Below are 60948 nucleotides of genomic sequence, written 5' to 3' on the forward strand. Positions count from 1 at the left end.
TGTCACTTTCAAATGATGGAAATGAGCCGGGAAAGTTTGCAGAGCTGGCAACAATTCAAGTTGAAAGAGAGGCTGTCTTTGTCCTCCGGTGGTGTAAGAAAGCAAATCACCTCCTTTAAAGGAGCCGCAGAGCCTCGTCGTCAAACCTCTGTGGAAATATGTTTGGTCTCTTTTTAAAGTACAACACATATGTACAAACTCTAAGAAGTCGCATTATACTTATTTTGATTTAATTCACCAAACATAAAAACTTGCACTCAGATTTAAGGCTTTAGAGCAACTTGTTCTCTTTAAGGAACCAAACAAAGCCTTTTTTTTTTTTTTGGAACGACAGTCAAAGGGTGGGATGTATCAACCATGTGGATTAACGCAGTGATTCAGATTAGCAGAGTTGCAGTTTGACAAAACCAGCAGCACCACGCTGTCGCCACACCTAACCCGCCGAATTTGACGCCCCCATTATGCAGGGCAGTTATTCTATTTTAGGAGCCACGCCGCTGCTGCTAAAAGACACACTCTGGGAACAGAGGGCATTCATTTTATACAGGAAAAAGATTAGAGGATGTTTACATTTAGAGGTGGTTCTTGATTTGCAACAGCTTGCGAAAAACACGTTTCTGAGCCTTGAAAGTTCCTAAATTTGTAGATGACAAAGAGCGTTTGGAAACTATAAACCAAAACAGAAGATTCTCTGTAAATTGCGCACCTTAAAGTCGATCTCCAATTGTGTAGGGACTTGTTACACTTCTTAAAGCATCTGTCGGCCAGCCAGGACTTAAAAGGCTCCAAATAAGATGATTTAGTAACATCAAGGCCTTCCCAGCGGTAATGATTACATTTGGACTTAAGATCCATGCAAGAATTTGTAGCCCAGTAAATCCCTGCCCCCCCAGCACTCTTCAAAAGCCTTGTCATTCAAAGGGTTAGGATGTTTGACAATCCCAGCTTGTATTACTCCACCAATTAATTGGTTACGTTGTCGGGATGTTCGTCTCTCTCATCTGCTACTTAGAAAAACAAAGGGTCGACGGGGGGCTGTTGACACCTCCGTGTGGTGCTGGAGTATAAATGGGGCCTCTCCGCGGAGGAGCAGCACTCATCTTCCTGCTACACCTGGAGCAACAACTTTTTTTTTTTATCAGCAGAGACCTTCAAGATCTAATTTAAAAAATATCTGGAAGAATGCAGGTGCCGAACAAACCAACGGGAGCTTATGGATACTCCATGCGTAATTACGCACCAGCATCTTTGTACCCGCACTACCAGGGCGGGCAGTGCGCGTCGACTACGAAGGTTCCCAGTGGGAAATCTTTCACTATCGAGGCTTTGCTCGCCAAACCGGAGGAAACAACCAGAGATCACAGGAGTCCGTCTCAGTGCAGAGTGAAATACCAACCAGCAGCTCCGGTTCTGCCTTTCACTGGACACGCAGGCTTACCGATGGCACCGGCACCGTACTTCTACTCTCCAAACGTGCTGCACTCAGCGATCCACACGCAACCTGGATATTCTGTCTACTGCTGCCCGCCCTTCACCTACCAGTCATCGTGTCGTGTAGGATTTTACGCACAGGGTAAATTCAAGAACAAGATTCTTTTAAATGTGAAAAACGAAGCCATATTTGTGTGGCAGTGTGATTAAATGTTCCATCTCTTCTTTTCCTTCCTTTTTTTTTTTTTTTTTTTTTAAGCTCCGATGTCCAAAGTCAACGCAGGGCTGCACTCATTCAAAACTAAAGGAGGGAAGTCAAAACGGATGCGCACGAGCTTCACCAGCGAGCAGCTGTCCCGGCTGGAGAAGGAGTTCGTGCGGCAGCAGTACATGGTGGGATCAGAGAGGTTCCTCCTGGCGTCTGCGCTGCAGCTCACAGAAGCCCAGGTAAGAAATGATCAGCACTGAAAGATCAGAACTCAGCGTTTACCCACAATATATTTATGCTCATGCCTTAAACACACCCGTTTCCAACATGAATTTTACTTTTCTCTCTCCAGATCAAAGTCTGGTTCCAGAACCGACGCATCAAGTGGCGCAAACAGAGTCTGGAGCAGCAGCAGGCCAAACTGGCCAAACTGGGCCTGGCTGTTCTACCGAAAAGTCCTGGATCTCAGGGCCACGGAGATGAAGGCGACGAGAATGAGGAGTTCTCCGACTCAGATGTTGATATTGACGTGTCTGATCACTGTTAACACCAAAGGACTCCTGAAACTTCTGTACATAAACAGCTGAGAAAGGAGAATCTGTCTCCCCAACTACTATATTTAATAAGATTTATAGTTATATATTTAATTTTCTACATTTTATTGCTCTTTCATGAGTTCAGTTCATGTTCTAGTTTTTGTATATTTGAATGAAATATTCAGAAATATATTTTATGACATCAATTGCAACCCTGTCCTGTTTATTTGTTTTATATTCTAGCCATGTGTGAGAAAGATTTCAGATGTTAAAGGTGATATAAGGCAAATGTAGAAAATCTGCATTTATTATTTCCACTGTTCCGCTAGTTGAGGCAACACATAACTTACTCTAAAATAAGAGCAGTTCTGATGTTTTATTTGGGGCTTTTCTGAGAGCGCTGAAGTTGACGGGGCTCAGGTGGAAATCTTGTACTAATCTGGATTTTGAATAATTTAATGGCAGGTTTGGGTTTATTTTACTGTCAATGAAACTGGGTCACATCCTCACAGTTCTGATGAAGCAAAATTTGTTTTAAACTCATAATAAACTACACCTTACGAGAGCCTTAAGAATTTTTTTACTTCAATTTAAGAGAAATCTTTTTAAGATTTAAAGGTTTAAATCAACCTTTTCAAGAAAACCAGATATAAACAGAAATTTAAATGGATTTTAAAAGGAGATGGGAACCTGAAAAATTATGAGATTCTGCTCACCAATTTGCTCTTGATAAATGGAAATAAAACGCACCTGATGTGAATAATCACATTACTTTTTTAGGAAACTCCTCTTTAACACATCGTATCATCCCTCTGCCCTCCTGACCTCTCCCTTATTGTTCCTCTCCTCTGCCTCAGCGGATGATGGAGACATTTCCTCCCAGGTTTCATCCAACATAAAGTCTGGGACTGACTTGGGTTCCCCTCTGATTTAAGCTAAGCAAATAAATAAGCAGCTCAGGGATTAGCTGGGATATCTGTAACCCGGGGTGGTGGGGGTCAATCTGTCTCAGGGCCATGGAGCTAGGTCTCACTGGTTAATCTGTTTAAACGGTCACTACGCCTGTTCTCACTGCTTCTCAGAGGATGGGGCTCCAACATGCCCTCCCACCGCTGGCAGGTGGCCCGGCTTGACTCTATAGAAACCGTCCCTCTGACATCTCTCCTTTTCAGGTGGAAAGGGACCCATGCTGTCCACTGAAGCCTGCCTGGCAGACATTAGGAATGAAACAGGAGAGAGGACAGCAGACAGGATTGGGATGTTTGAGTCCATCAGAGCAGCTAATTGGGGTGGTTGAAAATCTTGTTGCTGAGAGAGAAAATTGCCAGGAAGGGAATCGTGAGAGAAAAAGATGGTTTATCTTTTGATTTTCAGTCTCATGGAGATTTTCCAGGCTGTTATAAATCAACTGACCCGCTAAATCAAGAAGCAGCTACTTTTACAACTGACTGGACGGAGAATAATACATAATCGAGAGGGCAACAACTCCAGAAAACAGTTGAATAATAAAACCATTGAGCTATTGTCCGGCTGAAAATGTAAGGATTAAGAACAAACCTCTTATCAACGGCTCAGTCTTGGTTTTTGTGGACACAAAAAGTGATCAACATACTTTTTACTTACCAGAGAGATGAAAAGCAAGCTGATGTCTGCACCAGCTGAGGTGCCGTGAGGAGGAACAGTGAGGAGGTGCAGTGAGGAGGAACAGTGAGGAGGTGCAGTGAGGAGGAACAGTGCAGAGGTGCAGCAGAGGATCAGTGTGGAGGTGCAGTGGGGAGGAGAGGACAGCTGTAACAGTATCAAAGAGAGAAGTTTAATAAACAGTAAAAGCACTGATCTCCTCCTGATTACTGCTGCAGTGCCGCTGGAGGAGCAGAATTCGTGTAAAAACCCCAGAGAGCCGTTTCTGATGTGATCAGAACTCCCTCCCCCTTCCCCTCCTCTTCCTCCCCCTCCTCCTCCTCCTCCTCCTCCTCCTCCTCCTCCTCCTCCTCTTCTTTCTCCACAGCCCAACGTAATCCCATTGAGGGACAGAAAGAAGCAGCCAGAGGCCTGGGAAAACTCAGAGAGTCATGGGGGGTGAGGGGTTTTGGTGGAGGGGGGGGGGGGGGTCAGGGGGCTCATCGTCTCAATTAGCACAGGGAACCTTAACGGTTGGAAACACGCCAACGCTGGCTGTGATTCTTAAGACTCTCTGAACTGGAACTTCTTATGAAAGGAAACTGTGACATCTTCATTTGTCTCCTGACTCGCTGCTCAGCTCCTCTTAAGGTTTATATTTTAACACTTTCTTTATCCTGGTCGCAGATACATTTCTGTTAATCCAAACTATCTAGTCATAAAATACAGTGTCTTTCCAGTTTTTCTAGATCTAAAACAATTCATCAGGTTTAAAATGAATCCCAGTTTGATACCTCAAATAAGAGAAAAGACCAACTTTGCTGGTTTCAGGCTCTCAAATGTGAAGATTTATTTTTACTTAATTGGAGCTGGGAAGAAAATTTTGATTTGAAGGACACCGGGAAATTGTAATAACATTTTAAAAATCTGTAGATTCAGCTGTAATATTTTCAGTGATGACATTTCACATTGTGTCTAAACTGCTGCAAATGTGGCCAGAACTTTCTGATCTTAAGAGACTTCTGGTAAAATAAAGACACAATAAATCCAGTAAAATCTGCAAATTCCTAAACATCAGTCATCCACCAACACTGACAAGAGGATTTAAATAGATAGTGTTTGTTTGCCAGAGGTTCATTGAAAACAAGCAGACAGCTACCTCCTAATCTACCTATTAAAAACTGAAACTCACCACCTACTGATGCGTAATGCCCTCGCACATTCTACCAACACTAGTTGCCAGGCAAAAGTTTGTTGTTTATGGATTTTCTAAATGAAACACTTTTTAGTGTCACTCTTTGGGGTTTATTATTATTATTACATTAATAGATCCTACTTGAGAATTATTTGTGGTAATGTTGAACTATGTTTCTATTTTTTGCCAATGAGGGCTGACATTTTCTTTAGACTTCATCAGTTCACATTAATTATCTTTTTATTTCTGTAGCGTCCCTAAAAACCCTCCTCCCTGTCTATTTTATTTCCCACCGTTAATTTAAACCCTGTCGGTCATATGACTGTTAGACAGATTGTAATGCGGCTCCGAGGAGGTGTGAAAGTTCTCATGGAGAGCAATAAGCTGCAGCTCCAATTGGGAGAGTGCACTTCACTTGACCAACGTGCGTTTTAGGGCAGACGATTGTAAAAAAAAAACAACAAAAAAAACAAAGACACTTTGCATTTTATTTGCAGAGCTGAGGGCATCTCCACTCCATCTAATAGTCATTAGCTTTCATTACAAGCGTTTGAAGTCGTAGCCGCTCTTTGTCTCGTGGTGAAAGGGCCGCATTCGAGACGCACAATGACTTCAGACACGGGCACGGACAAGAGGAGCTCTCCTCCAGTGAAGTGGTCATACTGATGCCCGGAGAACAGGGGCTTTCTTTCTCAGGAAATGCCACTTCCTGTTGACGTCATGCAGCAGAGAGAGAGAAGATCAAACAGAAAGCAATAGTTCCTTCCCAAAAGAAATGCGCAATTTATCCAAAATGCCTTTTACGCACAACACCATCCAACAGGAAAATCTTCAAATATCGAAAAATGATGGATCATACCTTTATCATATTCTGGCTAGAAATTTATTCATGATTTTATCTCCTAAAAATGACTTCAAATTTCATTTAAGCACGCTTATAATAATTTACATTTTATCCAAAATGTTTGGAACAATTTCAGACAAACAAAACTTAATATCTATACGTTTTTCTGACTATAAACATGTATTTTCTCTCCGGACCCTGTTAAAAGTGGGGTGTTTGTTTATGCTGACGGGGGGAGCCGGTTGGAGGAGCAGGTGCAGATAAACGAACCCATTTCTCACGCGGGTGGCACAAACGCAGCCACGTGCTACTTTTCCCATCTCGTTATAATGGGGTGAAATTTTCCAAGCATTTAAGTAGAATAGATTAGCTGAACACACAACGCTAATGCGAAACAAAATGGCCAATTAACTTATTAATTAAGTGGGAGTGCGGGTCAGATGTAGTTTGATAAATGAAAGTTAATTTGGATTACCTGCTTTATGGAGGTCAACATATTGTGATGACCTTTATATACTAGAAATACTCTATTTGCTATATTTTCCTGAACTAAGAACTATCCATCTTTACCTCAGACACAGCCGAGGCTTTTCATGGAGCTGCAACCACTGAGGTCACAGCTGCCCTTTGACCTCTGCAGGACATTTTAAATCTTTTCAACATGCTGTGCCTCACTTCCACCACTGGATGGCAACGTTGGCACAGAAGAAGATACTTTACAGTGACAAAGTGGAGTAATTTCTGAGGACTGGTGAGAGGTTTTCTCTCAGGTGAAAGGACATCAACTAAACAAATTTAAAGGGATTTACTAAAATCTCACGTTGCAGTTATTTTTACTGTCAAAAATATTTTTTATCAGAGTACAATCTCTTAAAGTGAGTTGGAAAAACAAAGTGAGCTTTTGCACTGTTGAAGGTCATTAAAGGGCTCCCATGCTTCAACTGTTTTTACTCATTATGAACAGAACTTTGTTAATACAATAATTAATAACGTTTGATCCCACAGTGTTTATTTTGGGGGATTAAATGAGTCAAAAATCAGTTGAGAAGCTGCAGTTCCCATTATTAGAGCACATGTTCAAATATTATTATAAAATTATTATTTTCTTCACTAAATATTATGTATAAAAATCTATTATCAAGAGGACTGTTCAGTCAGATGCCACTGGAGGGCAGCACCTGTCTTACGTTGTGTCACCAACAGTGGCCTCCATTTTGGATCAGTTTCCTGAGACGCCAAAACAATCTGGAGACATTTGAAACTGACCAATAACTGGAATTGTATACTTGAATAATAATCTTAATTGTTATTGTTATTATTATTGTGTGGTTGAACAACTGTTTGATTGAAGCTAAAGTGTTTATCAATCCCTGTTAAAAATTCTTACACCGCTAGATGGACTCAGATTAGTTATTTAGAAGAGTTTTAGCATTTTTAAAAATCATTAGAAGACAAAAATAAGCAGAAATTGAATATTTTCATCACTTCATAAACAGCCTGTATCCTCTAATTGATTATGTTTTGTTATATTTATTTTAATAAAAAACACAGGACTCCCTCAAAAGCAGTATTTATAAGGGGGTTGAAATTAAATTAGTTTTAAATTGTTCCAACAGTTACAGTCATGTGGACAGATGTAAACACGTCACATAACAATCATGTTTTTTTTGTTTTTTTTAATTTAGTGTGCCAAAATCTGTGCGAAGCAAACCTGTTTTTATAACAATTGTGGATTAATTCTTTCCTTTTTAAAAAAAAAACAAAAAACAAACAGACGGTTTAAGTCTTAATATGTTCTCACTGCATAATTTAGATTTTTTTTTTTTATAGCCATCTCTGACTCCACTGTGGGAGCTCTACAATAAAAAGGGTTGGGTGCCCAACTAATACATTTTCATCTTTTTTTCTTTTGCCTATTAGCAAAACACTTCCACCTCATACTCTCCTCACACTGGACAATATGAACCAGAACATACTGCATATTTGAGCTCTTTTACTGGAGTGTTTTAGAATTTAATGAAAATTATGGTCCCAGCTCGTTACTAATTATCACGAATGTATGAAAAGTCCCTAAAATGATTTCAGCAATGTCAAACTAATCCATAGGACTCTTACTGTAAACTATTTCCAGTGGAGTTGAAGAGGTCAGATGTGAGTCTGTGTCCTCCAGAGCCTCTGGGGGGAAAAATCAACAACAGCTACGGAACAACGGTGGATTGCTTTACTTTGTTTTGGTTAAAGCGGAGCGGTTTGATCATCTATTAACCAGCAGCGATCAGGGTCAGCGCGTAAAGGCCTGCAGGGTTTCATCATTAAACTCAGCAGCTCGGTCAGCCCTGCAGTTCCTGCTGCTGAGGGATGGTTTAAATATAAAATCTGCCTCAGAAAGAGTGCTGACCGAGTCCTGAAATATTTCACCACCACAAAGGCGTCTGATTAGAGTCTGATTACAGCCCACAGGGTCACCACGACTGGGTTGTAATGAGACCTAATAGTAAAATATTATCTTAAAAAGACTGTGAAGATTTAATGTTTCAAAATAACTCCACAGATCTATATTAATCTATTATTTCTTCACAATGCTTTTATTCTTACCAACAGTTAATAAACAGCCTGGATGAAACGGTCCAGACTCCAGTTGACAGTAGTTTTTATGACTCATGAAACAGGAAATACTTCCACGGAAACTGGAGAATTAATGAATCAGAGCCACCCAGAAAGTACACATTTATCTGTCCATAATTTGTTTAATAAAAATTAAAACTTCAGGGGGAAATACGAAGATTTTTGGAGACCAACTTTCCCAGAACCTCCTTTGATGTCTTTAACTCTAAACACCTAATCAACAACTTGTTTTACCTCATAATTTCCATCGGTAATGATTTTCTAATGCAACCTTTACGCAAACGAGCGCATTAAGAGGAGAATTATTAACCTGGTTAGCGCATAGAGAAACCTGCGCAAAGACCTCTAATAACCAACAAACTACCGGCTGCTTTTCTCCTGCTGCTCAACTGATCTCACAGAGGACAAACTGGGCGTCAATTTACTCAAAATGTGCACGAGTCAAAGCATTTTAAAGCCTAATTTGGTCCATTTTCCAACAAGATGTGGTCAAAATCCTGCAGACTTCTTTATTAACAAATTAAATACTGGCTCAATTTGTGAGAAGGAACTTTTTGGATCCTATTTTGGCGATAAAAACTAATCTTTTGAAAAGTAATCTGCACGTTGAGACTAACGATGATTTTATTGGGTCACTGAACACCACTTTGAAAATGTTTGTTTAACGGAATTTTCCATATTAAACAAAATAGGTGCCGGCCTACAAACTACTACTCGTGATTGTAATGGTAATAAAAACTATTATTATTGATGTACTGTTAAAAATTATTCTACAACTATGATTATTATGTTATTAACCAAAACGAGTGGAACAACAAGTAAAAAACATTTAAATGCATATGAAAGGAAATAAACATAAAAATTAAATTATTTTTTAAAAAAAAAAGAAGCTAAAAGCTAAACTTGAGAGGTGAAACTGTGCACTCTGGCGAGAGAAGAAAATATATGCTGAAATAATAAAGACAAATCAAGCAGAAAGAAAAATGAATTGATCTTTACGCACAACTTGGTATTTCGATGAATATTTCCAGTAAATGAACGAGCTCTTTACTGTTTTCAAAGCCCCGTGACGGTTTAATGGTTGTATAATGAAGGTGAAAAGTTAAAGAAGAAAGTTAAAGAATTGAAACAAGTGCGTTAAAGAGATCCCTATGACTCTCCTTTAATTTCTCGACAACCAGGCTCCAAACATTGACACCAGAGAATTCCTGAACCAACTGAATGCGCTCAGAAACCAGTGGACCCCCCCCCCCCCCCCCCCCCCCCCAGCGCCCCCTCCCCCCTTCCCCTCTCAGCCCGGCCGACTGTTTCCTTAAAGAAAAAACAGATATTAAGGCTGAACGCAACACAATGAGCCATTAATTGGCGCGCACATGTTTTCACAGCGTGCCTCTGTAACTAAGCTGCGCGGTCTCGTGTGATCTGTGAAGCAGGTACTTGAGGAGACCTATTGGCAGGTGCTGTGGTCCAATCAGCTCCCTCTCCCTACGCAGCGTCGGGCCACATGGAAGCTCAGAGGCGCTTTGCTTTGGTGAGCACTTGTGCACAGATTCCTTCCGAGCGCGCACGGACAATTTGCAGCACTGTTGAGTTTTGTAGCAGCATCTTCATAAAGCAAGCTTGTGCAGGCTATTGGCGCACCCCCCCCCCCCCCTCCCCACCACCCCGCAACCATGCATCTCTGAGAGGGGGTTATCTTCTGCAGCAGGAGGAAGTAACACGACTGACCACTTTCTATTTTTTGCTGTTGGTTTTTTCTTTCTACCGAGATGATGTTTTCCTCTGCAGGCAAGCGCTGCTTCACGATAGAGTCTCTGGTCGCCAAAGAGAACCCTCTAACAGCCGAGGAGCCCATCCGCCCCACGGCTCTGAGTTATTCCAACCCGACCACGGATGCCTTAATGAACAGTTACCAGGTTCCGCCGGCCCGGTCCCTCTACCAGAGCCCGGACCTAGTGTTCCCGGAGACGGTGAACCACCCGTCTCTCACCGTGGCTCCGCACCAGCTCGGAGGATCCCACCTACAGCACCCGCACTTCTTCGGGACACAGCACCGAGACCCGCTCAACTTCTACCCCTGGGTCCTACGGAACCGCTTCTTTGGACACAGATTTCAAGGTAGGTGGAGCGGTGCAAATGCAAAATAATAAAACGAATCTGTGCAACAATTTTAAAGTCCACAATTAGGTCATAAATACCTGGATACTCAGCCTGAATTAAAGCAAAATGTAGACTTATCTGCAGTTTAGATGGTGCCAAAATTCACAAGATTTATGTGTCTTTTATAAGAAGTGGTGGTTCAATCTTTGCTTTTCATATTTTCATGAGGTTTAAGATTCTTGAACAGGACTTTTGAACAAGATATGACTCCCCACAATGAGAAATATTTCCTGGTAGAAAAATAAACTGCAGCCACAGATAACATGAAGCCAGTTTCCGGCAGGCTGCTCTCCTGCTTCCACTCTCATTCGCCCTTCAGCGACTCTCAGAAAGCCTCAGCAGGAGCAGATAAGCACTGAGGCGGATTCCCCCCCCCCCCTCCATACAACTCGCCTTAGGTTAGACTACAGTTTGTTCATTTAATTACAATAAAATCTTGCACAACAGTCAGACTATGGAGGCGAAATAGATCAAATCTGTGATAATAACTGAAGTGTGAATAGAAATCAGAATAAAATGCAGCAGCAGTGGATTTAAATAGAGCCTGCAGTGATTTTGAACAGAAAATGTGTTTTTATAATAAAGACAGAAATATGCAAATCATTAAACTGCTACTTAATCAGAACAATAAACTAATAGTTATTATAGATATAGAGGCTATAATTAATTATTATCCCACAATAACGAGGTGGATTTTGTTGTAGACTTTCTTACAAAATGCAAAAAGACAAGTACAAAAAGAAAAGCTGGAGTACAGGAATATAAATATTAAATATAATAAATATATAGAAGAAAAATTTCCAAATAAACACAATCAATCAATAATATTCCAACCTCTCTGCAGCGCAGCGTGCAACAACCCTCCGAAATATTTTAGCACAAAATAAACCATCAATCTCCACAACAGCTTCACCTTTTAAACCTTCCCCACACAACAGTGTGAAATATATCAGAATTAAAATTAACCAGTTGTCCGTTAATTTGCAGTAAAAGATAAAAAAATGCACACATCCTCAAACGCTTTATGTTTTAAGTACTCCAGTCAAATATGCTAATTGATCAATTATCCCACGACTGAATATTGTATATAATTTCTCATTTATTTACGCGTAATTATCAGTTCATTTTGCACCATCGCTTTAACATTTCTTTAAAATGTGTCTTTTTAAATGGTTGTTTATGATTTAATTCGCTTGCGTTCTTTGTAATTGTAAAGTGAAAAAGATGCACGTGCAAAAGATGCAAAAGAAGTCGTTTTATGTTTGGTCAGAATATTTGGCATTTTTCCTTGAAAGAGTTTTAAAACTGACACTCATAATATTAGTCAAAAACGCTCATTAGTGGAGTTTTTAAATCAGGCTTTGTGTTACATAAATAAAAAATGTACTGGCCTATTAAGAGGCATAATTCTGCAAATATTAAATTTCTGGTAAATTATTACTATTATTTACAACTATATTAGCCTATATTATATATAATAATAATAATAATAAATCTTTTCCATACAGCCCTTTAATGTCCGGGGTGTTGTATTCATCTTACCTTTGCCGTTTTCAGGTAACGACGTGTCCCAGGACAGCCTCCTCCTCCACGGTCCGTTCGCCAGGAAACCCAAACGCATCCGGACGGCCTTCTCTCCGTCGCAGCTGCTCCGGCTGGAAAGAGCCTTCGAGAAGAACCACTATGTGGTCGGAGCGGAGAGGAAGCAGCTGGCGAGCAGCCTGAGTTTATCCGAAACACAGGTGAGTGACACTGTGACGGGGATATCTGCCGGTTTTAATCATTTTATCATAACACCTCCGGTCTCCATCAAACATGGTTCATTCTCACAATTAAAAAAAAAAAACTAAAATATTTGAACGCCTGAATAATCAGATTAACAGCTGTGGCAATGAAAATACTAATAAAAAATATATTTAAAAAAAAAAGGAAATTTAAACATTATTTTATAATATTTTTTGTACGTTTTGAAAACCCAAATATACATTTTCTGAACTATAGGTTAGTTTATCTAAATATTACATAAATATATTGTTATATTGCTGAATAGTATCAACTAAAATGTTAATAATTAGAGAAATTTTGCATTTATATATAAAATCTTTAGGTTTTTAAAAAAAAATATCATATTGAAGCTATTAAACCTCCAGTTTGCAGCAGTCTTGCATGTCCTACAATAAAACAGAGTAAATATTATTGATGTTTAAGTTTAATGAGTCCACACCATCTGGGTGTCCATTAGGCCTAATAGGGAATATAAAGAGATTTTCCTGAGTCAGTGAAATGAATAAATGCTGCTGTATGTTTCCTGCCAGTCAATAGGAGGTTCTCAATTGAATTTTACAAATTATAAAGACAGTAAAGTGAATGTTATTATTAACACACAAAGTTTATTTAGTAACAAAAACTTAAGTCAATCAGCTGGATGTTAACACCACAAAGAGTTTATTGATCCCTGTAGGAACATTAGGACTGGCTTTACTATAAAAAAAAAAATGATCCTCATCAGGTGAACTAGTGATTTAAAAAAAAAAGGGGGGGGATAGGGGGGAGGGAAGAGGAGGGGAGGTCAGAAAAACCAAAATATAATGCTGCTAAATGATCTAACACTTTAGCGAGGTTGAGTTTTGCTCTTTAAAACAACAACAACAACAACAACAACAGTACAACCATGCAGCTCTGGGAACATGTGCAGTTTAATGAGGATCAAGGAGAGTTTGTAGTTTTACATGAAAACAGTTTTCATAAAGTAGAATCAGCCTGAAGCCCAAAAAAAAGAAAAAAGAAGAGGAAACTAATGAGTTCAGGTGCTGCTATTTAAAAAAAATGAAACCAAATCAGCACAGCTCATATTACTGACATATTACTGACTGCATCTGGCTGCAGGAAGTCTTGTAGCTTGGTGATGTTTCCCAGACATTAACAGAGAGGTTTCAGCCTTTGTTACTAAAGATTTAGGTACTAAATTCAAGAGAAAAAGGATTACATTTTCACAACTGATGAGCTGCAACAAGACTGCATTTATAATTTGCATCAAAATGAATTAAAACTATGTTTCAATTATCCCCCCCCCAAAAAATGTGTTTAATTTTCAGATGTACAGATTAATAAGTAAATAGTCTGAATGCATGATTAATATCATCGTGGATCACAGCTGCATTAATAACAACACTGTTGAAATGCAGCCATTATTCATCTTTAAGAATGTCTGTTTACACTGAGGTCTCAGACTGAGCTGTTTTTCTTGTTTTCCTCCTTACAGGTGAAGGTGTGGTTCCAGAACCGGAGGACCAAGTACAAGCGTCAGAAGCTGGAGGAGGAGGGACCTGACAGCCAGCAGAAGAAGAAGGGGAACCACCACATCAACAGATGGCGCATCGCCACCAAGCAGGCCAGCAATGAGGACATCGACGTCACCTCAGAGGACTAAAAGCAAACAATGCTGCTGCCCCCTTCACCCCCCCCCTCTCCTCCCTCCAACCCCCAAACCAGAGGACCAACACTATTTATTATGTAATATTATTAAGTATAATTAGACGCAGTAGAGGAAGACTCCAGGACTGAATATGTGATCATCTTTTCATCGAGGTGCTGCACTGGAGAAAGCATCTTATTTATCAGCACCCATCCTGAAGGACTGTGGAAGAGAAAGATCCTTCCACCATTTAATGATCTTTGGTCTTCGAATCCAAAGATGAAGAGAAACAACGTCAACCTCCGCCATTGTGTTTTTTTTTTTTTTAAACTGTACATAGGACAGTGATAAAGACTGTTTTTTTTTTTTTTTTTCCAAAGAGGCTATTTGTTTCATTAAAGCTGTTTTGTTTTTTTCAACCACCTGCTTAGGTCATTAACACCTCGCCACTCGCTCCGCCCACTCAGCCACATGTGCGCCATCTTTAATTTAAAAACAAAAAACAGAGGTGTCGATGCACACTTTGAGTCGAGGAACACGCTGGTGACCGGCCAGAGGAACAAAACGGGAATCAATTCATCGCTTTGCTTTATTTATTTATTTTTTTTTAATTCAGTGACTTGAGAGCCAATCAGAAGAAAAAGTTCACAGCTTTGTGCTCCTTTTTTTTTTTTTTGCCACATTCGTCAGATGATGTCTCCATTTATTGACTGTCTGCAGATCTCATTAAGCGCTGTGTTGCATAAGACATAAATAAATAAAAAAAAACAACAACATACTTTTCAAGCAGAACATGTAATAAAAAAAAAAAGATGTTTTAGAAATAAAAGCAAAAATCATTTCTCGGACGGGAATTTTTTGTGTGCGCGCGCGCGCGCGTTTCAGCCCGGCTGCAGAGTCTGCAGGTTTTTTTTTTTTTTTATTCCAGCCGTGTATTACAGTGGCAGGTTTCACTCATTAGTTCTTGCTCTCCCACTAAAGGTGCATGTGCAAATCAGTGTGAAACATGCTGCGCTGGTGTTTGATTGGAATGAAATCTTGCAGACACGAGGGCCTCTGTGGCACAGGAAGTGGAGACGTGGATTTAGCATTTTTAGGTTATTTTCTGAAGACGGAAAAACAACCTTCGCCCCAAAATGTAGGCGGAATTATGGCAGTATAAATATGCTGCGAACTCCCTGGGGAAGGTTCTTTTGGTTGGGAATCACCGCTTCTCACTGATGTGTCAGGAATGTTGCAGGACAGCTGCGCAGGTGTCAGGTGTGTTACCTGTCGACTGGTATTCCCTCTGAATTGTAGCAGAAAGGGAACACAGAAAATCATTCCCAACCAGAGGGTGCAAAAAAAAAAAAAAAAAAAAAAAGAAAAGAGGGAAAGTAGTGACTATTGTGCAGCGGTTCTTTCACGGAGCGCCTCCTCAGTAATTACCTGTCAAAAGAAACGGAAGGAATCTGTGCCTAATGACCCCGAGGATTCAGAGATGAGGCCTGACGTCTGACCCCGACGTCGTGTTTTGAAAGCGAGGAGACGGAGGAGAAGAGACGGGAAGATGTCGGAGTGAAACGCACGGGAACGGTCTCGGCTCTTCACAACAAAAAAAAAAAAGAAGGTGCACAATGTGTCGAGACATCTGGAGGTGCAAAAGGGGGCCAACAAGCCTTGTTTTGAGTTGGAGGACATCTTATCCTCCCTGCAGGTGCAAATAAGACGATAAAAGGTATTCAGAGTTCCTTATTATCTAAATAAACACCAGTAAATGTGAGTTGTAACCCCTCTTTAACATCGCAGGTGGGTTCGAGGCCGATCACACCTCGGTTCGGTGAAAGGTCAGCACAATTAATACCAGCTGCACCTCTTAGTTGTCTGTTAGGAAAACAATTAAAAAGGGGGAAAATCAAGCTCGTCTCCCTGAACGCTGCGTCTCCCGTCGCCTGAGTCAGCAGAGAGGAGAGTTCAGGACGCGAGCAGGACACCACCGTGAAAAACAAAAGTATGTCTCCGGAGGAGCGGGGAGCTGCGGGGGGGAGGGGGAGGGGGGGGGGAGGGGCTGGTACGTCCCTGTTGCTGCAGCGAGGCGTCAGGAAACTACTGGTTTAATTATTAGATTACTTGTTTTCTGTGGGATGAGCTAATAATACAGATTCCATGTTTTAATACAGAGTGCAGTCAGTTGAGTTAAAGCAGCAGCAAACATGAAACTAATCTCACACACACACACACACACAAAAAAAGTCTGCGCACGATTACTGATATTAAAACCTCGAATACATTTGGCAACTAAAGTTCAGAGCCCTAGACATCCTACAACTTTTGTTTTCCGAAAAATGTAAAGTAATATAACACTTTGAAATCCCTCAGTTATATACACATAAGATTAGACATAAAATCATTTTAAAAATGCTAAAATGACCTAATTAAAACTGGAATTTGTCAGTAAAGCTAAATTCATTATGAATTCATATTTAAATGATATAAAATGTTACAACAGAAGATAGAAGCGCACATCTTCAATTATAGATCCAGCACTATAAAAATTAAACATAAATCAGCTGTGAGATGTATTTGCTGAACTGCAGTGTTTTATGAATGGCGTGTTGTTTTTATTTGTGCTCTAACTCACATCCTGCATCACTCCCACTGATTCTGCATGTGGCTTCTTGTCGGATTACGCTGTATTACAAGCCTACAGTGCTGCGTTCCCACAGCAACCGTGCAAACACACTAATCACACAGATCCAGAGAAATGATAATACTTTAAAGACAGAAGGTTTATATGGATAGAAATACAAACAAAAATACATTTTGAAATATGATAACACCCTGGCTATAAAACCAATATAATACCAACGAATAAAAAAATACTTCACATTAAGACTTAAAAATATCCCCTTTGGAATTTAAAGGGAAACAACTTAAATGTGTATTTATTTACTTACTTTTTTGTTACAAAAATCACAATTTTTGGACAGTAAAAAAATTTCTCAGAAATTTTCCTGTTGAAATGAATTAATCAGCATGGTTTCATGATCTACTTTTGTGGTTAAGAGACAGAATCATACTTTAACTACAGGAATTTTAAGCAGAAACTGATCCGTTTGAAATTTGAATACAGATGACTGTTTTAATGGGATAGCTTTATTAAAGTAAAAGATTTGATTTATAAACTCTTTAACTACAACAGACAGTAAATCAGGATTCTCTTGATTATCTACTGTCACGTCATTATTCGCATTTTTAAGCAAATGAACAATCTCAACGTAGTTTTAAGCTTCTCTCTCAGGCTTTTTTGTGTCTGTGCCTTTAAAACTCATTGATATCAATGATCCCCTCTTCTGATTGGCTGATTCTTTTCTGAGTGACACACGCCAGGTCAATCACAGGTTGTTGTTTTTTGGTCTTGTAGGTTGCTAGCTCCCCGACAGGATGACCACTCACTGTTTTCTGACACATAAATGTTTGGACAGAGGGCCCCGCTGAAGGCCGATGTGGACATGTGACATGATCTTGAGTTTGTGATGTCACAAACTGATGGAAATACAAACGGCTCGTCCATACTGAATATTAATTTCTCCGTGCAGTGAGCGTTTAGACTCTTTCACAGCTTTATGATCCAAAAACATCCAAAAGTTAGGCTTTATACAAAATGGGACCTTTAAGACCTCAAAAAATTCAAAATCTTTCACACAGCTCATAGACAGGTAACCTATGGCCAATGTAAGGTTGCAGGGAGACGTCATATTCACAGGTGAAAAGAAAAATAGGTTGGGAACCTCTGCATTAAATTAAGTATTTACAGACCATAATCATTCAAACATCCTACTCGTATTTAAATCCACCTACCTTTCCTCGTGTTTATTTAAATTAATATCTAGTTAATTTCTTGTTCATTGTAAAAAAAATTAAAAAAAAACTTCTTTTTTTTTAAAAGGGCGGGAAAGAATAAACTACAAGAAGCTAACCGAGCTAACCCGGCTGTTTCTCCCTCCGCTGGTTGCTTCAGCTCCTTGTTGTGTGATAATACTTTAAGGTGCTGTCCTGTCACTGTTCCGTCATATTTAACAATCAATTAATGTCTTTGTTAACTGTTAACGTATGTTGAATTCCCCCTCCGAGTGCTGCGGCCAAAATTTACCAAAATTCATTCGTCTGGCAGCTTCAAGCGTTTCTTTGAGCCTCGACGAGCGGCGCCCGGGCGTCGTCGTCACGGAGATCACTCACAGTCCTTTATTGTATGTCACAATCTTACTATCCGTTGCCATGGCGATCTCCGGCTCGAGCTGATCCACGCCGATCTGCGAGAATCAAAGCAGAACAAAAAGGTCAAGAGTGTGAATGGAGATATTTGGCACAAGCTGTCACGTAACAACTTTACATGTGCGTCTATATATCTCCGATATGAGCTGCTACGTACAAGATTTTGAAGAGTTGTATTTGTAAGTAAATATTTCTTAAAGGCTTTGAATGTTCGTTATTTAACGTTAATGTGCAAAAGGATCCAATTTGGCAGATTAAAGTGTAATTTGAGGTTTTGCATCTCCTAATATTTGAACCTGAGACAGATGGCAGCCGGAGTCTGAATCCTAATCAGACGTCTCGGTAGGTGTGAAGTGTAAAAGTGGGACAAATTGAGTAGGCGGGGGGGCCGTCAGAGAAGCAGGGCATTCATGTTGCTTTTTTTTTTCCTCAGATCATTTTTTTTTTTTTTTTTCCATTCGCGAAAGTGCAAAAAGGACTCGTGCGAGAAAAACAGGCCCCTCGGTGGAGCAGCTTTTCACAGGACTGTTGGCGGCACATATGTCTGAAGTTTTTGCCATATGGCTGTCGGAGCTATTTCCAGTGGTAATTAAATCCTAAACATTTTGGAGCCAGAGCCGCTTGGCTCGTGTCAGCGAGTCATTTGGCAGAAACGAGACAAAGACGGAGAGAAAAACAAGAATCACGCCGAGAGGAATGACACACTGAGGACAACGAGGCTAAAGTTAGATCTCAGCCTGGACGGCAGCGGTGGCGCTGAATAGAGGCAGGCAGATCACAACAGAGCAGGTTGAGTCTCAGAGGGCTACGCCTCATTAGGAGAGAGCTCCTGCACAGCCTGATGGGAAACGCTGAGGAGGTCAGGTGACCGACATCAGTCACTGAACCCGAGTCACGGCACATCTGAGATATTCAATACGGTCGGGATTTAAAGGAACAAAACATTAATGCACTTTGAGACACATCTTTTACAACACAGACGAGTATTTGCTCTGTTAAATCATCTTTTATCTGACTGCAGAGACATTTGATATCATGTATTGATGGCGCAACTTCAAACCAGCTCACAAACTGGTTTATATTTGGGCTTTAGTGTGAGGCAGCTCTTTCAAAAAGAGAAATGCTCGCTATTATATCAGAAATAAACAATAAAAACTGTTCCTGTAAATCCCAGTTTAAAACTCCTCAGCACTCATTTTTGGGATGAAGTACCTGCGACATCTGAGGGAAGAGGCTGATGGCGAGCGGCAGGGCGAGGCCGAAGGCTGCGAGACACACCAGACTGTGGACGGGCAGGACGAGTCTCCGCTGTCTCTGCAGGAGAGGGAGCCTGGGGGACAACAGGGCACAGAGAGGACAACAGTTAGTTTAAATAAAGTTATACAAACATAAGAGGAGAGGTTAAGTGTCATTGAAGCCGCATCGTCCACAAACTTAAAAGGTAAACGGTAGATTCAGACTTCTCAATCACAGTATGGGTGAATGTTGGGGGGCTGCATGTAGAGAATAGTCCTTTCAATGCATTTATGTGTATTAAGTGGATTTGAAATACAGTAATATCAAAGCAACCAGTCAGAAAAGCAACATTAGGTGATAAAAAGCAGGACTTCCTCCACTGCTTCTTTGCATGACTTCACTTTGCAAACATTAAAAAGACTTTATATCACAGGAACATGACGCACGATCCCTAATGTCTTAACTGGTCAGAAAGAAAGTATTTATTTATGAGGTGAATTCTACTTTTCATGTGGATCATTTGTGAACAAATCAAAGTTTTTATTAGAGATGATTTGAATCCCTCATATTTAGCTCAAATAACGACACAAAACTACAAACTTCTCATAAAATGCACTTTTGCAAAACTTTAAATTAAAGACCATGAATTGATTTCACTGTTCGAATCAGTTCTAAAGTCTTTTGAAGCCATTTAAAACTATTAAATTCCTGTTTCAATCTTTGTTTTTACTTTACTTCACTTATGAAGTGTTCAATCCTTCAGCAATAAACTGGAACTGTTGCAATCAGAAACAAAAGTTGTATGTTCTCTGCCTAAATAAAACGGTCTTTTTAAGGACGTCTAATAAATCTATCCAGAGTTCTATTTTCTCATATTCCTCGTCTCTCTTCCGCTCGCTGCCCTCCGTACCGTAATCCCTTCTTCAGTGTGTGGGACAGCGAACTCAGCAGGAGCCTGAGAACGAGCCGCTCCATCTCTCCTCCACCAGCGACGCCTCTCCCCCTAACGAGGAGAGCTACTGCCTAATGAGGGAGCTCATTAACACATATGGCTGCCATGGTTTAATTAGGCTACACACACACACACACACACACACACACACACACACACACACACACACACACACACACACACACACACACACACACACACACACACACCTCAGAGGAGTGCATTTTAAAAGAGAAAAGTAGTGGTGAGGGGACGACGGTTCGGCCGCACATGTACGTTTAAAAACCTCTGAATCAGGTGAACAACTTGATATGATCCAAAAGTCAGCGAGTCGGTTTCATGAGATAATGTCTGCAATAATGAACCTGGCGAGTGGCCACGTGGAAGCGGAGGTCTCACGCAGGTTAAATTGTTATCACGAGCCAACTGATCATTAGAAGATCCCTCCCGACTCCTGCGATGTCGAACGCCGATAAAACAATCTGCTACTGAATTATAATGGAAACAAACACATTCATGATCAACAGTTCTTCTGCTGACGAGGAATTTTTCTGAGCAAACAGAAGATAAAAGTATTATTTTTTCACATTTTGTTCAGTTATTTTCTCGTCCTATGAAACCTGCTGTTCTGTATATACAAAGGCTTTTGAATGGGAACAATTAAACTGGAAGCAAGGCTTGTGATTTCTATGTTAAATTAATGTGAGAAAGGTGGCGGGAGAGGAGTGATCATTAAAATGCAACAAGGTTTTTAAAAAATAAATAAATCAGGAGCCGTTTCTTTGTCAGCGGTGGAAAAGCTGTTGTTAATAGTGCACACTGCAGTTGTTCTAGAAATTCATTCTTTAGCATTTACAGCACATTTCTTGCAGAAATTATCGTTTGATAAGTCAAATGTTTTTTGGGAGCTCTCAAACACAAAGAGGAACAAAATGCCCTTCAAATGGAAACAAGACTCCAAGCAGAAAGCGTCAATGAGAAACTTTTTTTTCTTAGGAAACCACCTCTATATGAAGCCTAAAGTGCATACAGAGCAGTCCTCGTTTTTGGTAACTTTTGGTAAGGCTACTTTGGCCTCGAGTGTGTAATTTGATTGACATTCCAAAAATTATGCTATCAAATTTCCAGAAAACACACTATTTACGCAGATTGATGTAGATTAAGACACACAAAAATAATTCAGGTCTGCAGCCTGTCACATCTACCGAAGCACACGGGCGACACAGAAGCCTCGATCTGTTCTCAGCGGTGTCATCCATCAGCGAGGGGCCGCCAGGGACCCGTCCCTGTGCCCCCTGTTCTCGCTCCATTGAGAGCCAGTGAAGGCGAGCTGAGCACTCAACACACACACACACACACACACACACACACACACACACACACACACACACACACACACACACACACACACACACACACACACACACACACACACACACACACACACACACACACACACACACACACACACACACACACAGGAATCCCAAACACACCTGGGCAGGTTGAGCTGACCCCGCCTCCACGGCCGCATTCCTCGCCAGAGAGCACGAGGCCATCAATCACAGGATGTCCATATAAACGCATCATTAAGACTTCATTATGGTCTCATCAGACGGCTCTGAATCTCAGTGGTGGAGAGGGTTCACTGGACTCTGTGGATTTATTAAACGACACCGGCTGAGGAGTGGAGCTCAGTTTTATCATTCACACATTAACGGTCATTCATTGAATAAGGAGACAGCTGCAGGCTTCAATAATTCTAACTAACTAGAACACCAAAAGCTTTCACCACATACGTTACAGCCATTACAGCAATAATTACCTTCTTCTAAAAAAGCTAGTTTAAAACAGACTGATACAAACAGTAATTCAGTCCATATTGAGTTAACAGAAATCAGTTTTTTGCTGTTGCAAACACTCTCGCAGTTTAATGCTCATCTTTTCTCTCGAGGAAGATGGCCGTCCTCCTGAGTTTGGATCAGTCAAAGGTTTCTTCCTATTAAAACGGGAGTTATTCCTCCCCAACTGTTGCCAGGTGCTGCTCAATCGTTGGGTTTCTCTCTATAATACTTAAAGGTATATGCTACAACTACTACCACTACTACTATTATGGAAAATCCCCTTAAAAATATAAATAAATAAAATCAACAAGGGACACGGACAAACAAAAAGCACAACTTACACAAACTTCATTAGCAGAAAGTTCTTGGGATTCAGTTTTAAAGAGTGAGGAAGATGATGGTCTCCTTGTTGAACCGTTTACTTTGCAAGAAGAAAAGTTATCGAAGTTGATGAAGCTCTTTTTTGGGATGTTTTGTTGTAGTTTACTAGACAAAGTCCACTGTTTCTATTTTGTCTCTGTGATTTACAGAACCCATTTAAAAAGAGATTTCACCAAATCACGCTAAACAAAAAACTAAAATAATGAATTTCTACACCGATTATTTGCTTTCTGTTAAATTACTGTTTCTCATTCATTTTGCTTCAACATCTTCTTGGCTGATTAAAATGAAGAGTTTTCTTACTTTTCCAGTGTAGCCATGATCAAAGGAGGAAGCACCAGGATGGGCATGGGCAGGACCACTCTGGTCAGAGCCGTCTCCAGAAGTGCCTGTCAGAAAAAAATAAATCATAAAATGACAATGTAAAAAAAATAAAATGAAATAAAAAGCATTTGCTTTCCTTTTGTCAGGGTAGAAATCCTTCATGTGTGAACTCAACACATTCAAAGTCTAAACTGAGACGATACAGATATCACAGTGGTTATTGATCAATAACAATAAACCAGAAGGATATATTAACTTCAGAAGTTAATTTTTCAGAAGTAAAGTACGTACATGCCTCGCAGCCACTCTGGACGTCCCCACCACGTTGCCGTCGCCGTCGAGCACGCTGATGCCCTCCGACAGCTCCGAGTGCCTCATGAGCACCACGTTGCAGACGTTCGCACTCGCTGGGAAAAAGGCGAGAATGTTTTAAAGCAGGTGCAACTCCAGGTGTGATCAGAAAATAAATACTTTGAGACGCCAACAAGGCGGCTGGTCCACCACTTTGGTCAGGTCAGACTGAAATACTCTGACTTTAATAGTCCGAGCTTGACATAAAAACATATTCCATAGATTTCCATTATATTTGCAACACACGTGCTCCTCAGGATGAACTATAATCTTTTAAAGAAACAAAGACACAGAATTTTCCCTCTGAACGACAATACCTGTTTACTTTCCATTCCTGTAATGAAATGTAAATGGAGTGAATCACTGCCATGTCATAAATGTCAAACTTTAGACACAAACGAGAGTCGAATCATCTACAAACTGAGACGTCTGGTCGGTCGACAAACAGCGGTGTTGTTCGTCTCTGATTTATTCACGAGAGCCAAAATGAACACAAATGTATGTTAATATAGATGAAGCTTTCTTCTTGACTCTAATAGGAATAAGAAAAACTAATTTTAGAGAGTTTAGTGGAGGCGCCCTGAGCCTTTTTAATTTAAGACAACAGCGTTCAGAGTTATCTCTGTGGGGGCCGCGGGGCTGCCGGCTCGCTTCATGAGGGGAATTCAATTGACTGAGCAAATAGCTCTTTTTACCTATAAGGGATTTAAAAAATTTTTTTTTTATCCAGACCAATTAATAAAAAGGGGACAGATAGAAGGATTCTGGAAAGGAAAACAAAAAAATACAGCGAAAAGATACAATTCTCAAAAACCTGTTTATAATTACATTAATAATGGGGTAAAAGGAATTATACACCAAACAACTGCTGAATCTGCACAACTAAATACTGAAATATCTGGCTGTAATTTGTAATTATTTAAAATAATTGTATTTTAATTGTCATCTAGTCCACACATGGAAATGCATCCAAGAATTTGTCACGCAATTAATTCCTAAATACTGCAAATAACGTCAAATATTTTCAAAAGACAAATAAATTAAATTGAACCCACGACTTTCCCGCCAGCACGGCTTCCCCTCCAGCTAGTCTTCATAAACTAATTGAATGACAGGCCGCCGCTTGATTAGGTTATTACAAATAAATCTGGCCTTGAGTAAGCAAACAAAATCAAACGGGTGAAAATTACAACAGCACTTTGCCTTCGCTCGCTTCAATTAAGCGCTTTAATTAACTTTTATATGGGCCCCACCAAAAAACAACAGCAACAACAATGAACAAACAGAAAGCAGGTAAATGAGGCCTTGACATAGACCCCACTTTAGGGGTAATTATCCAATTTGTTTGCAGCAGCAGAGTTCTAACGAGCAGCCAATTACCAGGCAAAGGCTGCGCTGTAGAAACCTGTTGATTTAATTAGAAGAACCACTATGGTAAGGAGGGGGGGGGGGGGCAAACAATTTAATTATGAGCCAGTAGCCCGGGGCATTCTGGGACACGGGTCTATACCCCTGGGTGTGATTGTGTTTGGGGAGAGAGTGGCATGAAAATCAGCTTTGTGGCTCCACACACGTCTCCGAGCGGGAGGGTGAAATAAAATTTAAAAAAAATCACAGAGTTGTGGTTGGCTTTTGTTCAGACCATTATTATGATCACAGAACAGTTGGTAAAGGGTAGACTTTACATCTATTAACACGAAGGATACGAATAATTATTTTTTTTGGATAATTATTGTGAAGATAATGATGGAAAAAAACAATTATTTTGTGAATTTCCCTGTTTTCTTTCTAATAAGCCACACATTTTTTTTAAAAATTAAAATTACATATAAAACAAAATTAGGTCAACCTTAGTCTGCTTGAGTAAGTTAGTTTAAGACTATGACAAATCTATGATGTGAACCTAATTAGTTTAAAATGTATTTATTATAATAGCAGAGAAGGGGGTCTTAATCCTCTGTCCGTCCCGTGAAGAGTTTCCCGGAGCCTTTGTGAACTCACCCACTGCTGGGAAGGGGATGAACCTCTGCACCAGCAGCCTGCTGGTTGGGCTGAAGAGGCTCGCTTTCCGGATTAACACGTTCAACCCGACCTGAAGGTAAAGCACACGAAACGATCAGACAGTTCCCGTTATTAAAAAGCAGAAAAGCTCCAAAACCAGAAATGGTTACAGAAACGGGATGTTTGGGAGGAAAGTGACTGAAATTCAGGTTCACTGTGTGTAAACAAGCTGAATGATTGAACTTTTCTGGTTTTAAAACACACAACAAGGCTGCATTCATGTGCTCAGATAACACAACGCCGACGCCACTTCTGCCTGGAGCTCTCCCGAGCCCGGCGGGGGGTTGTCACCAGACTGGACCTTTAATTGGAGAGCTCGCGGCCCCCCTCCCGGCCTGTCGGTCCGCCCTCCAGACACCCCGCGACTTTTTTTTTTTTTTTTAATATTGCGCTCGCTGCCATTGTCAGGCCTGAGGGCACCAACCGGATGAGCACCCAGCAGGACCAGTAATTGGCTCGGTTTGAGCTCCTCGTCCACGCTGACGGTTGTGTCAGCCAGGTGTGTGAACGTGTGTCATACTCTTTTGACACGAGTCTTTGAGGTAAAAGAAAAAAGACAAAAAACAGGTTGAGCTGCTACTAAACAGTTTAAACTGCTCATCAAAAGCATTCAAAATATTTGACATCGCACTTGAAAAAGTAAAAAAAAAAAAAAAAAAAAAAAGGTTGAAGATATTTTATGTTGGTTTAAGAAGGTAACTGGAGGAACCTTTAGCTTAAACAACAGAGCAAATAAAACAATTTAATTTCAGATTTTACAATTTAACATTGCAAAATGAGGAGAAAAACATCCACTTCCAATGCGGAGATATTTTGACATATCAGTGAGTGACTCGGTTGTCCCTGCGTGATGACATCATATCTTCATGTAGCAGAAGTATGACTAGAACTCACAGCGATTGACACGGCGCTGGTCACCGCTCCGACGTATCCCTGCAGGAATTTGGAAGCTGCAGCCGGCTGAAGTGAGAACAAAAAAAATATATAAACAAAGAGAGATTAACGATGTAAAAGCAGTTGAGCTGAGCGACGTGTTGACGTGCAGCCGTCCCTCTGATCCCGGTACTGTACCTTGGAGGCGTTGCGGTTGCAGTAGTTGACGCAGGCATTGTGACTTTGATTCAACCACTGGAACAAAAGAGGAGAAAGTCAGAGAAGTCTCAGTCTGTGATTACAGGTGCTCAGGTGTACTAGCGTTTATCTCGCAGCCTTCTACAGCAAAGGAAAACATTGGAAGCTCTGGGAAAAATTAGTAAGTAAACCACGAGTTTATCATCATTGCAGATTTTAGGCACGGAAACGAGTTCATGATTTAAACGATGTCAGACTTTTGTCTCGCACTAGGACTATTCCTATGAATTTCTTTACATTAAAACCAGATTTTCACAGCTGATTACGCTCAAATATAAGAGTAAAATCGCTAATTTTCCATATAAATAACACTCGACACACGACTTTTAAGTAGATGTTAGTATACTGCTGTATCAATGTTCGTCAGCTGTGTGCTCCTTGCTTTGCATCATCTTCAGCGTGCAAAAATGTGGCTATTGACGTCACTTTGGCCTCTGCCGTCTCGTGTCTCACATGTTTAAATGAATAATTTCATTGGTTTTGCAACATCTTAGCAGGACAGCAGTTTGTTATTGGCAAGAAAAAACTGTGACAGTCACAGAAATGTTAATTAATGCATGTTGTCTTTTCAATTTCTGTTAATTAATTTATAAAGTGATAATACCTGCCAGAAGATAGTTGACACCAGCGTTTGATGTGGGAGGAGGAGACCAACAACCTGGACAGAGACAAAAATAACAACTCTTTACGATGAATTAACTTCATTTTAGAATAATACGATGACTGGGTTTGGATTATTAAAATATAAGTCAGGAAATCTTACCACTGGTGTACCAAACGGGATAAAACCTGTTGAAAGAGAGTCAGTATTATCACTAAGTTATCCTGCTGCCGGATTTATTTCTATTTTCTCATTTTCTAACTTTTTAATAGTGTTTTCCTTCCAAATAACTTCATATTCATTCATCAAAACACATCTCCTGATTCCTGTATCTCTGACATTGACAGTATGTTGGTCCTAACAGTTTAATCTCTGCCCCCCCCACACACACACACACACACACTTCCTCCCTCCCTCGTCCTTTGACACTTCAAAGTCACCTCACAGAAAAGGTGCTTTTGAAACTGGACCAAAATACGAGTGTCTGCCTCTTTAGAAGAACCTGGAGCTCTTCTGTCACCGTAGGGGAGAGGTCTTAATCAGCGCCCAGCTGAGTGTGACCTTTTTTGAAGGCCCGAGACAACCTGAAGAGTCCCGCAGAGCCGTGACAGTTCCCAGGGTGAACGAAGCCTCCATGTTGGACCATAACAAGCCCCCACACACACCCCCTTACCCTCCCCCCCCAACCCCCCCGAGGCTCCCACACCGAGCTACCGTACCTGACATCCGAAAGGGCATGAGGATCTTCTCCCCTGTGTCAGGATGGATGATGGCCTGTAATGAGAGGAATGATTAGAATCACATGATAATGAGCGCAGTTTTATTTGTGCACATCAATTAGGAAGAGGGTTTTTGTTCGAGATTAAAAACTGAGGGAAAGTTTATGTAAAGTGGATTTATTGGAATTCAAAATCACATTAAATATATTGAAACGACCAAGAAATAAACAGAAGTGCATAAAGCTAATGGTTGAGACGAAAAGTAATAAAACACACTCTTGCAGGTTAGCCGTTCTTTATTTTTGCTATTCAAAATGATGGCATGTCCAAAAAAACAATAAACTGACTTTCTTAGAAAAGTAAGATACTCTATCTCACTACAAGACACGGATATCATCAATTATATCGGAGTATTTTTGAAGATCCCGCACTCACAGTAGGTAATCTGAAGCGTAGCCTAGCATAAATTAGCTTCGTACGATTCATAGCTGAAGTGGTTCTTTAAAATGTTAAACTGCAGATAAACAAGATATTTTTTTGTATTTCTGTTTCGACTGTATTTGTGTTAATGCTAAATTATATTCAGCATGGTGACATTAAATAATGCTAATAATAATAATATGAATAATAAGTTGTATTTAGTCAAGTCAAACATGCCAGATTTATAAAAGTGAGTGCTGCTGTGGGAGTTCCACATTTCTGTAAATTATTTTCTGCAGCTGCAGTTCAGCGGCCGTCAGCCGTCTTTCCAAACTGGCACTCGCAGCTCATTATCAGAGGAGCTAAAAAAAAAAAAAACACTCGGATGATTCACTTCACTAATTTAAATCTCCTTAGGTAACGGTTGAACGCTGCGTTTTCATGCTTTCTGTCCACTCTGGTGTATATTTGTTGTGTAAACAGGCGAGTGATGATATGAAGTGCAACGACTGGTGTCAGTTTGCATTTCACTGACACCGTGTCACAACAGTCACACGATAAAGATCACAGTGTGTGTGTGTGTGTGTGTGTGTGTGTGTGTGTCAGTGATTGAGAGGAAGAGGAAATAATGAGAACCGAGAAATCTCACCTGCTTTATTTTCTGAGCTCGCCAAAGCTGCAGAAAAACAAAATCAGAAAAACTTTTATTTTCAGTTTAAAATAAAATGTGAAATAAAGACTTTCATCCCTCTGTGGAGCAGCCACACACACACACACACACACACACACACACACACACACACACACACACAACGTGTGTGTGTGTGTGTGTGTGTGTGTGTGTGTGTGTGTGTGTGTGTGTGTGTGTGTGTGTGTGTGTGTGTGTTCACCTGAGCGTCCGTCACTCCTGCAGGCAGAGTTCCCTGTTTGAAACGCTGGAGCAGCTCGACACACTCCTGCAGCCGTTTCTGGTGACAGAAGATTTTTTTTTTTTTTTTTTTTTTTTTAAAGTCAGTAAACTAAACCTGGCCGGCGGGTTTCCCCGAGGATTCTGGGTACTTTTCTCCTCCGCCGCTCGGCTCGATAATTGTGTTTCACTAAAACTTTCACGCTGCTTTTTCAGTTGACAAATGAGTTTCCTAAAAAGGTAATGAGCAGCTTTCTGCGGCGTGATCGTTGTCTAATGCCGAGCAAAATACAAGGTCATGTGGACCAATTTGCTCTAATGAGCTTGCCATCTGCGTGTGTGTTAGATGTGCACTTTTCACTGTGTGACCATCCCTGTTCTCGTCAATGGGGGCAAGTTGAGGCTCAGCCTGGCCCAGCAAGGTGCAAGGTGTGTGTATGAGTGCGTGTATGCATGTGTGCAGTTCCCCCCCCCTCCCCCCTTTCCTCGCAGCTGTCCACACCTCATCACATCCCAGGAGCTACTGCCTCCATTACTGTCACCAAACAGCCCTCTAACAGCTTCATTAGAGCTCCGGCGGCTGCACGAGCGGAATCATCACAATACGGTGGAAACGTTTCGACGAGCAGAGCCTCAAAGGGCTCGGATTTGTTCGTGGGAGCTGAGAATCTCGAAATATGTTCATAACTTAGTCGCGTTAAATGATGACATAAACAAGGTGGGACACTGTAAAAAGTCAAAATCAGAGCCTTTTTTTTTTTTTTTTAATCTTCCCTCTTCAGTAAATTTTTCTCAGAATCCCACAACCGACAAATACATAAATCAATAAGTTTGCGTACCTCTGTCACGAAGAGCGTTCTGGGGTCAATCACATCCAGGAAGTGACGGAACCGACCGGAAAACTTGTTCTAAGAGAAGAAGGAGACATGTACATTAATAATACAAAAAAAAAGTCCATTAAAACATTAACTTTATTCTTTTTTATTTGAGTAAACATCATTTTAGACACATCTCGTGACAGTCCAACTTTCCACCCACTCTACAGGTGAAATAAATCAAACGTGGGAGGAAAAATACAGCTGTTTTGGTTTTTTTTAAAGCAGAGAGTCGGTGAGGATCCAGATGTCACCCGGTAAACAGCTCGCCAGCTGTTCCACCACACCAGGTGGAGCCTCCTTATTGGTGCCGCCGAGTAACTGTTTCCTATCTGCATCTTTTAGGGACCCCAGAGCGACTGCAATTAATTCCTCTAATGACTGTTCCAGAAATACATCTCCATCAGTTATTCTTACCGAGCAGAAGGAAGAATTTAGGAAACATAAAAATACACCGCGCAGGCTTGAAGCCGCCCATCCCTCCCCTGATTTCAGTTTAATTACAATAACTGCTAATTTGGATGAAAATCTGGTCTCAGACTTGCTGCTGCGCCTCGTGACTTCCTGAACATATGGATGGTTGGGGGAAACATGGGGTTGGGAGGGGGGGGGTTTAAAATCTGTTAAATGCAATTATTCACCAGTGAGACTCCAGTCTGAGCTGACGCTGGTAAGAAGAGGAAGGAATCACAATCAGCATTATTGGCCAGGTATGTAACACATACAAGGAATTTGACTCCGGTTTTAATTTCAGCTCTCAGTGTGCAAAAAAAACAGACAGATAAAACATAAATAGACGTATATACAGCCAAGAAAGAAAGAAAGAAAGAAATATACACATATATACACACATAAAACAATGGTGCAATTGCACCTAGTGCAAATGATGCTGATGGATCACTGAATTTGGATATTGATCATAACTTCTTAAATTGGTCAATCTAAGAATAAAAGAAACTTCAAATGTATCCAAACAGTTCTTGCTTTAACTGATGCAGCTGATATTTATTTTATGCAAATGTACTTATTACGGGGTATTTTATTAGAGGGGTACTGATGCATTTTCAAGTTGGGGAACACAATAGGCTGATTAAAAGATGATTGGTCAAACCCAAAGCAAGTCATTTTGACTTTAAATTTAGGGTTAAGATCGTCTATCTATTATTTAATTCCTGAGTCCATGCTTTGCACCATCAGTTTGTAATGTAGGTTTACTGTTAAAACATCCCTTCTGAGAGTAAAAATCTATATGGGGTTATTCGTTTTAGACATTTTTCGGATTAATAAAGTAAATTGTATTGCTCATATTCTCTCACATTCAAGGAACGGCTAATCTTTCAGTTTATCGTAAAAATTCTAATTTAACTTGGAGATTTTCACTGGACAGGAAGTGGTTGAAATACTGTAATGTTAAAAGTAAAGCTTGTGAGACAAACGCAGTGGAGTAAAAAGCACAAGATTTACCTCTAAAGTTTAGAGAAGAAGTATAAAGCTGCATAAAATGGAATATACTTAAGTAAAGGATAAATACCTCAAAGTACAGTAAATGTACTCCGTTATATTCCACCAATGGACACTTTATTAGTTGCACCTAACTAAAAAAAATAATGCTTTATCTTCAGTAGAAACTCGGCATTTTGTAGGCCTGATGCTGTCTGCTCATGTTAATGAAAGTAATAGTTCGCGCCTCCTGCTGCTGACAACTCGACTAACAAACAAACAGTAAACCTACCTTAAAAACGTGCGTTTTATTACTGGGAGTCTGTGCAGAAACGCAGTGTCACGTAAGTGAGTCTCCAGCTGCCTGCTGTTTGTGTTGCGCGTATGAAGTTGAGTTTGTGTTGCAGACTTTGGTCGAATAAAGAATAAAAGTACCTGGTCGAAGCGGGACGCGCCGAACCGGAAGTTCGGATATTCAGACATGCTGCTGCACACGGACACAGACGGACACAAACTAACACCTCTCTGCTCCTTCAGGAAGTTTAAAACGCTTCTCCACAAACAAATGCAGCTGCTGGGCTTTTCGCGGTCACAGTCAGCTGTTCCTGCCTGGCCGGGTTGCATTCTGGGTAATGTAGTATTTCCGGGGCTGAGCAGCTCCGACAAAGCTGCGGTTCGAAATGTCGTAAACGGGGACTGTATTTCCCATGATGCCGTGCTCTGTTTTCATTGTATTAAATGGGAAGTTAATGGTGAATCAGGTGCATCAGTTTTGGAGACCAAGCAGCTGGTTACTGCACTGAAGGATTAGTTCATGGAGGTTAATGTAGCCCTCTAGTGGTGATTCAGATTAAAGTCAACAAGATAGGAATATGCAACACAGCAGAATAAATAAACCTCTAAGCTTCCGCTGGGGACTTTAAAGCCATACTCTCTCTATTGTTCAATAAAGGGGGTATTTACATATGATTAAAAACTTACAGTGCACCAGGTGGGACGTTTATAGAATGATCCCAGTATTTTTAGATTATTTTTCAAACATTACACATGCCATAAAATACAGTATGCAGTATTTCTGCAGCAGATTATCAGTCCTGAGTGTGTGAAACAGCATTTAGACCTTCATGGTGGGAAGTAAAACTGACAGGAAACTATTTTTAACAATTAAATAGAATAAATAACACAGGAAAAATCTAATTTTTGGTTAATATTACAGGTGGTCAGACTCATGACCTCAGTAACCTGGAAAAAGCCCTGTTTGTGAAATCGTTAAGAGTCTACTAAGGAGATTTAAGATCCATCTATATTAAGATATTTCATCAGGACAATGCACCATATATTTTCTCTAAAATCACAACATCCCAGTTTGTTGGGATTTCTTGACTAAAGAACTAATAAAGACACTGAAAAAAGCTGTGATCGCAGCATCTGTGAGCTCTATCACTGTCAGAAGATTCACTCAGTAAATACTGGGTTTAACGTTACTGCTATGGGTGCATATATCTGTTTTGATAACAACATAGGTTGTTTTTTAATATTAATAAATGCCTATGAGACTAGCATTAAAAGGAGCAAAACTGTCTCATGTTAAAAGTAATTTTTTTGAAATGTATTAATGGGATTTTGGGGGATAAAGTTTGTTGCAGTTCAGACAGAAATCCAAGAAATTGGTAAATATTCAATACAATTTGAATAATTTACAAGCATACATGGTAATAAAAAACAAGTTGAATATTTTCAAAAGTAAAATTAACAATAAAGCTTATTTTAAAAAGCATATTCACAGTCAAGTTTCTAAAAACAGTTTCTTTAATTGTAAGTATGGACTTCAGAAAGTGCCACTTAATATTCTGCATGTTTGCTCCATTTGTTTTTGAGTTTAAGTTGTTGGTTTGGTTTTCTATGTGAATGTTTAGGTTATATTGCTTTTTTTATTTGGTTTGTGAGTTTTTGATTTTTGGTTGGGTACTAGACCAAGTCGTTTTTTAAGATAATTCCATAAAAGTATAGTTGATTGTTACAGCGCCACCGTTAGGTCATTTAGTGTCATTTTTTTGTGCCCGACTAGTGGGAGCAATTTGCAACCTATATGCCAAACCTGGTGAGTTTTCACCGTATGGGTTTTGCTGCAAAAACACTTTTAGCAGAGAAAAATAAGCAGAAGCAGAATAATAATAACTGGAACAAAGACAAGAGGGTTCGGTGCAGCTACGCTGCTCGGACCCCTAATAATATATTTAGTTTGATCCCTACCAGAATGTTTTGTATAAAAAAAACACAAGTTAATAAAGTTCTAATTCTACCAAGTTGGTGCTGAATGCAAAGAATAATTGAATTATCACAAGGAGCCTTTTGTAAAAACACATCACAGAGAAAGAATTACAACCAAACATACGGTGAGCAAGAAACACAAAATATTCTTTATTAAATATACAAAAATTTGTGAAACAGAATTGCATCACGGATTGTAAACTTTCCAATCTTACACACTACCTTAAGCACATTCCACCAGCTACACGATCGAGGACAAAATACAGTCAGTTCAAATAAAAACTCTGTAAAATGGAAGACATGAAGGAGGATGTTTGTTCTCGCACCGCGTTGAGTGCCGAGTCACTTTTATGATGTCTCTACAGTCAGCTATGCACTGGATATTGCGTTGTAGAACCGAGACGACGGGATGGGTTTTCGGATGCTGCTGCTAATCGTCGCCGTGGTGGTCGAACGTAGGACGAGTGCTTAAATCACAGAGCGATTAGAAAGTGCAGTACGGTGTAAAGTAGATCTAACTATACCGATATCAGACAGACGGGTACAGTAGAGTTTTCTTCTGACGAGTTAAGTAGTGCAAGGACATCCACGAATGCTGTTAAAAGTGGCATCATATCAGAATACTTTATGGTGTGTCGATCGGCTCCACAGATTAAAAGCGGCAAGGCTTCGTGTTTTTTTTTTTTTTGGCATTTCACAGAAAATCACTGTTACTACTCATTTTCTATTGGTATGCATACAATGTATTTTTGTGCAGTGACTTAAACAATATTATAATAAAGCATCAGGGGAATAAACAAAACAAAAACTCTCAGCGAACAGATGGCTTTTTTTTTCTTCAAAACCTGCCCCGACAAGTAAAAACGAAGTGCTAGATTCTTAACAAACGTCAAAACGAAAACTAAAAATAAGGCAGCATTTGGCATTTCAACACGGCATATATGCTGTAAAACGCGGTATATATCCCTTTGTAACACCTGAAAGCGGTAGCAGTACGCGTGCTCGAGCAGAAGCAGATGTGACACGCGGAGTGCCGAGGGAGGGGAAGTCAAGTGGCGGCATGTCGCAGGCATCTTTCTCGACGCCGTGGAGTTGATAACGCGCGCGCGGGAAGGCAGAAGCATGAGATCAGAGATGCTGCGATGGCTCGTCTCGATACTGACTGGATATTTGAGTGATGCTGTCTTCACCTGATAACGCCGCGACCCACACGAGAATCAGTTAGCTTATGTGGCTGAGCATTATGGGTAATTTCAAGACATGCCCATAGGAAGACGAAAAAGAAGGAAAAAAAAAAAAAAAGAAGGGAAGAGGAGAGCAGAAGATAAACAGCACTCGTCGTGCGCTGAAAATAAAAAACCATTCGCTTGCTGGCTAAGAACACTTTTGAACATTCATGAGCTACAATCAGTTCCCAGGAACGTGCTGAACACTCATGCCGCTCGTTTGGTTTGTAAAGTCAAGAACTAGTCAGAGCACTCTGTATCTATCAGGGAACATTTGAAGGGTGTCAATCCAGAACAGCATAGAGACCAAAGAAAAAACATCCTAGAAAGTCAGACAGAAGGAATCCAACCAGTGGTTTCACACATTCTGCTCATCGACCAGGATTTGTGTTTACATTTAAGGAATTTCTGACAATTTTCTAAAACATACTTAAATATTGTAGATTGATTTATTGCCTTTCAGATAGTTTCTGGGTCATCTCAGTCGAGCTTAAACTTGCAGAGATTTGAAAACTTTTAAATCTATCGAGGTGAATATTTTTGTAGCCTTTGCTATTATGTAGGGATGTGCTAGCATAGCATGTGCTACAGTAGTTGTAGGCAGGGCTTCTTTTTTGAGGGTGCTTTAAAAGCCAAAAGTGAAATGAAAATCTATTGCTTTCCAGACTCTCAAATTTAAGTATTTGTGCCTTTTCTTTGTTATATATAGTAACTTAAATATCTTTGAGTTTTGAACTGGTAGCTAGACAAATAAGAGATTGAAGGAAACTTAACATTTTGACTTTTTTCTCAACTAATCCATTAATCAAAAACTACAAAATTAAACAGTTTTTACTCTCAACTGCATTTCTAAGACATAAAAAAGGCATTCAAGTTTTTTGTTGGGATGGATTCTTGTCTTTGAGAAGACTTCACTAAAATCAAAGTAAACCTATGGCTTCCTTGAAAGAGTGATATCCTCTAAAACCTGACGGTACGCTGTAAAAATGGCCAATGAATTTGTATTTAAAGGATTAAAACATTTGGATACACACCGTTCTGGATTGAAACCATACAATTTTCTCTCTCTCTCTTGTGATTCAGTGATATTAGTGAGAGGTGAGGTGAAAAGGAAGAATCAATGTTTCTACAATCAGGATCCCAAAATGGAAGCATCTGGGCTGTGAACCCACCACCTTGGCTTTGTGAACCTGAAAACAACCTGAGGACGCGCTACATTCAAAAGAAAAACCACTCGGACGAAACCTTTCAGACCAGGACGTGTGTCAGTCCACTAATGCATGCCGGCTGGAAAAACGACGCCTCAACATCTCTCAGTGCCGAAATATTTGTATCAAAAAGGACAGCATAGCAGTGAAAAGACTAAAGAGCTGTTGTGGAGGTGAACTGCGAACCCCTTTCCCCCCCTCCCCTACGTTTGTCACTTGAACTTGGAGCGCACTTGCAGGAGGGTGGGCTTCTGTTCCATGATGCGCACCAGCAGCGTGTCGATGTAGTCCTCCAGATCTTTGACCTGCGGCTTCAGCCTCCTGAGCTCCAGCTCGCGCTTGCTCAGCAACAGTTTCTGACGCTCAAACTCCGCCTTCTGCCTGTTAAGCTCCGCCTCCCGGTGCACCAGCAGGGCAACCAGCTCGCTGTGGGTCAGGTGGTAGTACGAGCCGGCGCCTTCTGTCGCAGACTGGAGACAAGACGGAGAGGCAGGAAAAGAAAGCAAATTACAAATCTTTTCATTCACTTCCTGTTGATGCAAAGCTATAATTTAGAACGGTGAAAGGAAATGAACTGTATCGAGGTTTAATAAATATTTAGGGCTGCAGCTAATAATGATTTTCAGAATCAATTTAACTCGCGTAGTTGTTTGTTTCACAAGTAAACAAAAACATGAAACTGTCATTTCTCTTTCATTACTTGCAGATATAACAAAATCCACTGCATGAAATCAAACCTCACTATAATCCAATAAATGACATTTAAAAAAAAAAGTATTATAAAGGTATGTTTCTTTAAAAAAAATAAAAATTAAATGTTAATGTTAGCAAATAAGTATTTTTATATTACTTTTTCTTCTCTTATTGCTTCCCTTACATATAAATTCACTGGTAAATCCAAGTTATCTCCATTATCGTGTATTCTTAAATCAACAATCAGCTACTGTGTGTGTGAAGAGAAACTGAGGTTGACATATGAAGTGTATAAATGTCATATAAATCTAAACACAAGCCGTGATCATTAGACAGAAAAATGCACTCACATAGTGACTGTCGTTTGCAGTATTATTCTGGTTCTGTACCTTCTTCCTGTCAGTCTCCTGCTCCGTGAGCTGGCTGCTCCTCCCCGGGTGGATGGTGGACTTGAACTTCTCCAGGCCGGTGGCCAGCACTGACCGCTTCTCCTCAGCCAGCATGGCAGTGGTCAGGGGCTTCACTGGGTGGGGGCTGCACGGAGGGACAACAAAGGACAAACACAGCACAGACAGTCAGGTAGACAGAGGACTGTCTGGCCCTCTGAAGGTTCCCAGTTAACAAAGCTTCAACAATGTACACGTTGGCTGTTTCTTTATAGGAAAATTTAACTAAAAAAAACAACTTAATTCAATTCAAAGATTTTTTTGATCTTCTGTCTTAATTTGAAAATCACCACATGCAAAGAGGGGGAAGTGGGTGATTTTCAGAGTAAAGCGTTGGGATGATAGTTTTATGAATGTTTTAATATCTAAGAGTAGCTTTTTTTCCCCAGGGCTTTCAACCATATTTCATGGTCTTCTTCAACAAGCAGAACCTGCCCAGGAACGTCAAATCTCTATATAACCACCTGTAAATGTAGTAAATTCATGAAACCTGAAGAAGCCTGAGATGTGGTCAAAAGCTCTGAAAAACCTTAAACAACCTAAATAACCTTAAATTTTAAATATTCTATCAAAGACTCAAATTCACAATATTAACATGGAACTTCTAAGCTTAAATATTAAAATAAATCTAGTGTTACTGTCTTATTAGCATCCATATGTATTATTAAAATACATTTAAATAAAAGCTGAGTACCACCTACAGTTATCCACCAAACTACAAGCATTTTTTGCTGCTATTAATTTGGCTCAAACTCAAATTTTATTCCTTTTCTTAAGAGGTTTAACATGGACAAACAGAAGATGATTAATGGGATAAAAAGAAAAATATTTCCTTCTTTCTGGTGAATTCCTAGATTCTTTCACTTTATGCCTGAACATCCTTCAAATGAAACAATATTAGAGGAAATAAATAAACAAAACAAAAAAATCAAGAATTTTTACTTCAGGCATTAAAAAAAGTTTAAAAAAATTTAGCACTGAGCTTTTATTCTGAAAATGACGCACAACACAACCAAAATTTACTCTGAAAACTTAAGCAAATATTTTTTTTATGTTTTAATCTTACACGGGCAAAACGATGCCACTGTCCTATTGTTTCATTTAACCAATTTTCCTGCAAGCCAGGAAGCTAACAAACAAAGCAGTTCTCTATTCAGGTCAGCTTGAGGGATCTTCCGAAATGACAACTCTTGTGTAGTCTAATTTCCTATGTCAGTGACCTACATTTCAAAGAAAATCTTCTGAGACTTACTGGCACTCACAAAGCAAAAATCTTCCTCACATATATCTTTCTTTAGCCCTGGTATTGTAGGTTTAATCACAATTTGAACACAATAGACCCCTAAGTTGACACCAGACATTAAAAGAACCATTTAAAATCCCAGTAATGCTTCACTTTAGAGCTCAAGATCAAAGGAGGTTAGACCGGTGTGAGGTGTTGAAGGAAACACTGGTGAAAATTGAAATTATCCCAAAAACTGAGAGACTTATCTGCATGCACTGGTGCAATCAAACATGTAGAAATTGTGTTAAGTGTGTTATTACCCGGAGGTGAAAAGGAAATGCAATGCGTGACAAAACAACACTTTTTTTTTTTTTTTTTGGGCTCACAAGAAAAAAAAAAAGAAAAAAAAAAAGGTTTCTGGTTGAGGTTTTGGCAAATGAGTGTGGCTGTGTGTGAACACTGGCTGGCCCTGTGGGGTGTGTGTGTGTGTGTGTGTGTGTGTGTGTGTGTGTGTGTGTGTGTGTGTGTGCTGGTAGGGAGGAGGTGTGTGGTAGGAATCAGGGCAAAATAATAACTGCTAATTGGCCTGAGGCTTTGTTTCTTCTCCTGTCACCACAGCTAGAACACACACAGACACCTGCACAAGAGTCCCGTTAACACCAGTGTACATGTATGTGTGTATGCGTGCATACGTGCGTACGTGTGTGTGTGTGTGTGTGTGTGTGTGTGTGTGTGTGTGTGTGTGTGTGTGTCTGAACAACAGAGAAGGTCACGTCACACCCCCCCTCCCGTCCCAGAGTCGGCACAGAAGAAAAGCAGGCGGAAGCGGAGCGGCAGAAGGAGACCGAAGAGACGACAGGATAGAAATTTCTGGAAGCAGAAGGTGCTTCCTCTTCACCTTTTCACTGAGCGTGTGCAGCCTCACCTGTTCTGCAGATTGGCTGCCGCCTGCTGCTGCTGCTGCTGCTGCTGCTCTGTCTCCTGGAGCATTGGCACTGGTGCTGCGCCGGTTGGCAAACTCGCCAAAGCGTTGGCAAGGGAAGGGAGGATATAGAGAGCTACAGGGGAGCTACTACGGTCAGGACTTAGAGAAGGAGCAAAGGAAATCAGAGTGGGAAAGTGGGGACCCGGCTGAGCCAAGGAGGACTCAAGCATCACGCCTGGATCGCTCCCAAAAGAGGGCAGCAGGAGTTCGTCAAAGGCCGGCGCCAGAGCTCCCTCGGACTGGGAGCGATGTAGCGTAGCAGTTTGTACCTGAGGGCATTCCGCCAACCCGTCAGCTGAGACGACTTGCTGGGTTTCCACACCTCCTTCGTTGAGCCTCTTTGGATTACAGCTCGTGTGAGAGTCTGTCGCTGCTGCAGGGAAGACTTGTGAGCCATCTCCCGTTGGGAAGCTTAGCTCAAGAGTTACCGGCTTGTCCTGGGCCCTGCGGAGGGATTCTTGTCCGTTAGATGTCCTGGATGCATTTGGGGAATCTACCAGGCCCACAGTAGCACCAGTTGTTGTTTTAATCTCCCCACACAGCGTTGAGTTAGCGGAGTAAAGCGTCTCGTTTGGTTCGGAAACGCTCCAGCATTTGGAGAACTGGTGAGACTCGCAAGTTTGGTAGTCTTGCGAGTCGGGGCTGACATACAAACTTTGGAGGAAGCTGCTTGAACTCCGATCGGATGTGTCCAAGCATAACAAAGTGTCGTCAAAGTCTCGGCTAGGACTGCTCCCAATGTGACTGATGTTGTGGAAATCTCCAAAAACATTAGCATCCTGCTCTCCTAAACCGGCGCTTCCAAATGACGTATCAGACAAATGCTGCTCGGCACCGGGGGAGGAGGTTGTGATGTGTAATGATAGTGGTGTGGAGGAGCGTTCAGCATCTGCACTGGCAGGAATCTGCACATCTGGATCATTTTTAGCAGACGTATTAGTGAAATCCTTTGAAAAATCCTTTGAAAAATCCAGTAATCTATCGACGCTTTCTTCTCGACTTTCATTGAAGGTCGATTTCGGTTGTAGCTCGAAAAAGTTCGGCAAAAAGTTGGGGTACACAACATCAGAAATGTTTAGTGTCTGAGTATTTATACCTTCAGTTCCTGTCTTATCTGTAGGGATCACGGGTTGTGGATGTGTCAGCACTGGAGATCTTGGTGCTAAAGAACCAATCAACTCCTTTTCATTGTCACTAACCCCATGTTGAATAACAGTTCGCTGGGATGCATCGATTAAAGACAGATCATCTGACATGTCGGATTCTGAGGGCTTTTTTGTTTTCACCACAGATGAGTCAGAGGAATTCTCGAAGCCGAGGATGTTGCTTTCAGCTTCCTCGGATGAGGACGCTGAGAATTTGTCAGAATGAGATGAAATACAGGAGAGGAAATCATCCTCCGCCAAACTTCCGAGACCCGAAGAGCTCGGATCCGGAGAGCCGCTGTTGAGATGTGTAGATGAGATGTAACGTAAGGTTTGATGCATATTAGTGTCGGTTAGATCGTTATTAGCACTGGTGTCTTGTTTAGTATCAGTGCAAGCAGAGTTAGAGGGAGTGTGTTCTGGGATCGTTTCAAGGAATTTGGAGAAAGTGTCGAGGTGATGCAGGTTAGTGTTGGTCCCTTGACCGGTGACTTTATGTGCTTCGAATAAAAAATCTGTACAAGATCGTGCATTTGTGCTTTGATCAGCTTCCGTTACGGGTAGTAAAGCTCCTTTATTATTGCCGTGTTCCAGTTGATGGTCGCTGGGTGGGTTTTGCAGTGTTTTGCAATCTGTGGCGAGATCCTCAGGAGACTGTAGCCTGCCAGCTGCAAACGCTTCGAAAGACTCGTCCCACTCTGAGTCCGGTTCCCTGACAGACATAAACGGGTTGGACAACTTCTTGAGTAGAGGTTTCTTCCCGTCTGTGGGAGTTGGAGGAAGAGGTCTTTTCCCAAGTTTGGCTTTCAGGTCTTCTGTGGTCAGGTTGTCATTGGTCGGGTTAGGGTTACCGGGCTGCGGAAAGAGTTGAGCAATGGGAGGCCGGGAACTGGAAAGATAGGGCAGAGGAGGCAGCGAAGGTTTGAGGTGCTGAGGGGTTAGCGTGTCTTCGTAGAAAGGGTTGTGCTGGAGGACAGAGAAGAAAGGGTTGCAGGGGGATATGGGAGGCGGTGTGCTCTGTGAGGGGCAGAAGGGGTTAGTGTGGTGCAGGGGAGAGCCCAAAGAGGAGGGATCTACGGGGGGACCCGAGGGGTGGCGGGTAGGTGGGAGAGGTGGTGGGTGGGGGTCAGTGCTGGGCTCTAGTTTAGGTGAGACCACCAGGCTGTGAAAGGAAGGGCACACAGTCCTCTTCGTTAGTTAGGATCGTTCACACAGATTCGTTAAAGCCTGGTGCTAGACAGCAGATTTATCGGCTGAAAACCGCTTACCGCTGCCACGAAGCACGGGTTTGAGAACCGAAAGAGTGAACCAAAACAATCAAACTGCAGCCCGTAACACCAAAACAATGAGCTAAAAGACTCAAAAGTGTACAAAAGGTATAGCTGACAGCGGAGTCTGTATAAATATAAAAATCAAATTATAAAAATCGCGATTAGTGCAGAATTAAAGATAGTGTGAGAATTTGTGAATTTTAGACATTGGCGCCCTCCTGTGGTGGCAAAAGCACAGAGCAACAGAAATGCACACAAAAATCCCCCCACAGATCAACAAATAAACTTTAAGGGTTATATATTTTTCTGCAAACTAAAAGTTATTGTCAGAGTAAATGGACTTTGTGTTTTACAACCACATTAAAGGTCCACAATTTGTGGTTTTAAGTGTAATTGCTAAGCAAACAAATTCTATCAAAAATTGCAATTTAATTGTTGAAATTAATGATGTATGTTTTAATGTCTTCCAAAACACTATTTATCTAAGAAGATCTGCGTCTGTCTCTTCTGTGTTTTCACCGGCCCGTTGTGTAATATTCTGCGGGAAAAGTTGAGGCAGCTGCATGCAGTCGGTGCCAACTTCGCCGCATCTAAAAGCATATGGGTGTGTAGGCTGTGAAAATGTATAGTTCCAGAGCTGGCACAGAGACACTGTGTGTACTATGATCCAGAACAGCTGACCTCGCTTCAGTCAGCAGGTGCTTATCAGTCCAATATTTTCTTTATGCTCACTGTGTGAAAATACTACGACGCCGGCTTCTTCTGTTTTTTTTTTTTTTAAGATCAGTAAATTGATAGAAAAGTGAAAATTAAAAGTAGTTGTTTGATCTTTGTAGACCTGAATTAAAAAATAAATTATATATAAGGTGCACAGGAGGAAGTACAGTCCAGCCTCTGAAATGAATTACCCACTTAACTGTGTGCTTGTGTTAGAAGTGGAAATAAAATTAGATGAGGTTTACTTCCCTGCCTACTCCCTGCCCACACAACCCCCCCCCCCCCCCCGCACACACACACACACACGCACACACACTCACAAGAGAACAATGATTTTTCCAGCTCACATCATCATCTTTCCATGAAACTGACATTACTACTGAACCATATCAGAGCCAGCACAAAGCTTCGGCTGGATACAAGTTAATTCCAACGGAGCGGCTTCCCATCCTCCATCTGCATTGCAGATACCTGCTGTAACCAGAGACTGAGACCAGGAGGGACGCGTACGGAGCTGGAAGCACCCTCTAGCTGTGATGCTGCTCCACAGGACGTAAACAACTACTCGGAAATTTGACTCCTAAGTGGCTCAATTTTGGAACACAGTAAATATTAATGTTATCAAACTAAATGGCTCCACGGGCGACATTATCCTGTAAAGCAGTATTTCACTGTCTGTCTGTAAGTAGTTAAATGCTAGAGCCAGGAGGTGATTAGCTTAGCATTAAGACTAGAAACTGTCAGTCTGGTTCTGTCAGACGTGCAAAAATATACCAACTTGTTCAATATGAACCTAAACAGACATGTAAGAAAGATAGTTTATGGTTTTAGAGGCAAATAGGTGTTTAGATTATTTCTTAGGGAGCCAACACAGTGGCTTCCTTGAGGCTTGTTGTCACAGTGAGGTTGCCAGGTTTGGTAGTAACTTCATGTGTGCAGGGACCTGGATGAAAACCTGGATGTATCTGGCAACCTGCACTACACTACATATGCTGCACAGAAATACAGGGCAAATGGATAAATTATTGCGCATCCCAAAAAATGGTAAAGGAAAAGAATAGCACGGCTCGCTCTAAAATTTCAAACTCTTTTTTTAAATGGTCTTTGCCTTTGCTCATATAGTCAGCTCCATGTTCAGGATAAAGCAGGTATAAAACTGGAATGGATGGAAAGAAAATGGCTGCTTTACCCTGTTATTTTGCAGGGCTTTTTCCACAACACCTACTATAACATTTTGATTATGATCATGAAAATTTTTAAATAAAAACACACTGATAAAGATTTACCTAAAGGTAACACTACATCTCTTTTTTTAGTGAGCTAGTCTGTTAAGTCTGGGTCATTTTTCTCCATCAGGTAAAATCCAAAACAGTTTCTATAAATCTATGAATAAAAACACCCCACAAAAACCTTGCTGCAAAAGCATCAACCTACACTTTAAAAGTAATCTTTCATGCCCCCTTTTTTCACCAAAATAAAACCAAAGTGTCCAGATTTGATGTAATTAGACACCTCGGTCATGACTAATGATGCAGGGAATCTAAACAGCGCAGGTTCGTGCTCATGTTAGCGACTTCTTCAAATTGCATTCACACTGAAATGATAATTGAATCATCTTTTTGATGTTGTAACAAACGAACCTGTCAGTGTGTGACTGCCGCTCTCTGTTTGTGATCACAGTGCGAGTCTCACCTGGGTTTGCTGTGCGACTCCTTTGATCCGAACCACCCCTTGTATTTCTCCTCGGAGGCGGCAGTCTGTTCGGACTCATCCTTGGACCGACTCTGACCTTTCCCAGCAGACTCGCTCCTCCCGTGGGAGAGCAAGTTCCTCCTCGGTTTCTTCCCCTGGATGTCCGATTCCGCCGCGGAGGCAGAGGACAGCGAGGCAGCTTGTGGCGGAGCAGCCCGTCCCAACTGCTCCTCTTCCTCACTCAGCATCGGGCCGCTTTTCTCCAGGGCCGCGGCGATGGCAGCTTTCTCCTCTTCGCCGGGCTTGTCAAAAGACCAGCGGCGCCCGTCTCCCACGAGGCCCCTGGGGAGCTCTGCATCGGGTCGGAGGTTCTGCAGTGACACGGAGAGAGGCAGAGACTTCTGCAACAGTCCCAGGCCTAAAGAACCTGCAGGTGTCCCTGAGCCTGGGTCCGGAGGCTGGACCTGGTACGAATGGCTTCCGTTAACACAAACAGTCGGCTGAGGCACTGCGATGGTGATCTCACCGGCCTCGTCACCGAACTCGCAGGTGAGAGAGGACGACTTGGGCGACGTGTTTGCTGTGTGCTCTGCAAGAACGAGGCAAAGAGAGGAGGAAATGAAAGGATGTCAGAAGGGAGAGTTTAAACACACAGACATTGGAGGGAAAAACATAACGCAGGCAATCAGTGAGTTAATGAAATTAAATTAACAGGCAGTTTAATCAGGTGACAGAAGCTGGTGATGGCTTTGACTGACAGTTTTTCACAATGGGACGAATCAAGAGTCTCTGGCAGACATGAGCAGAAAAAGAAATGAATTAAATTACCTCTCAGTATTATAAGAGCTGTTGCTCTGCAGTTTGTAGTACAGCATCTCCTCCACACTGTTCTCTAATTAGCCAATTTAAAAATGTAAACAGCACTTTCCCCATGCACGATTTTCACTTCATGATTCTTTGCGGGCTCATTAACACTTTGTTTTTTGTTCAAATGACTTTACTTTAAAAGAGTAAATGTACATTATTGCAGCTGATTGTGGCACCATAGCATCCCACTGAAGTTGTGTTTTTTTTCCTTTTGCATTTTATGAAAATAAAGTCATATCATTTCCATAAAATCGTCCAGGATCTCACTCTCTGCCAGATTTTGGTGCAATTTTACTCAATGTTTTTCAGATTTAAGAACAGATATGAATATTTTCTAACAATATAATTACATGGGAACATTATTCACAGCAATATTGAATTAAAAAAACTGATTTAATGAGAGTTTTCCTCTTTTTCAGTCTTCCAATATACAGGGTACGTGTTTATTAGACATCATCCTCTCATGATGGGCTTTTCAAGAAATAGTTGAGTTAGCTTAGTTTAGAACAAAGACTGGAAACAGGGGGAAACAGCTAGCCTGGCTTTGTTTTAATAGCAATAAAATCCATCTACCAGCAGCTCTAAAGATGACTTATTAACCCATTAGATATTCTTGAATCTTGTCAAGAGTAAAAAACACAATTTGGGTTGTTTTCCACCAATTTGTATAAAAACTTCTAAAATGAGTAACATCTGATATAATTTTGAACTGTAGTGGGTTCAAATTAGCATGTTTTCACAATTTTATGACATTATTGGATTAATTATTAATTGATTTATAAAAAGTAAAAAAAAATCATTGCGTGGTAATGAGCTGTTGTAAAAGAGTGCAGGGTTGTTGACATGAACCCGTGTGTGTGTGCATCCACTAGGAATTCTGTGAATCTGAAATCTACTATTTGGAATAAAGGTGCAGTGCAGTAATCTTTGGTGTCCTCCTCACCTGGACTGTTGTCTGCCGTCAGGTTGCTGCTGTTACTGGGGGAGTTGGAGAGGTCGGAGACCACCACACTGATACCGGCGGTGGGACTGAGGCTCCCTCCCCTTGATGATGACTCGCTGCTCTCCGAGCCCAGAGACGTGCTGGAGCGAGTGTCGGAGGATTTCCGCAACTTCCCCCTCAAGAAGAAGGTCCTCATCTTGCTCCGCCGGGCCTCGCCCCCCTCATCGTCTTCATAGTCCTCCTCCCCGCCTCCGTCGCTCGGCAGTCTTTGGCGCATCCGGTACAGAGAGCCGTATCCGCTTGGCAGGACAGCCGAGGAGGAGTCATCTTCGCTGGACCTCCTCTTCCCCTTTATGCGCTCCTTCAGCTTGGTGAAGGTGGAGGCGCTCTTGTCCTTCATGACCAGGTCGTACATGCTGGCCGTCAGGTTGTTCCGGGTGAACTGGACGGTCACTTGGATTTCTCCCCGCTCCTTCTCCTTCTTTCCCGTCTTAGAGTTGAGCCGGTACCACCTGCAGCAGAAAGGAGGATATTCACATCAGGTTCACAGACACAATGTTTAATCATTTAGTCGGCTCATAGAAGATTCATGAACAACAATTCTGTGAAATTATTCATTTTTAAAGTTCTTTATCAAGCAAGAAAGCTTAACAATTGCATGTTCCAGTCTCTCAAATGTAAGAATTTATAGTTTCTCTCTTCTTCATGTAAATATAAATCAAAGTTGCAGCTTTAGGCTCTGTGATGAGCATTTCTCGTACTTTTTTTTTAGACATGTAATTTAATCAATTAATCAAATACGGCAACAGAGCAACCGTTTCATTGGTAATCAAAATAATAACTAGTTGGCAACTAAACTGGGCTTCTGTTCTTGTCCTGAAAAGATTTGTTGAGTGTGAGGAGCTATTTTGTGCGTCTCTGGTTTCTAATGTAAAAGCAGACAAAGTTTGATGACTCATAATCTGAAATAATAACAGCTGCATGAGAAAAAACTAATTTATTTGATTAAAAGTAAAAAGGTAAAGGCCAGTGTTCATAAAAACCTCGCTGTAAAATGTGCATAATGTCAAGAAACTTCCAATCACTGATCTGAAATCCTGTTACAGGTGTGAAGAAAACAAAATCTGCAGGTTAAATAAATCCACTTATAAATTTTTATAAATTTCAGGATGAATTCAACAACTATGAGACCGTTTTTTGTACTCAAATTGAACAAAAAAAAGCATTTTGAATTCATTGTGATTCACGTCTCTGCCGGACTTCTTCACCATGGCAACCATAGCTAAGGCTTCTAGGTACTGCAGTTAATAGCCGTGATCACTATAAAAAAAAATTACTGACAGGAAAAAATTTTAATGCAAAAAAAACCCCAGCAGTGTCCCCTCCAAATTATGAAACAGTGTACTGACACATAAAAGCTTTTACTGGATGATAATAATAACTGAAGAAGAGTGTAAAGTCTTATTTTGAAAACACTGTCATCAAATAATTCAGCAATAATTTGAATTTGAATCTGAAAAACAACTAAAATCAGTGCAACACAGAACATTTAAAAAAAAAAGCAAAATATGAAAATATAGAAATATATGTCTATTTTCATCAGCAGCGTTTTGCGGGTAAAATGTATGTAAAATCTTTGTGTATACAGGTAGTGTCGCTTTAATAAATAAGTGCAGGAATATATGCATCTTTCTGTGTTATGCATATTGTAATAGATAGATAGATAGATAGATAGATAGATAGATAGATAGATAGATAGATAGATAGATAGATAGATAGATAGATAGATAGATAGATAGATAGATAGATAGATAGATAGATAGATAGATAGATAGATAACTTCATTCATCTCTCAAAGTGAAATCTTTACGTTACAGCAGCATATAAAGGGTAAAGCAATAAAAATGACAAATGAAAAACAGCTGTGTAGAAATTGCTGTATCCTATAGACACATGAATGAGTGTATTGTTGACGAATGGGGCTAATCTGTCCTCAGACAGAGTAAGAGTGTATTTCTGTGTCTGCGTCCTACTACCACCACACAACTGTGTGTTACCAGACATCCCACAATGCCTCAGGGAGGCCTCTTTTTTTTTCTTTCTTTTTTTTAATCATTACGGACCCGGTGAACAAGAACAATGAAGTAAAACAATGGTCAGCTCTGATTTAACTCTGAGTGACCTCCATGAAGATGACTGAAAACAAGTCCGCTCAACTTTTACTGGACGAGCGAAGAGATGCAGTTCTTAGAAACGCCGTGCCAACTAGTTTACCGCACAGTGATGTGGGAAGGTCTCATCTGCTCTGTTGTGACCATTTTTTTCTTTTTTAAAAGACGATATGACTGACAAAAATTCCCCGGGTTGACACGCGTTTCTGCTGCCAGTGGGGAAGAAAAAAACAGGCCTGAAACCAACCTCCTTTTAGATATTTCACTTCCTGTGCTGCAAGGCTATTTTCACCCTGCACCTCGACCACACTGCCTGTTTGTTCGTATGTGTGCATTGTGAGTCTGAGTGACACAACCCTGCCCAAACTTCATAGTCTTGATCATTTTCTGACAGTTCAATTTTGCAGAATAGCCAAACTTGACATTCCAGGATTAGTTGATGGCGCCTTACGGAGCAGCTTTATGGAAATATTATGTAATTCTATGCATGAAGACCAATTTATATATAATCTAAGACACATGGACAACCTAAATGACCACAAATATAAGAGTCAGTGTCATTAAATTATGCGCAAATTCACAAATGTTTACTGAAAATACATTAAAATTAAAATGTTGCACTGTGGCTTTGACGAAATTAAGTGTAATTACATGCAATTTGATGATGTGGTTGTGAAACTCAAAAAGCTTCATGAACAACAACAGTGTCCGATTGTGCTGTTGTGTCAACAAGAAAACCTGAATGTCATTATCTGGAAACTCAAAAGTTACAAGAACAGAGGCCTGAACGTCAAAGATGGAACACGAAAGAAAACAGAGCCTAAAAAACCCCCAAAACTCTGATGTAGGTGAGATCTGAGAAATCAACCTCACACATCAGTTGTCTTAGAAACTAAACAGCTTTTTATATTTCCCCCCACGAGATCCCGTCCTTTTGTTCTGTAAACCAACAGAGTGACTGTGCAGAAACACTGCAAGGCAGGAAATTATGTTGCAATGCATGCACAGTCCAAAAATACAATGTAAAATTAAAACTGTAAATAAAACTATCACATATCAATAATACACTAAATAATGATATTTTTTTTATAAATTTCTCACGAAATATTACAGGTTTTCCATTTATCCTCCACTGTTTTTTCACCAGATCTGAAAACAGTTTAACTAGTTACTACAGAGGAAGACGACATGCCTGATGAAATAAAACTGCCTTAAAGTCATCGAAAGCTACTTCTTCCAGCCCCTGTTTGGTTCAAACTATCCAGCTGAGGAAAATAAAGAGCATAGCTCCACCGCTCTAGCACAAAAACAGGCGTAATTGTAGGCTGCAGAGAAAGAAAGAAAGAAACAACACAAGTCGTATAATTCACAGCACACGGGCTGTTATGTAATTGCCATCGTCCCCTGAAAACACGGTAACACCCGAGAAGACAGCCGGTGGAAAACGGCAAACAAACTTCCTGCCAGTATGACTCAAAAGATCATAATTATTAACGAGGAGGTGGAGGAATGCTGGGCCTTTTTATAGCTCCACAAACAACAAACAATACATCTCGTGTGAATAGACAACAATGGAAATGTGCCACATGAGCTTGTTATTTTCATTAAGGGAGGAGTGGCACTCCCATGAAGCAAGTGCATAATTTATGTTTGTGTATATGCATAAAAATCAATTTGACAGATGAATTTTTTTTTCTCTCTCTCCCTAAAATTGTACGTCCCTCGAACGTCTGTTAGGTGTGGACTCGAGTTTCACGTCGATGCTCCAACAGTAGTATCAGTCCTCCTCCTGACACGTCAACCAACTCCCTGTAGCCAAGGTGGGGTTCACATTCCAACACAAGAGCTGGGAGCTACGTCAGGGTTTTTCTACTGCACAACTACGAGCAAAAAAACTACGACCATCATCACACCACTGACAAGTGGTCTTAAATCTCCCATTCAGCCTCTATTTTGTGTTTTTTTGGGAACATAAAAAAAGCAAAAACTTTATTATTATTATTTGCATTTATATTGTTAGACTTTGGGTTTTTAATTGACTAACTTCACAAGGTGGCGCTTCATATATAAATATTCAGAGAAAAAAAAAGACTTTTGCTGACTAAAATAAATGTTTTCAAAGACAATGCACAGAAGTTAAAGGCCTATTTACGTCCGTGCACCTGCGCTTGTGGGTCGCGCGATGCATGAATAAGCCTGACAACAACAAATGTGGCTGTAAGTTAACAGACAAGAGGCCCTAAATACAGAAAGTGCAGCACAGACAAAAGTACAGCAGCCTGTGTTCTGGAGCCCACATGCTCAGGCAGAGAACAGTCTGTTATCGAAGAGGACCTACTTTCCCAAAAGCACCATCCCACACAGAAACTGTAGTTCGGCCAGGCTGCCCTGCTGAAGCATTTCAGGCTATAAACAGCCAATAAAAAAAAAGCGCTTATGAAGACTTCCAGCACCACAACTATCTCCAAAACCAAAATATTCTGCCTCCTGTTTTTTTAGGAATTTGTGGGAGTCGGCACAGATTTTGCTGTTGTCCATAAACAGTCCCATTCCAGAGCTGCAGAGCATAACTGCGTATCTGCTTCCTCATCTTGCAAAAACAGGAAATCTCAACACTCCACCCAATCTCCCCATCTCCTCATCTCATCTCCTCATCTCCTCATCTCCTCCCGCCCCATCTCCCTGTCTCCCCGATCCACCGAGGTGCAGTCAGGAAAGTGTTCTCTTCCTGAAGCAGACTTCATCTTACAAAACGTATGTCAATCCCTAGAAACCAAGAACAGGGCTGAAACTACAACACAAGTAGGCTATCGGCCTGTATTATCCGGCGTGTAGTCGGGCTTTGTGGAGCTCGGTGGTATCAGGGTCAGACTAAAGAGTGAAATGAAACTAGTACCAATTTAACAGCAACATTTTATTCATCAAATATGTTTGTTGAGGTGCAATCACTCTGACTTGCACTCGTGTTTTATCTACCAGAGGAGTCAGAAGCTTTCAGAGATTCTCGGGGTGCAGGCTAACAGCTCGACAAGGCTGTGCTACATGCTCACAATCACTATGCTAACTTAATAAAAAAAAATACACCATGTTTGCTATCTTAGTTTAGCGTGTTACCATGCTAATAAGTAGTACCTAAGCGGCTACCAGCAGTGACGTCACCCGTTGGTTTGTGAACGTTATGAAGCCTCCAGTTCAGATTTTGTCCGGCGCCATCTTGCTAGCTCGGAGCAGTTTGGAGCAGGAAGTGACCATATTTGGTCGAGCTGGGGGGAGGAGCGAGCGGTGGATCTGACTGATCTGATTGGAAACCTGACGATACTACGTGCCGCCCACCGATCTCTGTGACCTGACTGCACCACAGGCCTGTCAATCAAACAGACACGCCCCCAAAAACTCAACTTTGTGAGACTTATTTTCGAATTAATGAGGGATTATTTTCAGATGGAGCGCCAGAAAATGAATAAGAAGGAGCGACTTTAGCTAACAACAGCAGGTTTTTGGTTGTAAACCAGTGTTTACCATCGCAACACCCTGCCTCACTGAGCTTTAACAAATAATAGAGCAGACAAGGTTTTCATCAACCTACAAACCTGCATTTTTCTGTTAATATTTTTCATGAATTTAGGTCAGGATCGAGCCATCTGCAGGAATATGACACCTCCATTTATAATTTGTCACAGAAAGCTTTGTCTGGTCAACTATTTATCCAACTGGGCAAAAACGATTCAGCAGAAATGTCACCATGGAGGTCCAACTAAAGCTGAAAAGGGTAGAACAGGGTGCAAAAACTACAATCAACGGTAGCACACCAGCGCCTTGGTGTGTCAGGCACACTAAATAAGATGCAAAGTGTTTCTGCTTCATTTGAATTACCAAGTGGCCACATCCCATTACATTGTCTTCAATGAATTAGGCCAGCAAACGCTCCAGGAGCCCTGTGGGTAATGGTGGTAAATGTGGCCTGGATTCCTGCCTCACCAGCACAACGCAGCGGACCCCGACCACATTCCACATCTGGATGTGATGAGCCTCTATAACCTCACCACCAAACTTCCCCTCGTCATGCATTTCACACAGCCGAGCGTCGTGCTTACAGCCACGCAGGCCGAGGCACATGTCGGGGATCGGCACCAGCGAGGCAGTAAATAAACTGGGAAACGGCTGCTTGCTGTGGAAAATAAGTCAGTTAATTCAGGAGTCGAAGGAAAAAGAGAATGTTTCACAGACCAGATGTGTGTGTGTGTGGGGGGGGGAGAGGGGAGCAGCTTTAAACAAGGTGTTGATGAAGTTTACAACACAACACATGCTGATAGTCCCTTAAATAAATTAGAGAAAACCAAATAACAGATGGGTGTTTTTTTGTGTGTTTTTTTTAACTCAGATTAATGACAGATGTATTTCTCGAATATTTCAGAATAAAAGAAGAAAAAAAAACAAACATGTGGAGATCACCTGTCATAATAAAATCCTGCTAACTACTGATATGCTGTTGAAAAGCCCCTGAAACAGGACGGAGTAATCTACAACTCGTAGATTACAAAGCTGGTGCTGCAGATAAAAAAAAAAACATCCCGAGAACACAGGTGCCGTTTTCTGTTTGCTGAGGGAGGCTGCAACAAATAATACAATTTAATCAGCGTTCATGTGATTTCTATTGTGGACCGGGCTGCGATTTTACAAGAGGTTCAAGAACAATTTGTGCAGAGTACATTTCACTTCGTGTTCATACGTTTTAGCCAGAAAAGTAGAAACATTTTGGTTCTGTCTTTCAAAAAAAATAAAAAAATAAAAAATAAACGCCTCGTCCGCAGAGAAACGCACGCCGCCCGTATTCGGCAACTGTGCCGTTTGAATTTCCGTAAGGGCGAGTGTCACTCAAAAAAAGAGTCAGCCAATCAAAAGGAAGGCTCATTGATATGAGTGTCTTAAAGGTACAGACACAAAGCAGCCGGTTGTTGGCAGACAGGAGATGTAAAACTATACTGACATGGGTTTTGGTACTTAATACCACAAACGTATCTTCTTATAGACGTCAGAGATTGCAAAGAAAGCACCAGTAAAGTGCAAAATTAGGGACCTTTTAAGTTTCATTGAAAAATAAACAGAGACATTATGATTAAAAGTGCAAACTGCTGGATATTTTACGTTGTAAGAAATTTGTGAGCACCGTCCTGCTTTTGCTAATTTTGGCAAGTAGCTGGCAGGACTCCACAGCTGGAGCTTTAGCATGCTGGCTAGTTAGACAGCTAAGGGTTGCTCCGAGTACAAACAGGAACAAAAACAAGGCGGCTGCTGTGTCACAGTGACCTACATTTGGAAACAAATCTAACACTTCTAGAAATTCTGGTCTGCTAAAAAACACACTTTACATGTGCTTTAACAACAACAACAACAACAACAACAACAACAACAATCATCTGTATGTGCCCTCTCCTCTTTTCACAATGAAGCCAGATGGGATGATGGGAGATTTGTGACCCAACAACGCTGCTTCCTCGCTGATTTAAGAGTACAACCCAGTACAAACCAGTTTAATGTGGGCCGCTTAATCCGAGCCGTCTCCACAGGAACCCGTCGAGCTACATTGGTCGAGGATGACTCGTCAGGTCACGGCGTTACGCAACCTATAATGTCCATTTGACTATATTCTCTCCGGGCTGCAGCTCCTGAAAGTCGGTCGGCTCTTAGCAGAGGATTTTTCTGGATGTACATCACACACACACACACACACACACACACACACACACACACACACACACACACACACACACACACACACACACACACACACACACACACACACACACACACACACACACACTCTCTCTCTCTACCTCACTCAGCAGATGGTTCAGTTCTCAGGCCTGAAACATGAAACATTGTTCACAGGTTACAGATAGCCAACAGAGACTCGGAAATAAATGTGATGGAAGTAAAATACCAAATCTAAATCATAATATTCCCGCAAGAATCCCTGACATGCAGAAATGAACCATCTGAAAATTAAAACGATCCTCCTGGGAAGAAACTTGATTATGAAGGAAAACCGTGCACGACACATTTGGTGTTCAGCAAAAAGCATCGCAGAATCAATTTAGTGTTTCTGCGTGTGCTGATCTAGGGGGTGTTTTTTTTTTTTGTAGCTTCCTCCTGACACTCTGAAGGGGAATTCACTCGACGCCCACCTTTCCAGTAATCTGCTCGACACCGGTAATCCAGCGTGCAAAAACATCACGGTCGCCGTTTTTAAAGGGCAGCTGCTGCTCCAGCTTCGTTTGATGGAGAAATCGCTTGATGAGATCAGATATGTTGGGACATGTTTCCAATCACGCATGCATGCGGTGGTTTTATTATACAGTAATATGCGAACATAAACTGGACCCTTGAATATTCTTACAACTGGAATTTGCAGTGTTTCTCCACTCTACCGATTTGGCGTTCTTCATTTTCATTGCCGGTTCATTAGGGCCCGAGCACCGAATAAACCAGCCTGATTGAAAGCCTTGTTGTTGTTTCTTTTACAGTTTCCCTGATGTACGAGTTCAAAAATCAGCCCAAAACCTCACAATTATTTCAAGTTCGAAGCATGTAAAAACCAGAAGAAGCAGCAAATTCTCACATTTGAGAAGACGGGCCTGCAAATATTTGTTGTTTATTTGTCGACAGACTCCTTCTTGGCTATGAAGTCCCAAATAAAAGACAGCTAAGCCCCAAGTTAAGTCCGAGTCTGAACTCAGTTTCAGGTCCTCAGCAAGTTGTCTGCACCCAAATTTAAAGCCATTTTAAATATTTAAACAGTTAGTATTGTAAATCTTCCACAAGCTAGCATTTGATTTTGACAGCTAACCATCTACTTTGACGACAGTTAACTATTGCTGGCAGATATTTCTACTTGTAACTCGCTAACCACACGCGTTTTTCACGTTCAATTCAATTCAATTCAATTTTATTTATATAGCGCCAAATCACAACACAGGTTATTTCATGGCACTTAACACATTAAAGTCCTTACAGTGGAACTTTACAACATTAAACAGAGAAACCCAACAATACGACAATTCCCACATAAACTAGGAGGGGGGGGGACCCTCCTCTTTAAGGGAGAAACACCTCGAGCAGAGGGAAGGAAAAACTCCCTCTTAACTGGAAGAAACCTCCGGCAGAACCAGGCTCAGAGGCGGGCGGCCATGTTGCTGGCCGATTTGTTTTAAAAGAATTTTGAACATGTCTGCACTTGTGCTAAAAGACAGCGGCTAACGTGTTAGCATCCTCTCCAGTGAATGAACAAAATAAGAAGAAGAAAAAAGGATCTGACTTTAGGATTTTTCAGGATAAACATTGTGTTTGGCAAAAGTGACGGAACTCAGCGAACGCTGTTGGCATTTACAGAGGGTTAACTTTAAAGTCTATGGAGCAGATTAGAGCCACTAATTCAGTTGTTTTTTGTTTTTTTTAACATAACCTCTCAAAGCAAAAGATTTGTGCTACAAGATAGTAAGTGAACGGTTGCGTCTCACATTAAAGCAAATAAACAGATGGTTTAATTCATTCCCAACACTTCTGCTGTTGTGTTTCCGGTTTTGAGAACGACTATTAAAAGTCCTCCAAGGTCGGAAGGCTTTCAGGTCAAAGTCACATTTCTTTTCTCCAGATTCACGACTCGAGTCGAGTGTGCAGAATTAAACCAAAATTCGTCCAGATTTCAAACTCATCCATTTTTTCTACCGACTGTGACGAGAACATGCTGATTTAGAAGTGCAGTTTGTGGAAAATGATGAATCCTGGAGAGAATAAAAAACGCCTGATGTACAGAAGAAAAGGGGACAGAAATATATGAGCAGCAGCTATACATCACTGTGAAGGCTCTATCTGCTCTAAAGAGCTTTATAAATATTAGAATTTGTGAAGTGAAGGAGTCTTGGCAGAGCTCTGGCCCACACCTATAACCTCTGCAAGAATAATTGCATCACTACTTTCACAGAGAAACGCAACCAAGTTAATTTCTCCATGTTCTGACAGGAAAGATTTCATGCTAATCTGTCTGTAAAGGGAGTTTTATAGTTGCAGAGTGATTTTAAAACTCTTTGTTTTTCTTTCCGCCACCTCACCAGAGCATCTTATTCTTTCTGCATGTTTTTATCATCAGAATTTAGTGCCAACATTTAGATTTTAGATTTTATCACCATGAAAATGAAGCTCGAGTTCAACAAAACAAAAACTTTAACAGTCTATTATTATTCTATCAAGATACACACAAGATATATGAATCACATAACTTTACTTTAAGGGTGTTGCCACAACAAACTAAAAAGAAAATAAACCGTAACGCTGAAAACCTTTTATTTTATGTGATTTTTTTAATATCAAAGTTTAAAAAAAAAAAAGAAGGTGATATTCAACTAAAGGTTCCATTTTCCCCCCCAAAAAATTCAAGTATGAAAAAATTAAATATCTGCTGTGGCTGCGATTCAAACCTCAACACTTGACTTGCATCATTGCAATGAAAATATATTCGCAAAGTTACATTCAAAATCATCAAACTGTCGACAAAACAATCTCCTCTTAAGGTCCAGTTCCATATTGGTGTTTGGCGCTCAAAGATGAAGCTTTAAGCTCAAATTCAATATTCTATGTTCAACTTTTAAACACTGTAGAACTAAGCTTTCTGTTTTTAATAACAGTTTAATTTGAATTGTCAATGTACACAACACATTTGTAAAATAATACATGATATGAGAAAAGATAATCTATTGAAATTGTTCCATTATTAGCTATATTACTTGGCGTATATTAACTGATATGAAATGTGAATTTAATTAGTAATTCATTTAATGCTATATAAATGCTCAAATTTAGGCAAAGTTCTCATGCAGCTGTTATTTTAAAGTCACTGAAGTGGAAACTTTGTGTAAAACACATTAATATGGACCAAACTAATGCATTAAAGCACCACTATTTACCTTTAAAAGAGGAAACAGAATATAAATTATCTTACAAAACAAAAAGTCCACATTCTCAGAGATTTTGTTGTCCATTATAGTCAGAGCCTTATAGCAGCGGCTAATGTTAGCAACCTTTAAACAGAACTTTCTGACTCAGGAATAGAGGAGGGATCTGACTCAGGAATGATCCTGAGTCAGTTCCCTCCTCTATTTCTGTTTCTAGTTTCATCTTTGACAATTGTCCTATAATTTCCATAGGTTTGTTATTTGCTCCAACACATTTCTTAACTAATCCAGAAGGCTGTTAAAATGCTTGAATAATCTAAACTATTATAAAGTCTATTAATCGTCAATCAAAATGTAGAAATTATGGCTGCAGACATGTTAATCTTTGAGGGATAAGACAAGTCAAATTCAAAAAAATGTTTACCACTAAAAATAAACCCCAGCAAATACAGTATTAGTTTCTTTTCAAACCATGGTATGTATTTCTGACCGATTATTCAAGATTCATATCATCAGAAAGAAAGAAAACGGTTGGGGCTGAGAGAAAGTATGATATGGATAAATGTTGGTGTTGGTGACTTATCTAGTCATATTTCATTCTTCGTCTCCTGCATGGAGACGCACAAAAGAAATGTGGTCCACTTTCTGAAAGGACGTTCCAATTCCAACCCAGGATGTTTAATATTTCCCTGAACAGGTTGACACACATGAGGAGACGTGTTCCTATTGAGCAACCCTCCTTCACTGAATACCACATGGACACTCTGAATGTACCAAAACACCAAACTGCAGACACAGCAACATCTCAGGCGGGCTCTAACCTTCAAGTGTCTAGCACCCAACAGGGCCGACGGTAGGAGACTGGTTCCACTTTCATCTCATATTCAAGGGAGTGAAAGAAAGCACAGGCAGGTCGGCTGCTAGTCTAGTGATAGAAGTATCAACCAGCTTCAGACAACACTGAAAATACATCTCATCTGAGCTCCAGTGGCAGCATCATATACCAGCTCTGGTTAAAACTAAACAGATAAATACATATTCCAGGTCCTGGTTGCAGCATTGACATCTAAAAAAAACAAAAAAAAACACCAACAACCATAAACGAAGCTGCAATGGTTTTATCTATTTCAACCAAAATTGGTCTTTTTTTCACCATTAATTTGGTGACGGCCTTAAAAAAGGGGATGGGAGAAAGTAAACAAACTAAATATTTGAGCTCTCCAGAACATCGGGTTCTCCTGTCAGTCTCTCTTCTTTGCAGACTTTTCATTTAGCACAAATCAACAGTCAACACAAGGGAGAAATAAATAATAGAAGAGTCCCGTTCCTTTGCAGGCAGTAGCCTCAAATACCCATGATGCACTGCTGCCATGAGAAACATTTAAGCTAACTTTTTGTTTTTAAAGGCAATCGCTATTTAACCAACACCTGAATGCAAGAAGTCCGGGGGGGCGGGCGGCTCTGCAGGGGATGTTGAAAGGCATTATGGGAAGTGTACGACATCACAAAAGACTAATAAGGTTCATATTGAAGAGAAAATGTGTGCACTCAAACCATTAAACACATCCTCCACCGGAAAAAAAATATCAGATATGATCATATATAGAACTTCCCATCATCATTTCATAATCTAGTGGGTGGACTTGTGTATAACAACATGTTATGCTAAAAATACCTTGAAGCTTTGGGATCATGAAACTGTTAATCCCTGGATTTGGGACAGCCACATTAATCCTCCTCATGCTCGATGTCATGCCTCAGCTAGTGGGGAACAACATTTTTTTAAGAGCCCACAACAAGCATGTAATGTAAACAGAGTATGTGTGTGTGTGTGTGTGTGTGTGTGTATATCTTTGGTGGGAGGAGGGGGGGGGGCCCTCCAGCCTCGGTGATGCTTGGAGTTAGTTTGGTGTCGCTGTGGGAGGAGGGAGGGTGTGTCTGCAGGGCCCTAATGCAGCACCACAGATCTGACAGCTGTGTTTCTGTTTCACAACAAACTGAAATAGAACAAAAGCAGCCTGGAGAGGACAGAAACACCCCGATGGGTTCAGTGAACATAGGAGTGCACATGAAGCACACACACACGCAGCTTTTGGTCATAGTGTGCAGCCTGCTCTGCATGCTAAACACAAACACACACACACAACTTACATGTTTTTCACGCATCTGGTCTCGTGAAAGACTTTATCCAGCTGGATCACCGCCTGTCCGAGGAACACGTCCAGCCCAATGAGCGCCCGGTGCATCGCCGTCAGGACGAGCTCGTTGGCCCCGGCCGGGTATCCGCTCCGCCCGCCGCTCTCCAGCACGCCGGGGTGCACCTCGAACGAGCACTCCTCCCTCCACTCCGGCTCGGTGGTCTTCTCCGCCACGCAGGTCGAGTATTTCTCCTTCCCCAGCTGAATGATGGTGTACACGTCGCTGGTGCCGTGCTTGCCCTTGCCCCGCAAGCCCCTGCCTCTCAGCACCGTCACCTGGACGTGTGTCGGTAACCATTTCTGGTCCTCCTCCACGGTTAGCGAGGACATCTCCTCCCCCCCCCTCCACACAGACCGACCGACCTGCCGCGCTCAACAAGACGAGGCAACCGGGGAGAGGTGGTGGTGGTGGTGTCCGCCGCTTCCTCCCTGCGCTGGGCGTGCACAGTCACATCAGCTCCGGGTCGGCGGGCGGTGCCGCATTATGGCCGTCTGTCGTCTCTGCAAAGTTGCCGTGGTTGCCGCTTGTTTAGTGCCCTGGCTGCTCCTGCGTGTCGGCAGTGTGCTCTGCGGCAGCGGCGGCAGCAGCGGCGTCCGTTCCCGCACGGCGCGTCCCTGCCTCTCTCCCCCTGCCGTACGGGCCTGTCTGTGGGCAGCGACGTCACGCCTCCGTCCTCCTTCTTCTGCAGGACGAGGAAGTTCAGCGCCGACTCAACACATGGCTGCATGAACGGAGAACGAACACACGGCGGAGCCGGATAGTGCAGGGCGTGATGCTGGCTGTTATTCAGCCGAATCGACTCCAACTCCTCCCGGATAAACTTAACTCATTGTGTCCACGCCCCGTCCGGATGAAGGCCTCTGTGCTACAAGCTACAAATAGATGTCTTTGTTGACGCCACATGGAAGCAAAATGAGGTTTTAAGTCCTTTCAATGTAATTATAGTTGGCCTGAGTAACTCTCGGATAGTTCATTCAAACTTATTTAAGATCTGACACAAGGCTGCAACTAATATTTATTTTATTTATTGGTTTATCAGCTTGTTTTTGATCAATCAAACAATTTATTGGTTGTTAAAACTTAAGAAAACTGTAAAATATAATTTTCAGATATCTTCTTTTGTCTGAACAATCATTTGAAATCTCCAAACCTTCCATTTATTTTACTATTAAAACAAAACTGCAGTAAATCTTCACTTTTGTGAAGCTGAAACCAAGAAATTGTTGGTATTTTTGATTACAAATTGTTCAAAATAGTTGCAGTTTGATTTATTTCATTTTTATTGGCCAGAAGCAAGTTTATTGGGAAGCCATTTTGTTAAGTGCATCACTCTTGGTACTTTCCAAAGGTCTGGTTGAAGAAGCTTTCTCCCAGCAAGCTCTGTTCTTAACTTCAGAAAGCTTTAAACTTC

General features: G+C 41.1%; 4 protein-coding genes across 7 annotated transcripts; 2 read left to right on the forward strand and 2 right to left on the reverse strand.

Annotated features, from left to right (window-relative positions):
• The first annotated feature begins 1126 nt into the window (after window positions 1–1126).
• On the forward strand, window positions 1127–2187 carry noto (notochord homeobox). The gene is made up of 3 exons (XM_069711741.1): window positions 1127–1573; window positions 1691–1878; window positions 1992–2187. Exons 1-3 carry the CDS (start codon window positions 1183–1185, stop codon window positions 2184–2186), a joined length of 774 nt encoding a protein of 257 aa, XP_069567842.1. The 5' UTR covers window positions 1127–1182; the 3' UTR covers window position 2187.
• Window positions 2188–10192: 8005 nt separating this feature from the next.
• emx1 (empty spiracles homeobox 1) lies at window positions 10193–14248 on the forward strand. The gene is made up of 3 exons (XM_069711663.1): window positions 10193–10577; window positions 12177–12361; window positions 13882–14248. Exons 1-3 carry the CDS (start codon window positions 10229–10231, stop codon window positions 14047–14049), a joined length of 702 nt encoding a protein of 233 aa, XP_069567764.1. The 5' UTR covers window positions 10193–10228; the 3' UTR covers window positions 14050–14248.
• Window positions 14249–17945: 3697 nt separating this feature from the next.
• sfxn5a (sideroflexin 5a) lies at window positions 17946–32135 on the reverse strand. 2 transcript variants are annotated; one of them, XM_069711726.1, is made up of 14 exons: window positions 31966–32135; window positions 30055–30123; window positions 29199–29276; window positions 28958–28984; window positions 27889–27943; window positions 27332–27357; window positions 27173–27226; window positions 26509–26565; window positions 26332–26397; window positions 25378–25468; window positions 23317–23432; window positions 23005–23090; window positions 19501–19618; window positions 17946–18326 (listed from the first exon to the last, which is right to left on the reverse strand). In XM_069711726.1, exons 1-14 carry the CDS (start codon window positions 32011–32013, stop codon window positions 18249–18251), a joined length of 969 nt encoding a protein of 322 aa, XP_069567827.1. In that variant the 5' UTR covers window positions 32014–32135; the 3' UTR covers window positions 17946–18248. The 2 variants fall into 2 exon arrangements, with proteins under 2 accessions (XP_069567827.1, XP_069567828.1); XM_069711727.1 differs by lacking the exons at window positions 17946–18326; window positions 19501–19618 and adding an exon at window positions 22018–22540.
• A 1792-nt stretch (window positions 32136–33927) lies between these two features.
• On the reverse strand, window positions 33928–60378 carry rab11fip5a (RAB11 family interacting protein 5a (class I)). Of its 3 annotated transcripts, none has more exons than XM_069711569.1 (6): window positions 59490–60378; window positions 46220–46731; window positions 44410–44998; window positions 39525–41891; window positions 37279–37462; window positions 33928–36705 (listed from the first exon to the last, which is right to left on the reverse strand). In XM_069711569.1, the coding sequence occupies exons 1-6, from the start codon at window positions 59864–59866 to the stop codon at window positions 36448–36450; spliced, it is 4287 nt and encodes a 1428-aa protein (XP_069567670.1). In that variant the 5' UTR covers window positions 59867–60378; the 3' UTR covers window positions 33928–36447. The 3 variants fall into 3 exon arrangements, with proteins under 3 accessions (XP_069567670.1, XP_069567671.1, XP_069567672.1); XM_069711570.1 differs by having other exon boundaries at window positions 37318–37462; window positions 59490–60377; XM_069711571.1 differs by lacking the exon at window positions 39525–41891 and having other exon boundaries at window positions 59490–60368.
• Between the last annotated feature and the right edge of the window lie 570 nt (window positions 60379–60948).

This window comes from Brachyistius frenatus, unplaced genomic scaffold, assembly GCF_029030835.1.
Source record: "Brachyistius frenatus isolate BFR_SWC_R1_liver_20210118 unplaced genomic scaffold, ASM2903083v1 Contig_102, whole genome shotgun sequence".
Classification (NCBI taxonomy): Eukaryota; Metazoa; Chordata; class Actinopteri; family Embiotocidae; genus Brachyistius; species Brachyistius frenatus.

Bases quoted from the DNA above. Each gene is read 5' to 3' on its own strand.
- sfxn5a (XM_069711726.1), bottom strand. From the start codon at position 32,013: ATGTCTGAATATCCGAACTTCCGGTTCGGCGCGTCCCGCTTCGACCAG. The intron at 27,944-28,957 runs GTGAGATTTCTC...CTCTCATTACAG, and splicing joins GAGCTCAGAAAATAAAGCAG to GCCATCATCCATCCTGACAC. The intron at 26,566-27,172 runs GTATTATCACTT...CTTTTGTTCCAG, and splicing joins TGTCAACTATCTTCTGGCAG to TGGTTGAATCAAAGTCACAA.
- emx1 (XM_069711663.1), top strand. From the start codon at position 10,229: ATGATGTTTTCCTCTGCAGGCAAGCGCTGCTTCACGATAGAGTCTCTG. The intron at 10,578-12,176 runs GTAGGTGGAGCG...TGCCGTTTTCAG, and splicing joins CTTTGGACACAGATTTCAAG to GTAACGACGTGTCCCAGGAC. The intron at 12,362-13,881 runs GTGAGTGACACT...TCCTCCTTACAG, and splicing joins TGAGTTTATCCGAAACACAG to GTGAAGGTGTGGTTCCAGAA.
- rab11fip5a (XM_069711569.1), bottom strand. From the start codon at position 59,866: ATGTCCTCGCTAACCGTGGAGGAGGACCAGAAATGGTTACCGACACAC. The intron at 44,999-46,219 runs GTGAGGAGGACA...TCGTTCTTGCAG, and splicing joins GACGGCAGACAACAGTCCAG to AGCACACAGCAAACACGTCG. The intron at 41,892-44,409 runs GTGAGACTCGCA...TTCCTTTCACAG, and splicing joins GAGTCGCACAGCAAACCCAG to CCTGGTGGTCTCACCTAAAC.
- noto (XM_069711741.1), top strand. From the start codon at position 1,183: ATGCAGGTGCCGAACAAACCAACGGGAGCTTATGGATACTCCATGCGT. The intron at 1,574-1,690 runs GTAAATTCAAGA...TTTTTTTTTAAG, and splicing joins TGTAGGATTTTACGCACAGG to CTCCGATGTCCAAAGTCAAC. The intron at 1,879-1,991 runs GTAAGAAATGAT...TTCTCTCTCCAG, and splicing joins TGCAGCTCACAGAAGCCCAG to ATCAAAGTCTGGTTCCAGAA.